Source organism: Durio zibethinus, chromosome 8 (genome assembly GCF_047325235.1).
Source record: "Durio zibethinus cultivar Kanyao isolate XHJ-2024 chromosome 8, ASM4732523v1, whole genome shotgun sequence".
Lineage (NCBI taxonomy): Eukaryota > Viridiplantae > Streptophyta > Magnoliopsida > Malvales > Malvaceae > Durio > Durio zibethinus.
The window spans coordinates 3,165,976-3,238,064 of NC_143169.1; the positions used below are offsets into that span (position 1 = coordinate 3,165,976).

Here is a 72,089-nt window from a genome sequence, read left to right on the forward strand (position 1 = left end):
TTCTACATAAGGAGTATTTATCGATTGGGTGACCAATAAATCTTCTTCTCTTACTACACATATCAATTGCCCATCAATAATGAATTTGACTTTCTGATGTAATGAGGATGGAATAGTACCTACCATATGGATCCATGGTCTACCTAATAAGCAACTGTATGAAGGAGAAATATCCATAACTTGGAATTTCACATTGAAAGTTCACATGCCAATTTGTAATGGCATTTTTATGTCTCCCAATACCTCTCTTTGGGTCTCATCGAAGGCTCGAACTATCATATGACTAGGTTTCATATAAGATTCATCAACAGAGAGTTTTACTAGAGTAGTCATAGGTATAACATTGATAGATGAGCCATTATCAATTAAAATTTTAACCATTATATGACTCTTACATTTAACAGTAATGTGAAGAGCCTTGGTATTTTCATGACCTTCATGAGGAATCTCTTCATCACTAAAAGAGATATAGTTTTTAATTGTCAGATTACCAACAAGCTGTTCCACATATTCAACAGAAGCATTGTGATTTAGCACTTTCAACAAAGCATTATGATGTGACTCTAAGCTGAGCAATAACGATAATAGCGAAATTCTAGCTGGTATCTTGTTAAATTATTCTACCACGTTATACTCTCTATGTTTTATTAGCTTTAAGAATTCACAAGCTTTATTCTCAGAGACTGGCTTCTGAAAAATTTTTTCTAGGGCTGCGACAGGATTATTTTGACTTTTTTCTTCTTTTCATACCTTTCTTTCTCTTTTATGGCTTTCTCTAAAGTTTCTAGAGTATAACATTTTCTACTTCGGGTCATTCTTCTTACTTTCGTTATGGTTGTAGTATCTGGATTGACTATGACATCACAATCATACTTCTATGATACTATTTTATCATTCTGATATGAAAAAAGACTAAAAACTTTAATTGTCATCACTAGTCAGAAGACTAGCTTTTCTAGCTTCAATATCGACTTTTCATCATAATAGATAGTTACCGATCTACGCATAAACTTATTCTTTGAATTGATGGTAGACACTTCAGCTTTCGCTAACTCTTTTTTTTCTTCGTAAAACTCTATCTAGCCCATATCCATCAACTTCTACACCTCTTAATGAAATTGGTGACAACTCTCGATAGAATGTCCTAAAGCACCATTATGATAATTGTAGCTCTTAGTTGAGTTAATTGTTTTAGAGCAATTCTAAGATTCTATTGACTTCAATATGTCAGCTTTGACTAAGGTTTCAAACACTTTAGCCATAGGAGTTTTGACCTCTTCTATTCTTCTTTTCACATAACTTGTTTGCCCATTAACCAAAGCATTTATTAATGGCCTAGTATGATTCGATAGAGGGTTCCTATTAACATTTGGAGTCCCTTGTTGGTTGTTATCAAAGTTTAACACCCCTTTATTGATTAACCATCACACTTTACGCTTCAAAGCAATATAGTTCTCAGTGGAATGGCCTGGATTCCTATAGTGATAATCATAATGCAAATTGGGGTCACACCATTTAGGAAACTAAGGTTTCAAAGGTTTAACAATAACAGTAGCAAGTAAATGTTTCTCAACAAGTCAGAGATATAAATCTGTGTATGTTATGGGAATGGGATCGAAAATGAGTTTTTCTTGGGTATTTCTTGGGGCTCTTGAACCGCTATTAGGTCTCCATTCTAGTCTATAGGTACAGCAAAATGGTTATAAGAATATGTGAGTGTCTAAAAAGATGGTTGAAAATAGGATGGATAAGCTAGTGGTTGTAGTGGTTGGTATGGTTGATATGGATGAGGGATGGATGTAACATTGTTTACGGAAGAGTAATGGGTTTGGTAGATTGATACAGAGTAGGGCATGAAACCTCTGAACTGTTACCCCACATAGTTTACTACTTGGGCTTTATTCTCTTTCTTTTTGGGAGCTTCACCTTCTTTACTCCACTTATCTCTCTTGCATCGAGCTTATCATTCTTTATAGCACTTTCGATAATCTCACCTGATATTACCATATTTGTAAAGTTCTTAGTTGTATTACCTATCAATCTCTCATAGTATGGTACTTTCAGAGTATTCATAAATAAAACAGTTGTCTCTTTCTCAGTGATAGGAGATTGGACTTTTGTAGCCATGTCTCTCCATCTTTGTGCATACTCCTTAAATTTTTTAGTTGCTTTTTTTTCTATACTTTGTAGAGATAGACAGTCTGGAACCAGATCCATGACATGCTGATATTGTATAAGGAATGCCTTTGTAAGGTCTTGTCAAGAATGAATACGAGTCTTATCTAATTGAACATACCATCTAGCTGCAGAACCTATAAGACTATCTTGAAATATATGCATTAACAACTTCTCATTGCGAGCATGTGCTGTCATATTTCAATAATACATGGTGATATGGGTCATCGGGCATTTTGTGCCATCATATTTTTCAAATTCATGGACCTTGAATTTAGGTGAAATGACCACATTTGGGACTAAACAAAGCTCGGTTGCATCTATGAAACCATAAAAATTCATTCTTTCCACTGCTCTAAGCCTTTCTTCTAATAATTTTATCTTTTTCTGGGCACTATTATCTTTCACTTTCTCAGATATCTTTATCCCTAGCTTTTCTCTTTCTTTGGGATCATCCAAATCAGGAACTAGGATTGGCTCGGGTGGTTTTTCCATCATAACAGGATTAACAAAATTTTGAAATTATCCTAGAGCAGGTATAGATGTCATTCCTGGATAAGGATTGGGATATCCATCGAGAATAGGAATTTATACTCTAGTTCCTTGAGAAGGTTGAGTCAGTTGTGACTCAAACCCTGAAGGGTAAACAGGATCCACCATGTCTGGCGATTACTCTTGAAAGCTGAGATTTTCTTCTACTACTTTTCCCTTGTCAAGTTTCCTGAGCATATCCATTATTGTACTGAGATCCCCTCTTAGTTCTTTTTGAGCTTTCTTGATTCTCTCAAATCGACTGGTCTATTCTTGTTTCATAATTCTTGTTTGAGTCCTGGTGTTGTATGAATGGCGAGTGGGTAGAGTGAAAATTTTTGAAGGGTAAGCTATTCTTAAACCTTTATTACCATAAAATTTTTAGAAAAATCAAAATGCTATGTGTCGAAAATTTTATTTTTTTGAAAAAAAAATTAAAATGGTGCAAATGATGCATGAATGCAAGTAAAAAATATTTACTTTTGGACAAATTTTAACACTAGAAATTTTCATTGATTCAATACAACTTTGATTACATTAGACTTATCATCCTAGAATTATATCCATAGAAGCGTTTGACTTGCTCATAATGGTCTTTTGCCTCGTCTAGAAAGTTTACTAGGCACTGTCCATATTCTTCTACAGGATTGACTTCTTGTCTTAATGCTTCTACCTTTTCAACCATTTTCCATGCCCTTTTTACTGCCTTACAAACTTAGTTGGTTATGTGCTCTATGTACTGTTACCTCTCTAAACTTTCTGCTTTTCACATCATGCAAGCATCATTTTCTAAATCACTTGTGAAGATCCAATCTTTTTCCCTTCTATGCCACTCATCTATCATTGTTGAAATATAGTTCTTGTGATCTTGCAGTTGTAGCTCCAACCTTCGAATTATCTAATGAAGTGATTCTCATTTAGTACTTCAAAGTGCTTTCTTCTTTCTTTTGCAAGCATGGCTTTCAACCTTTTTTTTTTTTTGGTATTCCACCAATCTTACTGAGTTTGTAAAGTATAAGCCCTTTCAATTCTGGCATTCTTGAAAAATTCTAGTGGTCTCCTCTTGTTTTTTTTGAGCTTTGCCTTTCCATTGGTTTATTTCTTCTTGGAGCTCATCCACTTCGTGTTGCAACTAAAGTAAGACTTAGTGACTTTTTTAGTTTTGAATTGGATTCGTAACCTCTTGTTTTCCTGGTGTAGATATTTCAAATCACTATTAGTCACATCTCGTTCTTTTATGGTTTTTTCTAATTTACGCTCTTGTATCTCTAATTCATAGTTTAGTTGTCCCACCTTCTCACGGAGTCTCAAATTTTCTCTTTTTATTTCTTTTTTTTTAGCTTCTAATTCTTTTTTCACAAGCTTAACTTCTGATAATTGTACTTTTATTAAAAGATTAGCTTATTGGTGTGAGCTATCATCAGGAGAGAGTACTATGTCTCTAGACTGCCTTGCTTTCCAAATCTGGTAATTAGGGGTGACTTTATCGATGAGAGGCTCTAATCTCATTCTTCGTATTTTTTTCCATGCTTGGATTAACTGCTCTGAGGTTTTTGGTGAATTTAGTTCTCTATAAATGAATTCTACCTGAACCAAGACATGAGTGGCAGGAACAAACTGTTTTGCACCAAATTACCTAATCACCATCAACAGAGCATAACTTATAATGCCCCATAGCCCTAATAGTGGTATCCACGGGTCATTTCATCCACGATACAACAAAGGCACTCGAGGCATCTGAGGTGCCATCCATTCAATTTCATCATCGATAATCTTTCGTAAGAAAATGACTCACTCTTTCTTAATCTTCAATGTTGACCATTGACTCTTGCAGAACTCTTCAATTGGTGCTTTTTTTCATAGATATGGATTTGAAAATGCACTCTTCTTTCATTTAAAATGACTTTTAACCCACACATATAATAGCGGTGCATATCCTATGAACCATCCATTTCATTTCGTCGATAGAAATTCAATGATCGAATGGTTTCTGCTAAGACTGTTGGTGTGGGATTAATTGCTTAGGTTTCAATTTGCTCGAAAAAATCTACCACGGTTATCTCAATGTAACCCAAAGTCTTTGGAAAGATTACCATGCCATACAATGATAAAGCAAACATAGCCATGCCTTTGTCATCATTTAAATGCTCTTGAATGAAGTTTCAGAGAAAGTCTCAATGAATGCCGAGATGTTCACCTTTAGGCTTTATAAAAGAATCAATGGTTTTCACTTTAACCCCCATAAGCTTGGCTAACTTTTTACGATAACCTGATTTTGGCTTTCGAGTGAATACTTTATCTGGACACTATAGTTTTATCCCGAGTAAAATTGAATACTCTTCAATAGTTGGCATCAAATCTTCCTGATTAAAAGTGAAGCATCTATAGGATGGATCCCAAAATTGTATAGTTGCCCTTATCAATTACTCATCTATCACTACTGAAATAAAGGATGCAATCTGCCCATACTTCTTACAAAAGCTTTCTTTTCTTTCTTCATTTAATTGTCTCCAGATAGCAACTAAATCTTTTAAATCATTCTGTGTGAGATCCAAATGCACATTCTCAGGTAATTTTGATACATAGTCGATAGGCAAGTAATTTTCATTATTTTGTTAGGCTTCTTTTGACCAAACATATACTTTATTATACGGCTCACATGGGACACTGACTGAAGATGAGCAAATTTGAAGTTCTACGGGATCCATGAAAACTTATTGGAGAGAAATATGTCCTAGAGCAAATATCTCGATGTAGAACTGTATGATATGATTTATGTAAAAAGAAAAAAAAATTGAGTTAGTGTGAAGATGGGGTTTGAAAACAAATTTTTTTTTTGAGATTTTTTGTTTTGTTTTGTATTACACACAACTTTTATTCTTAAGTATTTCTTACAAGAAGGTAGACGAGGTTGTACCTAAGGTTGGTTTCCTAAACTTATTACATGCTGGGTTTGGATTGACACATGTCTAAAAGTTCTCAAATTGTTCCTCACTGTCATCCACGCTGGACTAGTAAGGGACCCCGATCCTCACCCAATACAGGCTATGAACGAAAAGGGTTTAATTTGAGTGGAAGTATTTCGCTTGCCATTACGGAGGTTATCACCTCACGAGGGCATAGGTACTTTACTTCCTCCTATAAGGGACAGAGCTCAGGTATAAAGCTCATGCATGAGATGCAGCATGTCATTGTGTGTGCAAATGTATCTTAATTTATTGTGAGTAATATATACATAACAAAAAAGTATAAAAAAGGCATAGTAAAAGAAATGTGTGTGAACTTTTTTTGCTTTTGACTTTTTTTTTGGTTGAAAATGAAAATAAAAATCTAAGAAATCAATTAGGACTGTTTAAATCAAAATTTAAGGATAACTCGTAGTTAATTTTGGTTTGACTCTTAAAAATAAATTCATATCCCCAATGTAGTCGTCAAGCTATCGTAACGGTTTTTTGTCCGCCCAACGAATTTGGAAATAAAATAAAAAAAATAACGGAGTCGCCACCAATTTTTTTTGGTTATGTGCGATTGGCCACTTATTAAAACATATATTTTTAATGAAATCTTAAAATTAATTAAAATTTCTTAAAAAGATATGTTTAGGATCTACGCAACAGTTTGGGTTCGGGAGTCGGTTACGTGTAGGGAAGGATTAGCACCCCCACAGCGCCAATTTAAAACGGTACCAATTAACTACGTATTACCCTTTGATTTTGATAAAAAATAGTCCTATTTTTGGTGTTTGAAAATTAACTTTCTTGATTTTTTTATTTTTTATTTATTTTCTTTATATTCAAATATTATTCGAGAAAAATAAATTAGAGCTTTTTTATTAAAATATTCTTAAAATGTTCTAGTACGTTGGTAATATTCGTACTGGAACATTAGAAGAACTCTTTCTTACCTAGAGATTTCTTAGGTATCGCTTCTTGAAATTCCTTAGAATCTCATCTTTGGAGGTTTGAATTTACTTTTTGTAAAAAAGTATGTCATGTATGCAATACAAATAATAACATGTTGAAGCACACATTTTATTCTCTTTTTTTTAATTTTAATTTTTAATTTTGAAAAAAAAATTTAATGTATTGAAGTTTTTCTATAAATATTTCAATACATTGGTAATATTTAAAAAAATTCTTCTCACCTAGAGATTTCGTAAAGCATCACTAGAATCCCATCATTGGATAAAATTTCCTTTTTCCTTATTTATACTATTTTTAATAAATTAATTAATTTTTATTTATTATTCTATAAAAAAATTTTTATTCTATTGAAAATTTTTTATAAATACTCCAATACACTGGTAGTATTAAAAAAAAATCTTTTCACTTAGAGATTTAATAGGTATCACTACTTGGAGTACCTCTGAATCTCATCGTCGGATAAAATTTTTTATTATTATTTTTTATTTATTTATTTATTAATATTATAAAACAATAAAAATTTATTTTGGTAAATTTAAACATTTTTACATGCATAAATATTAATAATAATAATTAAAATAACAAAAATAATATATAAAAAAATTTAAAAAAAATTTTTTTTTACGTGAACCGAAGCAGTCAACGGTCTGGTCAACGTAAGACTAGACTGGTTCGATTGGTTCGGTGCTGGTCTAGTCTAGTTTGGGCGATTCAGAGGTTTAGCGATGGTCTGGTCCAGTTCACTTGGACCGGTCGAGGGTCAAAAGGGAGAATGAGTCATCGGGTCGATTGCGTTGATCTCGAGTCGGGTTGCTAGTCGACGCACGGATCTTCAGGTTTCAAAACAATGTCGTTTTGGGCATTTATTAAAACAGTGTTTTTTTGGCTATTGGTCTTCTATATAAAAGTTAAATTTTTTTTTCATTCATTTTTTTCTTTTTTTAAAAAAAATGTCTTCTTTTTTTTTTCAGACAAAAATCCAAACCCACTGACCGTTGTTGGCACTGCCGTTCGTCGATCACCGACCGCCGTCACCGGTGGTCAAAAAAACTAAAAAAAACCCCAAAAAATCCTCATCATTCCCCTAAACACAAATCTGGGCTTGGTTTCATCCGAAAATATCCCAAATGACCCAGATCGGCCTTCAAAGTTTTAGCCCAAAAAAAATTTTTTTTTATTGTGTTTTTCTAGTTTGCCTTTTTCGTGTGTTTTTGTAGGTGTATTTTGGTGCTGGGTTCCTCGTTCTAGGAGACTGTTTCTGCAGAAATTTTTTTTTACAAAAAGCTCTATTTTTTTTTGTAGTTTTTTTTTTTGTTTCTTCCCTCTTTTTGTTTGCAGATTTCAAGCTTTATTTATAAAGCTTGCTAGGATTCAAATCCCATATCTTCTGGGATTCGAATCCCATTTTTTAACCAAAAATTCACGCTTGTCACACGTGTTAGACAGCTTGTTGGTCGGCTGTTGGCAGCTAGCGACGGTGATTTTAGACTTTAGGGATTGTGCATTTAATGCACTAAATTTAAACCGGATAAAAAAGAAGAAGAAGGAAAAAGAAAGAAAAAAATAGAAGAAAAATAAATAATAATAATGATAATAATAATAATAATAATAATAATAATAATAATAATGATAATAATAACAATTAAAAAAATTGGTGTTTACACACAACTTACTATTGTTTCAGTTTAAACTTATTCAATTACACCCTTAAAAGAGATAACACTTTTTCTGTAATCTAGCATGTAATGGCTTTCATGAATGGAGAAAAAAATCCAACACTTGGATTGAAAAAGACATATAAAGACATGAGGCACAACTGTATTTAATCATGTATAATTTTAGCTGTAAAATTTTTTTATTTTCTTCCACATTTTACAATATTTACTCCGTAAAAAATAAAATTAAATTTTAAAAAAAAGATCAGTGCTTAAAAATAAGTTCAAAATAATTATTATTGGCTTTGAATACATAAATAACAATATTTTTTACCAATTTTATGTGAGCGATGCGAATGTCACCTTCATCACTTTTGCAAAGGTTTAATTTTGAAATGAAGTCAATATTTAATTAATTTAACATCCATTAATTTATACAAATAACATAAATAAATAAGAAAAGTACAAAGTTGGAAAAGTGTATAACAAAATATAATATATACACATGATAGTAATTTATGTTATTAATGGTATAGCTAATGAAACTTTGGTTTAGTGGTACGAAAGAGATTATAAAATCTTAAATTTTTAGGTTCAAGTCTTATAGCGTACGGGATTTAGATTTGTTTAGTTATATTTTAATTTGTTAGTTGATTATTCCTTAATTTATTATATATAGATGTAATATATTATTATAATTATAACTTCTCTTGTACTTATAACTTCATAAAAAAATTATTAATTTAATAAATGTCCTTAATCTATATAAAATATGTAAGCATTAAATTTTGAACCTTTAAAATGAGAATTAAATCAACTAATTTTGCTTTAAATTATAATAAAATCATCAAAATTTTAAGTTTTCTAAGATATGCACTTAAAAGTAAGGATGTCAATGGATAGGATATGGGTAGGATAGAATATTCCCTATCCTTATTTCTAAATTTTTGTATTATACCCATACTAAAAAATGAGTATTTAGTGACTTTTTTTAGCAACGTTATTTAACAAATGTCGTTAGACTCTGTGTTATTAAAAAGTTAACAGTGTATTTATCATAAATGTAACTAATTATACATATAGTGACATTTTTAACATAAAACGCCATTAATTAATAAAAATTAACGGCATTTAAAAACTAAAATGCCACAAATGAAATTATTAAAATTGATTAAATTGAAATTTTTTTAAAAAAATTAGGATGCACAGCTTTGATCAAATTTAGTGGCATTTAACTAATAAACGCCGCTATTTAACATCTCAAATTTATTGACATTTATGATAGTAAATGCCATTATTTAATATCATTTAGTGATGTTTATATAATAAACGTTGTTATTTAACATCATTTGGTGGCATTTGTGCTAAATTTTCCCCCGAATAAAAAATTTAGTCAAGCTGTAAATTTTCCTCTCTTTCATTTCCTTCCTTTTTTTCCATTTAGTTGAGCCCCAAATTGTTTTCATTTTCATTTCCTTTTTTCTCCCATGCTGCCTAGATTGAAGCCTTTTCATTTTATTTTTAGATTGAAGTCTCGATTTTGCCTAGATTGAAACCCAGATATGGAAATCACCCTTTTTAGCTTTAGACATTTCAAAGCTTACAAATTTTTTTCCTTCACTATAATTACAATGATTAGACCTCTTGATAAGGCTTAAGTTTTCATAGAAGGTAGTATTGACTATTCTACTTTCAAAATGCCTATAATCACTCTCCAAGCTACAGCTCTACCCTCTCTACGAGCGTTCTTACAAACAAAACCCCTTCCTTTTCTAGGCGGTTTTACACCATTGCTACTTATAGTATTTACCAACCCAGATTAAATACAAGAACCTATCTATGGGTTTAGCTTGGGATGGTCGAGACTCGACTGGCTTGGTCCATTTGGGTGAGGTGGCTGAGCAGTTGAGTACCAGTGAAAAATTGAAAAGTATAGGTGAAAATGAAAGAAAAGAAGAAAAAGAAAAGCTAATAAGGTTAAAGAGAAGGTAAAAAGGGTTCAAGGGTTTTAGTGGGGAGTCGAGATTCGTTGACTATTCCAGGTGTGGGACCTAGAAATTTGAGGCAACTTGTTGAGAATGACAATCAAATTATTGCTGAGCTTAAGCAACTGTATAAGGATAAGGTACTCTTTTTCATTTTTTAAAGTTTATTTGGATTGAACTGTTTGAAACTTAGTCAGGGTTTAGGAATTTTATTGTCTATTTTGGTTTTAATGTGTATTTTGTTTTGTTTTGCATGTAGATGATGCAAAAATTGAGATAAACATTGGTTTTTTGCTTGCATTAAAGTCCATTTGGTGTATGTGGCGTAAATTATATATCCGATCCTTTCTTTCTCGTGTATTGCTCGATATATCACACTAGAGCCCTTGTCCCCAAAATTTGCACTACACAAAAAAAGTGTTCATGATTTCTTGAGTTGTCACCAATTAATCACTACGAAGGTAATTAACAAATAAACAAATAAATATATAGTAATAATGGCAAACGAAAAGGAAAAAATAAAAGAATGTGGCGTGCAACATGAGGACTTCCAAAGAGATCACCTATTCTAGTACTACTTTCGCCCAAGCACGCTTAACTGCATAATTCTGATGGGACCTGGTACTTTAGTGCTAGTATGATTGCACTCATCATTTGATATGCAAATTACATATCTGATTCTTCCTTTTCCGTGCATTACTCGATATATCACACTTAAGCCTTTGTCCTCGAAATTTATGCTACACCAAAAAAGGGTTCATCAATTTCTCAAGTCATCACCAATTAATCACTACAAATGGTAATCAATGAATAAATAAATAAATATATAGTAACAATGACGAATAAAAATCAAAAAATAAAAGAATGGGTGGGGTACAACATGAGGACTTCCTAAGAGGTCACCCATCATAGTACTAATCTCATTCAAGCATGCTTAATTGTGGAGTTCTGATAGGACCCAGTACTTTAGTGCTGATGTAATTGCACCCGTCATTTGATGCATAAATTATATATTCAACCCTTCTGTTCTTGTGCATTGCTTGATATATCACATGCAAGTCACTGTCTTCGATATTTATGCTATGCCAAAAAATGATTTATCGATTTCTCGAGTTGTCACTGATTAATCACTATAAATGGTAATCAATGAATAAAAAAATTAAATATATAGTAATAATGATGAATGAAAAGCAAAAAACAAAAGAATATGGGGTGCAACACGAGGACTTCCTAGGAGGTCAACTATCCTAGTACTACTCTCGCACAAGCATGCATAACTGCGGAGTTCAGATAGGATCTAGTGCTTTAATGCTAGTATGATTGCACCCATCATTTGATGCACAAATTATATATCTGACCCTTTATTTTTTATGCGTTGCTTGGTATATCACATGCAAGCCCCTGCCACCAAAATTTATGCTAGCCATAAAAGGGTTCATCCATTTCTTAAGTTGTCACTGATTAATCACTACGAACAATAATCAATGAATAAACAAATAAATATATAGTAATAACGACGAACAAAAAGTAAAAAAAAAAAAATGTTGGGTGCTACATGAAGACTTCCCAGGAGGTCACCAATCCTAATACTACTCTCATCCAAACACGCCTAACTGCATAGTTTTGATGTGATCCAATGCATTTGTTCTTGTATGATTAGACCCATCAATCGATATGCAAATTATATATCCAAACCATCCTATCCTATGCATTGCACGATATATCACACATGAGCCTCCATCCCAAAAATTTACACTACGTCAAAAAGAGGTTGATTGATTTCTCAAATCATCACCAATTAATCACTACGAATTGTAATCAATGAATAAACAAATAAATATATAGTAATAATGACAAACGAAACGTAAAAGATAAAATAATGTGGGGTGCAACACGAGGACTTCCCAATAAGTCACCCATCTTGGTACTATTCTTGCCCAAGCATACTGGACTACAGAGTTCTAATGGGATCTGGTGTCGTAGTGCTGGTATGATCGCATCTGACATTTGATGTGTAAATTATATATCTGACCCTTCTTTTCCCATGCATTGCTCAAAATATCACATGCGAGCCCACGTCTTTAGAATTTGCGCTACGCCAAAAAAAGGTTCATCGATTTCTTTAATTGTTATCGATTAATTCCTATGAACGATAATCAATGAATAAACAAATAAATATATAGAATTAATGATGAACGAAAAGCAAAAAAATAAAAGAATGTGGGGTGCAACACGAGGATTTCCCAAGAGGTTACCCATCCTAAAACTACACTTACCCAAGCATGTTTGACTGTGGAGTTCTAATGGGATCTAGCACTTTAGTGCTAGTATGATCTCACCTATTTTTTAACGTGCAAATTATATATCAAACCCTTTCTTTTCTATGCATTGCTTAATATATAACACGCGAACCCTCACCTTCGAAATTTTTGCTACACCAAAAAAGGGTTCATCGATTTCTCGAGTTGTCACTAATTAATCACTATGAATGGTAATCAATGAATAAACAAATAAACATATAATAATAACGATGAACGAAAAGAAAAAACTAAAAAAAATGCAGGGTGCAACACGAAGACTTCTCAAGAGGTCACCCAATCTAGTACTACTCTTACCTAAGCATGCTTGATTACGGAGTTCTTATGGGATCTGGTGCTTTAATGTTGTTATGATTGCACCCTTCAAATTATATATCCGACCTTTCCTTTCCCATGCGTTGATCGATATATCATACGTGAGCCCTTATCTTTGGAATTTGAGCTACGCCAAAAAAATGTTCATTAATTTCTCAAGTCATCACCAATTAATCACTATGAATGGTAATCATTGAATAAACAAATAAATATGTAGTAATAACAACAAACAAAAAGCAAAAAATAAAAGAATGTAGGGTGCAACATGAGGACTTCCCAAGAGGTCATCCATCTTCGTACTACTCTCACCCAACCACGCTTAACTGCGGATTTCTTATGGGATCTAATGTTTTAGTGTCGGTATGAATGCGCCCATCATTTGATGTGCAAATTATATATCTGAACCTTCATTTCTTGTTTGTTGCTCGATATATCACATGCGAGCCCCTGTACTCGAAATTTATGTTACGCCAAAAAAAGGTTCATTGATTTCTCGAGTTATCACCAATTAATCACTACGAGTGGTAATCAATGAATAAACAAATAAATTTATTGTAATAACGATGAATAAAAAGCAAAAAATAACTGAATGTAGGGTGCAACACGAGAACTTTCTAGGAGGTCACCCATCTTAATACTACTCTCTTTTAAGCATGCTTAATTGTGAAATTCTGATGGCATCTGGTGCTTTAATGTTGTTATGATCATGCCAATCCTTTGACGCATAAATTATATATTTGACCCTTTCTTTCTTGTGCGTTGTTTGATATTTCACACACGAGCCTCTGTCTTTGGAATTTGTGCTGCGCCAAAAAAGGGCTCACGATTTCTAAAGTCATCATCAATTAATCACTACGAATGATAATCAATGAATAAATAAATAGTAATAACGACAAACAAAAAGAAAAAAATAAAAGAATGTGGGGTGCAACTCGAGGACTTCCTAGGAGGTCACCCAACCTAGCACTATTCTCACTAAGCACACTTAACTATGGACTTTTGATGGGAACCGATGCTTTAGCACTAGTATTATCACACCCATCATTTGATGTGAAAGTTATATATCCGACCCTTCTTTTTTTGTGCGTTGCTTAATATAACACAAGAAAGCCCCCATCCTCGAAATTTATGATATGCCAAAAAAGGGTTCATCGATTTCTCGAGTCGTCACCGATTAATCACTACAAACGGTAATCAATGAATAAACAAATAAATATATGGTAACAACAACGAAAGAAAAACAAAAAATAAAAGAATATGGTGTGCAACATGAGGACTTCTTAGGAGGTCACCAATTCTAGTATTACTCTCGCTCAAACACACTTAACTGTGAAGCTCTGATGGGTTTTAGTGCTTCAGTGTTGGTATGATCACAACCATCATTTGATGCACAAATTATATATTTGACCCTTTTTTTCCCATGCATTACTCGATATATCACAAGCGAGCCCCCGTTCATAAAATTTGTGTTATTCCAAAAAAAGGTTAATGGATTTCTTGAGTCTTCACCGATTAATTACTACGAATGGTATTCAACGAATAAACAAATAAATATATAGTAATAACGACAAACAAAAAGAAAAAAATAAAAGAATGTGGGGTGCAACACGAGGATTTCTCAAGAGGTCACCCAACCTAGTATTACTCTTACCCAAGCATGCTTGATTGCAGTGTTCTGATGGGATCCGATGCTTTAAAGCTGGTATGATCGCACCCATCATTTGATGCGTAAATTATATATCCTACACTTGTTTCCTCGTGCATTATCGATATATTATGCACGCTCGTCCTTTGAATTTAAGTTGTGTCAACAAAAGGTTCATCGATTTCTCGAGTCGTCATTAATTAATCACTATGAATGGTAATAAATGAATAAACAAATAAAAATATAGAAACAACAACAAACGAAAAGAAAAAAAATAAAAGAATATAGGGTGCAACACGAGGACTTCCCAAGAGCTCACCCATCCTAGTACTACACTCGCTTAAGCACGCTTGACTGTAGAGTTCTGATGGAATCTTATGCTTTAGTGCTAGAATGATCGCACCCATCTTTTGGTGTGCAAATTATATATCAGACCCTTCTTTTTCTATGCGTCGCGTGATATATCACACATGAGCTTTCGTCCTCGAAATTTGCATTACACCAAAAAAAGGTTCATTAAATTTTTGAGTCATTACTGATTAATCGCTATGAACGATAATCAAAGAGTAAACAAATAAACATATAGTAATAACGATGAACGAAAAGAAAAAAATAAAAGAATATGGGTTGCAACATGCAAACTTCCAATAAGGTCATCCATCCTAGTACTACTTTAGCCGAAGCACGCTTGATTGCAGAGTTCTGATGAGATTCGATGCTTTAGTGCTGGTATGATCGCACCCATCATTTGATGCGTAAATTACATATTTGACCTTTTCATTCTCGTGTATTACTCGATTTATCACACTTGAGCCCCCATCCCTGGAATTTGTGCTTCGTCAAAAAAAGGTTAATGGATTTCTCGAGTCGTCACCAATTAATCACTATGAATGGTAATTAACAAATAAACAAATTAATATATAGCAATAACAACGAATGAAAAGCAAAAAATAAAAGAATGTGGAGTGCAACATGAGGACTTCCTAAGAGGCACCCAACCTAGTAGTACTTTCACCCAATCATGCTTGACTATGGAATTCTGATAGGATCCAATGCTTTAATACTGCTATGATCGTATCCGTCGTTTGACGTGCAAATTATATATTTGACCCTTCCTTTTTTATGTGTTGCTCGATATAAAACATGCGAGCCTTCATGCTTAAAATTTAAGGTACATCAAAAAAGGTTCAATGATTTCTTGAGTCATCACCAATTAATCATTATGAATGGTAATCAACGAATAAATAAATAAATATATAGTAATAATGATGAACGAAAAGTAAAAAATAAAAAGAATGTAAGGTGCAATACGAGAACTTTCTAGGAAGTCACCCATTCTCGTACTACTCTCGCCCAAAGCACACTTGATTGTGGAGCTCTTATGAGATAGATGCTTTAGTGCTAGTATGATCATACCTGTCATTTAAAGCACAAATTATATACCTGACCCTTCTTTTTCAGTGCATTGCTCGATATACTACACATGAAGCCCCATACTCAAAAATTACGCTACGCCAAAAAAGGGTTCATCGATTTCTCGAGTCATCACCGATTAATCACTAGAATTGTAATCAATGAATAAACAAAAAAATATATAGTAATAACAATGAACGAAAAGTAAAAAATAAAAAATTATGGAGTGCAACATAAAGACTTCCAAGAGGTCACCCATTTTAGTACTACTCTCGTCTAAGCACGTTTAACTACAAAGTTCCAATGGGATCTAGTACTTCAATGCTGGCATGATCGCACAAATCTTGTGATGCGCAAATTATATATCCGACCCTTCTTGTTTTGTATATTACTCGAAATACCACACCAAGCCACCATCCTCGAAATTTATGCTATGCCAAAAAAAGGTTCATTTATTTCTCGCGTTGTCATCGATTAATCACTACAAATGGTAATCAATGAATAAATAAATAAATAGTAATAATGATGAACGAAAAGCAAAAAGTAAAAGAATGTGGGGTGCAACATGAGGACTTCCGAGGAGGTCAACCATCTTATTACTACTCTAGCCCAAGCAAGCATAAGTGTGGAGTTCTAATGGAATCCCGTGCTTTAGGACTAGTATGATCGCACCCGTCATTTGATGCGTAAATTATATATCCAACTTTTTTTCCTGTGCATTGCTCGATATATCACACGTGAGCCCCCGTTCTCAGAATTTACCCTACGCCAAAAATGGGTTCATCAATTTCTGGAGTCATCACCGATAAATCACTATGAATGGTAATCAAAAAATAAATAAATAAATATATAGTAATAATGATGAATGCAAAGTAAAAAATAAAAGAATCTTGGGTGCAACATGAGGACTTCACAATAGATCACCCAATCTAGTACTACTATCACCTAAGCACACTTAACTACGGAGTTTTGATGGGATCTAATGCTTTAATATTGGTATGATCACACCCATCATTTGATGCAAAAATTATATATCTGACACTTACTTTCTTGTGTGTTACTCGATATACGGCACGCGAGCCTTCTTCCCCAAAATTTGAGTTACCCCAAAAATGGGTTCATCGATTTCTCGAGTCATCACTAATTAATCACTACAAATAGTAATTAATGAATAAAAAAATAAAAATATAGAAATAATGATGAACAAAAAGCAAAAAATAAAAAAATGTGAGGTATAACATGAAGACTTCCCAAGAGGTTACCCATCATAGTACTACATTCTCCCAAGCATGCTTGACTACAGAGTTTTGGTGGGTTTCAGTGCTTTAATGCTAGTGTGATCGCACCTATCTTTTGGTGCGTAAATTACATATTAGACCCTTTTTTTCCTATGTGTTGCTCAATATATCACACGCGAGCCTCCATCCCTGGAATTTACGCTACACCAAAAAAGGGTTCATTGATTTCTTGAGTTATCCACAATTAATCACTATGAATGATTATCAACGAATAAACAAATAAACATTTAATAATAACGATGAACGAAAAGTAAAAAAATAAAAGTATATGGGTTACAACACGTAAATTTCCTAGAAGATCACCCATTTTAGTACTACTCTCGTCCAAGTATGCTTGACTGTGGAGTTCTAATAGGATCTGATGCTTTAGTGCTAGTATGATTGCATTCATCATTTGATGTGCAAATTACATATCTTGCACTTCTATTCTCGTGCGTTGCTTGATATATCACATGCGAGCCCCCATCCCCAAATTTACGCTACGTCGAAAAAAAGTTAATAGATTTCTAAATTAATCACTTCGAGTGGTAATCAACAAATAAACAAATAAATATATAGCAATAACGATGAATGAAAAGCAAAAAATAAAAGAATGTTCTGTGCAACACGATGACTTGCTAGAAGGTAACCTAACCTAGAAATACTCTCACCCAAGCACGTTTGACTATGGAGTTTTGATGGGATCTAGTGCTTTAATGATGCTGTGATTGTACTCATCATTTGATGTGTAAATTATATATCCGACCCTTCCTTTCTCGTGCGTTGCATGATATATCACATGCGAGCCCCTATACCCAAAATTTACACTATGCCAAAAAAAGGTTAATGGATTTCTCGAGTTATCACCGATTAATCACTACGAATGATAATCAACAAATAAATAAATAAATATATAGTAATAATGACAAACAAAACGTAAAAAATAAAAGAATGTGGGGTGCAACACGAGGACTTCTTAGGAGGTTACCCAACCTAGTACTATTCTCACCCAAACGCACTTGACTACAAAGTTCTAATGGGATGTAGTACTTTAATCCTAGTATGATTGAACCCATCATTTAATGCACAAATTATATATCCAACCCTTCATTTTCAGTGCATTACTCAATATATTACACACAAGCCCTCGTCCTCGAAATTTGAGCTACACCAAAAAAGGGTTAATCAATTTTTTGAGTCATCACTGATCAATCACTATGATTGATAACCAATGAATAAATAAATAAACATATAGCATTAACAATGAATGAAAAGAAAAACTTAAAAGAATGTGGGGTGCAACATGAGGACTTCTCAGGAAATCACCCATCCTAGTACTACTTTCGCCCAAGCACGTTTGATTACGGAGTTCTGATGAGATCTGATGCTATAATGTTGGCATGATCGCACCCATCGTTTGATGCACAAATTATATATCTGACCTTTCCCTTCCCGTGCATGGCTCGATATATCACCCGTAAGCCCCCGTACCCAAATTTACACTATGCCAAAAAAAGGTTAATCAATTTCTTGAGTTATCACCGATTAATCACTACGAACAATAATCAATGAATAAATAAATAAATATATAGTAATGACAATGAACGAAAAGCAAAAAATAAAATAATGTGAGGTGCAATACGAAAACTTTCCAAAAGGTCAACCATCTTAATACTACTTTCACCCAAGCATGCATAACTGCGAAGTTCTGATGGGATCCAATGCTTTAGTGCTGGTATGATTGCATTCATCATTTGATGCATAAATTATATATCTGACCCTTCCTTTCTTGTGCATTGCTCGATATATCACATACGAGCTCCTGTACTCAAAATTTATGCTATGCCAAAAAAGGGTTCATCGATTTTTCAAGTCGTCACCGATTAATCTCTATGAACGGTAATCAACGAATAAAAAAATAAATATATAGTAATAACAATGAACGAAAAGTAAAAAATAAAAGAATGTGGGGTGCAACATGAAGACTTCCTATGAGTTCACCCATCTTAGTACTACTCTGGCCCAAACATGCTTAACTACGAAGTTTTGATGGGATCCAGTGCTTCAATACTAGTATGACCACACCCATTATTTGATGCGTGAATTATATATCTGACCTTTCTGTTCCTGTGTATTGCTCGAAATATCATACGCGAAACACCATCCCTAGAATTTGTGCTACGTCAAAAAAGGGTTCATTGATTCTCATGTCATTATCGATTAATCACTGTAAATAAAAATCAACGAATAAATTAATAAATATACAGTAATAAAGATGAACGAAAAGGAGAAAAAAAAGAATGTAAGGTGTAACACAAAGACATCCCAAAAGGTCAACCATCTTAGTACTAATTTTGCCCAAGTACACATAATTTCGAACTTCTGATGGGATCTAGTGTTTTAGTGCTGGTATGATCGCACTTGTCATTTGATGCACAAATTATATATTCGACCCTTCTTTTCTTGTAAGTTGCTCAATATATCACACGCAAACCCCCGTTCCCAAAATTTACACTATGCCAAAAAAAGGTTCATCAATTTCTTGTGTCAACATCGATAAATTACTACAAACGATAATTAACAAATAAACAAATAAATATATAGTAATAATGACAAACGAAAAGCAAAAAATAAAAGAATGTAGTGTGCAACACAAGGACTTCCCAGGAGGTCACCCATCCTAATACTACTTTCGCCCAAGCATGCTTGATTATGAAGTTCTAATGAGATTTGATGCTATAGTGCTGGTATGATCGCACCCATCATTTAATGCCCAAATTATTTATCCGACCCTTCCTTTCCCATGCTTTGCTCAATATATCACACGCAAGCCCTCGTACCCGAAAATTATGCTATGCCAAAAAAAGGTTAATGATTTCTCGAGTCATCACCAATTAATCACTATGAATGATAATCAACAAATAAAGAAATAAATATATAGTAATAATGATGAAAGAAAGCAAAAATAAAAGAATGTGGGGTGCAACACGATGACTTCCCAAGAGGTCTCACATCCTAGTACTGCTCTCATCCAAGCCCGCTTAACTATGAAGTTTTGATGGGATCTAGTACATTATACTGGTATGATTGCACCCATCATTTATGCACGAATTACATATCTAACCCTTCCATTCCTGTGCATTACTCGATATATCACACATGAGCCATCATTGCCAAAATTTGTGCTATGCTAAAAAAGAGTTCATTGATTTCTTGAGTTGTCACCAATTAATCACTGCGAATGGTATCAACAAATAGACAGATCAATATATAGTAATAAGGACAAACAAAAAGCAAAAAATAAAAGACTGTGGGGTGCATTACGAGAACTTCCCAAGAGGTGTCCCATCTTAGTGCTACTCTCACCAAATCACACTTAACTGTGGAGTTCTAATGGGATCTAGTGCTTTAATGCTAGTATAATCGCAGCAATCATTTGATGAGCAAATTATATATTCGACCCTTTCTTTCCTATACATTGCTCGATATATCATAAACGAGCCTCCGTCCCCAAAATTTACGCTACGCCAAAAAGGGGTTCATCGATTTCTTGAACCATCATCGATTAATCACTGCGAATGGTAATCAATGGATAAACAAATAAATATATAATAATAATAACAAATGAAAAGCAAAAAATAAAAGAATGTGAGGTGCAACATGAGGATTTCCTAAAAGGTCATTTATACTAGCATTACTCTTGCCCAAATATGCTTAACTACGTAGTTATGATAGAATCGATACTTTAGTGCTGGTATGATTGCACCCATTATTTGATGCACAAATTATATATCTAACCTTCTTTTCCCATACTTTGCTCGATACATCACACGTAAGCCCTCTTCTCCCAAATTTGCATTATGCCCAAAAAAGTTCATCGATTTCTTGAGTCATCAACGATTAATCACTATGAACAGTAATCAACAAATATACAAATAAATATATAGTAATAACGATGAACGAAAAGCAAAAAAATAAAAGAATATAGGGTGCAACACGATGACTTCCTAAAAGGTCACTCATCCTAGTACTACTCTCGCCCACACTCATTTAACTGTAAAGTTCTAATGGGATCTAGTGCTTTAGTGCTAGTATGATCATACTTGTCTTTTGATGCATAAATTATGTATCCGACCCTTTATTTCTCATGTGTTACTTGATTTACCACACACGAGCCTCGATCTCTTGCACTATGCTAAAAAAGGGTTCATCAATTTCTCGAGTCATCACCAATTAATCACTACAAATGGTAATCAATAAATAAACAAATAAATATATAATAATAACAACGAAAGCAAAAGCAAAAATAAAAAATGTGGGTGCAACACAAGGACATCCCAAAGGTCACCTATCTTAGCACTAATCGCACCTAAACGTGCTTAATTGCGGAGTTCTGATGTGATTCGATTCTTTAATGCTAGTATGATCTCACTCATCATTTGTTGCACAAATTATATATCTGACCTCTTATTTTTCGTGCATTGCTCGATATATCACACGTAAGCTCCCGTATTTGGAATTTACGCTATGCCAAAAAAGGGTTCATCAATTTCTTAAGTCGTTACCAATTAATCACTACGAATGACAATCAATAAATAAACAAAAAAATATATAGTAATAACGATGAATGAAAAGCAAAAAATAAAAGACTGTGCTGTGCAACACAAGAACTTCCTAAGAAGTGCCTCATCCTAGAATTACTGTTGCCCAAGCAACCTTAACTATAGAATTTTGATGGGATTCAGTGCTTTAGTGCTAGTCTAATCGCACCTGTCATTTGATACGCAAATTATATATCTGACCTTTTCTTTTTTGTGCTTTGCTCGATATATCACATGTGAGCCCCTATTCTTGAAATTTGCGTTACACCAAAAAAGGGTTCATCAATTTCTCAAGTCATTATGATTAATCATTATGAACGGTAATCAACAAATAATCAAATAAATATATAGTAATAACAACAAGCAAAAACTAAAAACTAAAAGAACATGGGGTGTAACATAAGGACTTCTCAGGAGGTCACCTATTTAAATACTACTCTCGCCCAAACACACTTAACTACGGAGTTCTGATAGGATCCAGTACTTTAGTGGTAGTATGATCACATATGTAATTTGATATGCAAATTATATATTTGACCCTTCTTTTACCATGCATTGCTCGATATATTACACACGAGCCCTCATCCCCAAAATTTGCTATATGCTAAAAAAAGGTTCATCGATTTCTTGAGTCGTCAACGATTAATCATTATGAACAATAATCAACGAATAAACAAACAAGTATATAGTAATGCGACAAACAAAAAGCAAAAAAATAAAAGAATGTGGGGTGCAACATGAGGATTTTCTAAGAGGTCACTCATCCTAGTACTACTCTCACCCACGCTTACTTAATGACAAGGTTCTAATGGGATCCAATGTTTTCGTGTCATTTGTTGCGCAAATTATTTATCCAACCCTTTCTTTCACATGCATTGCTTGATTTATCACACGTGAGCTCCTATTTTTGGATTTTGCACTATGTTAAAAATAGGTTCATCAATTTCTCAAGTCATCATCGATTAATTACTACAAACGATAATCAATAAATAAATAAATAAATAAATCGTAATAATGTCGAATGAAAAGAAAAAATTAAAAAAAATGTGTGATGCAGCACGAAGACTTATTAAGAGGTCACCCATCCTAATACCACTATCGTCCAAGCACGCTTTACTGCGAAGTTCTAATGAGATTCGGTGCTTTAGTGCTGATATGACCACACCTATTTTTTGATGCATAAATTATATATCTGACCTTTCTTTTTCTGTGCGGTGCTCGATATATCACACGTGAGCCTCCGTCATTGAAATTTGCATTATGCCAAAAATGGGTTCATTGATTTCTTGAGTTGTCACCTATTAATCACTACAAATGGTAATCAACAAATAATCAAATAAATATATAGTAATAACAATGAACAAAAAGAAAAAAATAAAATATTGTAGGGTGCAACACGAGAACTTCACAAGAGGTGCCCTATCCTAGTACTACTCTAGCCCAAGTACGCTTAACTGCAGAGTTCTAATGGAATCTAGTGCTTTAATGCTGCTATGATTGCACTTGTCATTTGATGCACAAATTATATATCTAACCTTTCATTTCCCGTGCATTGCTTGATATATCACACGCAAGTCCCCGTCCCTGAAATTTAAGCTATGCCAAAAAAAGGTTCATCGATTTCTCAAGTCGTCATTGATTAATCAATATGAACAGTAATCAATGAATAAACAAATAAATATATAGTAATAACGATTAATGAAAAATGAAAAATAAAAGAATGTGGGGTGCAACACGAGGACTTCCCAAGAGATCTTCCCTTGTCCTAATACTACTCTCGTCCAAGCATGCTTTACTATGAAGTTCTAATGGGATTTGGTGCTTTAGTGCTAGTATGATTGGAACCATCATTTGATATGCAAATTATATATCCGATCTTTTCTTTTCCATGCATTGCTCAATAATGACACACGAACCCCCTGTCCCTAGAATTTATGCTATGCCAAAAAAAGGTTCATTGATTTCTCAAGTCATCACTAATTAATCACAATGAACAGTAATCATCGAATAGGCAAATAAATATATAGTACTAACGATGAACAAAAAGCAAAAAATAAAAGAATGTGGTGTGCAACACAAAGACTTCCTAAGAGGTCACCCATCTTAACACTACTTTCGCCCAAGCATGCTTAATTGTGGAGTTTTGATGGGATCCAATGCTTAAGTGCTAGTATGATAGCACCTGTCAATAAATGTGCAAATTGTATATCCAACCCTTCCTTTCTTGTACATTGCTCGATATATCACATGCAAGCCCTCGTCTTCGAAATTTGCACTATGCTAAAACAAGGTTTGTCCATTTCTCGAGTTGTTACCAATTAATCACTATGAATGTAATCAACGAATAAACAAATAAATATATAGTAATAACAATGAACAAAAAGCAAAAAATAAAAGAATGTAGGGTTTAACACAATGACTTCTCAAGAGGTCACCCATCATAGTATTACTCTCACTTAAGTATGCTTCACTGTGGAGCTCTAATGAAATTTGGTGCTTTAGTGCTGGTATGATCGTACCCATTATCTGTTGTGCAAATTATATATCTAACCCTTCCTTTCTCGTGCGTTCCTCGATATATCGTGCGTGAGCCCCTATCTCTAGAATTTATGCTATGCCAAAAAAAAAGGGTTCATCAATTTTTCAAGTCATCACTGATTAATCACTAGAATGGTAATGAACGAATAAACAAATAAATATATAGTAATAAGGACGAACAAAAAGCAAAAAAAAAAAATGTGGAGTGCAACACAAAGACTTCCCAAAAGCTCACCTATCCTAGTATTACTCTCACCCAAGCATGCTTAACTGTGGAGTTCTAATGGGATCCGATGCTTTAGTATTGGTATGATTGCACGCATCATTTGATGTGCTAATTATATATCTGACCCTTCCTTTCTCGTATGTTACTCGATATATCACATGTGAGCCCCCGTCCCTGAAATTTGTGCTATGTCAAAAAAAGGTTAATTGATTTTTTGAGTAGTCATCGATTAATCACTACGAACAGTGATCAATGAATAAACAAATAAATATATAGTAATAATGATGAACGAAAAGCAAAATATAAAAGAATGTGGGGAGCAACATGTGGACTTCCCTGGAGGTCCCCCATCATAGTACTACTCTCGTCCAAGCACATTTAATTATAGAGTTCTGATGGGTTCTGGTGCTTTAATGCTGGTGTGATCACACCCATCATTTGATGTGCAAATTTTATGTCCAACCCTTCCTTTCTTGTGTGTTGCTCAATATATCACACGCGAACCCTCGTCCTCGAAATTTGTGCTATGCCAAAAAAAAGTTCATCGATTTCTTGAATCATCACCAATTAATCACTACGAATGGTAATCGATGAATAAACAAATAAATAAATAGTAATAACGACAAACGAAAACAAAAAATAAAAAAATGTGGGCTGCAACATAAAGACTTCCCAAGAGGTCACCCATCCTAATACTACTCTTACCCAAGTAGGTTCAACTGCGAAGTTTTGATGAAATTTGGTGCTTTATTACTGGTATGATCAAACCCATCATTAAATGCGCAAATTATATATCCGACCCTTCCTTTCTTGTGCATTGTTCAATATATCACATGAAAACTCTCGTCGTCGAAATTTGTGCTACGCCAAAAAAAAGTTTATCGATTTCTTGAGTTTGTATCGATTAATCACTGCGAACAATAATCAACGAATAAACAAGTAAATATATAGTAATAACAATGAACGAAAAGCAAAAAATAAAAGAACGTGGAGTGCAACACGTGAACTTCCCAGGAGGTCACCCATCTTAATACTACTCTCCTCCAAAACATGCTTAACTACAAAGTGCCTAAGTGTCTAATCTTTGATTTTTAAAATTGTTTGATTCACTAGAAAACTTTCTAATAAGGCCCAATGATTTGATCCACTCTAAAGACTTCAATTATATAGAGAGGACAAATAATATTTTTTAAACTATATATAAATGATTTTTTTTTTTCAATATGGGATATATCACTCGCTAAAATATCAATATTTCCAACAATTAACAAGCAGGTTTCTTCGCATTGGAAATTGGTTTCGATGGCCAACCTGGACATTGATCAACATTGATCAATATATGTTGAACTTGTTGAATTTGAAGTGATCATATTGGATCCTCTTTGCATATCTGTAAAACTGATGAATAACCATGAATTCGTACAAGAATAGCATGAAGGCAGTATATAAAAATTATTTTCTCACAAATTCATGGAGGAAAATCTTCAACTTTCAAAAAGCCCATTTACAAATTTGTCATAATTTTGTTTATATAAACTATTGGTATAAATTCAAGGAAACCAGAATCTAAGAAATCATCTATTATCAAATTATAGCAACAATAATAACCTTATTCAAGCATGGTTTGGAGATAGTTGCATGTAGTGCAAACACCAAATCTGCAAGATTATCTAGATTAATATGAACTCACCTATATCGGATTAGAATATGAAACAGCATGGGATCAAAGAAAATCTACAACTAATTGTTCTTTGGTTTAGACAAGTTATCGTACAGAAATACAGTGCTAGCATGGTCCTATAATAATTTACACTAATACCCTCTCTAGCCTTACCAAAGCTTATCGAAAAGAAGAAACAAGGAAGCATAAAAATGCAATCTGAAACTGATATATGATTCCTGTCAATCCTAATGCTGTATGATTAGTTAGTGATCTACCCATAAATCAATGTTAATGGTAGCAGCTGTATCATCATCCCAATCAACTTCTCTATGAAATGCAGGTGGAGTGAGGAGCATAGCCTCTGCCATACTGTCGAGAAACCCAGGCATATTAAACAATGCCTCCTCATCGATGAACAATGGATGATCAAACTCATTAGCATTGGTTTCCAAGCTCTCACTGTGATCCAATATTGAATAATTCTCAACAACTTGCATATTCAAGAAACAAGCGGGTTTCTTCTCAATGGAAATTGGGGTTGATGAATAACCTGGATGTTGATCAATATGTGTTGAACTTGTTGAATGTGAAGGGACCATATTGGTTGAACTTGTTGGCCTAAAAGCTTCAGCAGCTGCAAGAGCAACCGTTTTTATATCCTCAGCTGAAGAAGACTTGGCCCGTGGAAGAATCGAAGCTAAGTCAGGAAAATTAAGAGCAGCAGACTTGCCTCTAAGCGCTAAGGCAGCAACATCGTAAGCCCTAGCAGCCATTTCTGGACAAAGGAAAGTCCCCAACCAAATCCTTGATTTCTTGTACGGTTCACGCACTTTACACACCCATTTATTCCCTTTCCTCCGCCGAACACCTCTAAAAAATGGGTGTCGCGTCTCCTTAAACTTCTTCTTACCACCTTCTCGTTTGAGGGAAACAGGCAATGCTTCAGCTGAGGATTCTGAATCCGGGTTGTATAGCTTGCATGAAGAAGAAGAAGAAGATAATGATGAAGAAGAAGAATCAAGCTCCAAGCACTCCATTCTAGCTATAACAAAAAAGGGAATCCAATTCCCCAAAATGATTGTTTCAAGTAATTAGAATTATATATAATTAGGAGAAAGATGAAAAGATTAGTAGTGAAGCAAGTAAGCAGTAGTGAAGTGAAGAGAATGATCCAACAAACAAGTATAGGACGGGGAACAGTAAAAGGGTGGGGATTTGAAAGAAAATCAATCCGCGAATTGGAGATGGAGACGGACACGAGGCGGCATGACTTGATTTTAGACACGTGAAAAAGAAACAATCAGGCATTCGATGACTTTCATGATGAAATCTGAAATGCGAAAAATTAAAACACTATTTTTCGATAATAATTGGAGTGTTTTGATCGGTAGAACAGTGAAAAGGTAACGTACAAAAACAAAATGGCTTAAACATGTTTTTTTTTTTTCCTTTTATTAAGTCCTCTCTTTACTATTACTTTGATTGATTTCATTTCCGGACAAATAATTGTAGATATCCTATTTTGTTCAGGATTTTTTGTCAATCGAGATTAATCTAAACTCAGTTGTAGAGATTTTTATTTTAAATTTTTTTATTTTTGTATTTATCATTTTTATGGTCTGTTTAATTTCTTTTTCTTTCTCTAATATCTGATTATTTATAAAAAATAAAAAAAAAGCTGAAAGAATGAGATAAGGATTGATACTAATCTTTTGATTTGGATGCTAATTAGAATTGAATTGAAACTCTATCCGCATGAATCTATATATCAACAATGAATATACAAAAAATAAAAAAAAGAATATGGAAGCAAAACAAAGGGCGAAGTCCCCATCGCCACTAGGCCCTCAAGGCCTCTCTTTGGTGGGAAACCTTCCTTTCCTTGACCCTGCCCTTCCCTCCTACTGGGCTGTATTAGCTCGTACCTACGAGCTAGTTGTGAAACTCCAACTTGGGAGCAGGATTGGTATCTTGGTGACCTCCTCATCCATGACCCGAGAAGTGCTTAAAGACCAAGACATCGCATTTGCCAATCGTAACGTGCCTATGACTGCCCTCTTAGCAAACGACAGATGTGACATAGCTTGGAACCCCTATGGTCCTGTGTGCAGAATGTTAAGAAAGGTATGTGTACTCAAGATGCTTAGCAACGTCACTTTGGACAAAGTATATATGCTTCACCGTAACGAAGTACGAGAAACCATGGGTTATATATACGGCAAGGCTAGATCCCCTGTCAATGTCAGTGAGCAAATTTTTTTTAATGATATTGAATGTGATTACCAATATGTTATGGGGTGGCACGTTTGAGAGGGATGCCAGGGCCAACCTTGGCACCAAGTTCAGGCACGTCATCTCAGAAATTATAGAGACTTAGTGTCTGCCCAATATTTCTGATTTTTTCCCAACCCTGGCACCACTTGATTTGCAAGGTATAGTCAAACGTATGGGAAAGCCTTTAGAGAAGTTGAATGGAATCATTGAGAAACTAGTTGATCAGAGGTTGAAGATGAAAAGCGAAAGTTGGAGCATAGCAAGGGAATTCAAGGACTTCTTACAGTTTCTAATCCAATTAAAGGATGAGAAAGATCAGAAGGGGGAAAAGAAACACAGGGAAGAAATGAGAGCAAAACACGTAGAGAAAGCAACAAAAATAGTAACATAGAAAGGAGAGCTGCTAGTATGCGGGATAAAGGGCCTGAAGAGAATATAGATGTAAAAGACCTAAGAAAAAGGGCATTTGATGCTGATGAAAGGATAGATGTAAATCGAAGGGAGCCATCTGGAAATTGTTTGGGTTTCTTAAAGCTAGGTGAACAGTCTGAAGGGTCCTTGATCAGCAACAAAGAAAATTGGTTGGCTATCCAGAGGCAGTTGTTACAACTGGAGAGACAACAAACACATCTCATGAACATGGTGCAGGACTTTATGGGTGGTTCTCATGATAGCGTGGTAACTTTAGAGAACAGAGTTAGGGGTTTTGAGAGAATTGTTGAAGACATGGCTAGGGATTTATCAATATCATCAGGCAAGAGATGTGGTAATTTTATGGTGGGGTTTGAAGGATCTTCTAATAAACCTTTAGGGAAGTATAATGGCTTCTCTGACTATAGTTCCAAGTTCAGTGGGTGAATTCCATTTGGAGAAAGATTTGTGCAATCTGATGGAATTGCTCTAGATTTAAGGGGAAGGAGACCTTCTTAGAGATCTGGAATGTCTGATGATTAGGATTTCCTCGCATTTGGTGCTTTCAGAAATGGGTAAGTTGCTTCAAGAAGAGCTTCAGCTAGCAACAGCCTGGATGGTAGGTCACCCAAATCAAAACATGAGAGCGATCAGGGCTGCAATCTGGTGCAGCAACATGTATGGCTAAGATGGTGGAATATGCAACTGATCCTCCTTTGGTTGCTTTTCAGAAGCTGTGTCCAAGGATCTGCAAGCTGTTGAATAATCAAAATTTTATGGCTAAGGCTTCCCTTTTGTTGGTAGTGGCGAGTTTGTCACAGGTGGGAGCAATTGCACCTCAGAGCTTGGAATCCTTGCTACAAAGCATCCATGAATACCTTGGGAGCACAGATTGGATGAAGCGAAAGGTAGCTGCTGATGCTTTAAGTGCTTTGACACTGCATTCAAGCAACTTGATTACAGATAGAGCAGCTTCAATGATAACAGTACTGGAGGGTTACTACTTTGACAGGATGAAAACTGTTAGAGATAGCATGACAGAAGCATTGCAATTATGGAAGAAGATTGCAAGAAAATGGGAAGATAAAACTGTAGATGACCAGAAAGCCTCATCTCATGATGGTGAAAATGCTCAATCAGCTGAATCATCTGAAAAAAATGGCTTTAAAATTTGAAATGTTGATGACAAAAATCTAGATCCTTCAACAAAGGATTCATCTAATAATCTGTCCCCTACTTCAGATTCTGTTTCCAAAAAGAAAGGTGGAAACATTTCTGACAAAGCAGTGGTAATTTTAAGAAGAAAATTCATGCATTAACAGACAAAGAGTTGAATCTAGAATTCTTCTAGAAACTGGAAACAAGGGGTTCTAGTGATTTGTCAGTTGAAGTAATTGTTCCTCGCATATATCTTAATTTTTTAAACTTAAAGAATGAGGAAGAGTCATAACTAAATGATCCAACCTCAAGAAGAAGGTCGAATGGTATGAGAAACAGCCAAGTGGATGATTTTCATGCAACTTCCAGCAACATACTAAAAATGTAAAGGAATCGAACAATGGAAGAGGCTAAGATGGCGCTTGAAAAGTCACAGTTTTGGCTTCAGATTTAGGACATTAAGGGATAATTTTTGAGAATCTAGCTCCAGATCTGTGACGTGGAGGTTGAAAGAGGGTTCATGGTGAAATTTGAGAGTTTCTTGATCATCAATAGATGGCTAACGACGACGTCACAGTGGCTAACAGCGGTGGAAGGCGTAAAGGTGAACAACAAGTTTTTTTGAAAAATATAAAGAGCCGGTAGCTGTGCTTTTGAGTTTTTTTTTTAATTCAATTCTGGGTTTTATTTTGGAGAGAAAAATAATAGAGAGAAAATCAAAAACAGAAAGAAAAACTCAGAGAACAGAGAAGGCAGTACACCTCCAAGCAATGGAGATCCGAGAAGGTTAAGCCCATAACTTTCCAATCCTGATTCCTAGAGGTAGAGATGCTATCACGAGAAACTGCTAGTACCACATGAGAAAAAAAACAACGAGCAACTTTCTGATGAAATTTAGAGCTTTTTGATCTTCGATGAACGGCCAACAGAGGTCGACAGACGGTGGCGTGGGGCGGCACTAGTGCTAGAATCTGGAAATTGCTGAATTTTGCAACTGAGTTCTCCTGATTCAATGGGGAGTCAGAGAAAATAATAGTTTTTCTTAGAAAAATGGCAGGAACTGGAGGTCAAATAAAGATGGTGGATTGTGCTTTTATCTCTATATAAAACGACATCGTTTGCTAAAAAATAAACTGACCCACGTGTATTTGTTAACCCGATCCGTATTACATCACCACCCGAGCCACTGGCCCTTGCCTTCCAATTGAGCTGAGCCACCATACAAGTCATTTCTTGTGTGTGAAGCCGAGCCACTAATTGTTTTGGTATTTTTTTTTTTTTGTTATTTTGGTCATTATTCATTTATTATTATTTTTTGAATAAATAAAGCAAGATAAATAAATAAAAAATATGTTTTGAAATATTTTTGAGAAAAAGTTGAAAGTATCAATTTTCCTTAAAAATAAGCTTTCTAAAAAATATTTTTAGGAAAAAATTGAAAGTATCAATTTTTCTCGAAATTAAAGTTTCTAAAAAATATTTTGAGAAAAAGTTGAAAGTATCAATTTTTCCTGTACAAAAGCAATCATTTTTTTCTTCTTTTTCCTTTTTATTTTCTTGAATTTTTTTTAATGTCAAATAATCCAACGATGGAGTCTCTGCAAGTGAAACGGTAGTTTTCTTGCATACTCTTGAGGTGAGGGAATTTTTTCAATTTTTTGCTAAAAGTATTAGAGTCAATTGAGGATAATTTTCAATAATTAATTACTTGGTAAATTTTTAAGGCTTATTGGATAACATAAAATTAAGCTGGTACCATCTTTCGATAGGCGTTGTAAGTATGCTATAACCTTCCTCACACGTAACCGAACTCCTGAACCCTGTTCTGGTTAGTACACCCAAACCTATTCTTTTAGGGACCCTTAAGCTTAGGTGTTCCCTGAAAGGATAGATTCTTTAGGTGGCCAATCGCACATCGATAAAAAAGATTGGTGGCGACTCCTTAAGTCAATATCTAGCGATAGATCTTCGGATCTAGACGTTATGACAACAATGATACTATATCTTGATGCATTCATGATCGATATACGTTCATGATACATTCATGCCAAAATCTATTGATCTAAAATTGAATATTTAATTTAATTAATTGATATAATTAATTTTAAAAAATAATATTTAATATATTTATAATTCAAATATAAATACTACAATTCTTTAATCTAATACTCTCAATCTATGATCTCTTCTTTATAAAAAAAAATTTTTGACCTAAAAATTATTATTGACCAAAATTTAGGTCATTTAATGCTTATAATAGTATCTTAAAAGTGTCTAATATATTTAGACTTTGTTTGAGGAGAAGATGTATATATACTGTAAAATTTATGTATAAAAATTGAGAGGTTTTTTTTGTTTTTTTAGCGATTTAATTAAGATAAGGTACTAAAAATTGGTTTTATGTTTTTCTTTGCTGCTCACGTCTTTTTACCGCTTTTTTTTTTGCCTCTGCTTTTTTTTCGCCTGTTTTTTCTGTTTGATGTTTGCTGCCACTGTTCTCCCTTCTTGTTTCTGATTTTCTTTTTTTTTTTCTATCTTTCTTTTTTACCATTCATCTTTTTTTTTGTTCTTTTTACTGTAGCGTTCTGTCTGTTGTTGGCCTTCTTTCTATTACTCATTTCTCTAGCTTCCATTCACAGAAGCCTCTCGTCTCTTTTTCCATTACCTAAATTTTTTAGTGCCTTTTTTTTCTACTTTTCCTCCATTCGTTGCTTTTCTTGCTTCACCTTCTAGTCGCTCTTCTCTTTTTTTTTTTTTTTTGGGTTTTCTTCTACCTTTCCCACATTCTTCTTCCTTCTGTTTAGTTTTTTTTTTGTTGATGTTTTCTGATAATTTCTATTTTTACTTATGCCTTTTTTCACATTTTTCCTGTTGCTTTTTTTTTTGTTTCGTGCTGCTACTTCCTTTTTCTCATCTTTTCTGGTTTACTTTGGTAGCCTAATCTGTTTTCACTATTTGATTTCCTTTGTTTTTGGTTGCCTAGTTTTTTTCTTTTTGGTTTTGCCTCATACTAGTTCTTGTTTGCTTTTTTTTCTATTAAACCCCTCCACAAACCCTAGTTTCTCTTTTATTTTCACTTTCTTGTTTTAGTAGTTGGCAACCTCCCACTTTTAGTTTTCAATTTTTTTTCTTCCTCCCACGTTGCCTAAGCCGTTCCTTCCCATTTTCCCTTTTCACATGTGTAACAAATGTAAGGAGCTTTAAGCCTCATGCAAAGCCATGCATTGTTCGGCTCTTCTTCTTCTTTTTTCTACGTGAGAATGGTCTCTATTTGAGGCCCACTTATGCCTTTATTTTATTTTTCTGTTTTGGCTATTTTTTGGGCTATCCATATTTGTTTCATTTTATTTCATTTGGGCTCTTTTTTATTTTGGGCCAAGTTTATTTATTTATTTATTTATTTTATATTTAATAATTAATTTAATGATTTTTATGTATATTTTTATATATTATATATATTATATATATTATTTATTTAAATTTTTTGTTTAATGGTTAACAATGAGCCATTAATGGGTTTTTAAGAATGAGCCTTTATCGGGCCTTTTATCAAGTCTTTTTAGATATTATTTAGGCCAATGCAATGGTCTTGATGATGGGTCCCACATTGGACATCGTATTGGAGAACTTAAAAATGGACAATTAATGGTCTCGAAATATTGATGATCAAGGCCCAATTACAAAAACAAGCCCAATTTAAAAAGATAAAATATATCAGATAAAATTAGATGTTTATAGCTATCCCTCTTTGTATATTTCTAAAGATCAAGAATAATGCAAAGATAGACAATAATTTTGTTCGGATGCTACTTCCTAAGGTGATTTTTTTTTCATCTTTTTTTCATTTTTTTACTTTTTTTGTTTTTTTGTTTTGTTTTTTTACTTTTTTTTCTTTAGATGACTAAGATTAAATCATGAGTCAAAAGATAAGGATGACCAAAATTAAATCACAGGTCAAATGAGGTGATCGAGCTTGAATTGCAAGTCGAATGAGGTGATCACCAATTTGGATTTATGTGCCAGCTAATTTAGGCTTTTGGGCTAGCTAAATGGAGTTTAAATTTTCTTAAGTGCTAACTAATCTAGGCTTATGTGCTAGCTAAACTGAGCTTAAATTTGGGTATTAGCTAAATTAGGGTTAAGATTTCTCGATGCTAGCTAATATTGGGCTTAAAACCTAGGTACTAGCTAAACAAGGCTTAAATTTTCATTTATGCCAGCTAAACTGGGTTTAAATTTCATTGGTTGCCAGCTAATCATGGCTTAAATCTTTTCATCGATTACTAGTTAAACTAGGCTTAAATTTCATTGGTGCCAACTAGCTTGGGCTTAAAATCTTTTCATTGATTGCCAGCTAATCTGAGCTTAGATCTTTTCATTGAGTGCCAGCTAAACTAGGTTTAAATTTTTTTTAATGCTAGTTAATCTAGGCTTAAATTCTTTTCATTGAATGCCAGCTAAATTAGGAGTAAATTTTCATAGGGTTCTAACTAAACTGGGCTTAACTTTTCATTGGTGCTAGCCAAACTAGGTTTAAATATTTTTATTGGATGCCAACTAAACTAAGTTTAAATTTTTATTGGTGACAGCTAAATTGGGCTTAAATCTTTTCATGAGTGCCAAAACTGAGTATACAACCTAGGTGTCAAAAAAATTAAACTTAAATTTTTCATGGGAATTGACAATTCCTATCAGAAATGAAATAAGAGAAAATATTTTTTCCTAATAGATTAGAAAATTTAGCACCTGAAGATTTTTGTTGATTCAAAAGATTTCACCATTTAAAAGGGATAAAAGGGGTGTATATTTTTTAGCTAAACTGGGCTTACATGCTAGCTAATCTAAGCTTATGTGCTAGATAAACTGGGCCTATATGCCTAATTTGAGCTTGCATATTAGCTAATCTATGCTTGCGTGCTAACTAAACTAGAGTTAAAACTTAGATGTTAGCTAAATTAGGCTTAAATTTCTGTCGATGGTAGCTAAGTTGGGCTTAAATTCTTTCTTGAATACCAAAAAAAAAACTAGACCTAAATTTCACGAGTACCAATTAAACAGGGCTTAAATTTTCATAAATACCAAATAATCTGAGCCTAAAAACCTAGATACCAACTAAACTAGGCTTGAATTTTTTATAGAAATTGACAATTTTTATCAAAAACAAAAGAGGTTAAAATTTTTTTCCAAATGGATTAAAGGATTCTACATACGAAGGTTTCTATTCATTCAAAAGGATTTTTTCACCTGAAAAAGATAAAAAAGACATATACTTTTCCATGCAGAGTTACAAATGACACATAAGTTTTTTTTTTTAAATATGAATCCCTTGAAAAACCAAACATGTCAAACACTTTCTTTAGCCTTCAAATATGATATTTTGATATAAGTCAAGGTTAGCTGTAAGGGATTGAGAATTTAAAAGGTTATTTAAGAATTAAAAAAGGTTAAGATTTTCAAAATCAACCATTCTCAAATTTTTGAGACTTTGATATTTTAGATCTTTCAATAGTTTGGCTTATCTTTATTCAGCATTCACCTCATTTAGTATTAAGGAAGACCTTCAAGATTTGCTTTAAATTACCCTTTGTAGGATTTTCACCTTAGAGTCACATTCATCTTTTTTTTTTTATTTTGATTTTTTTATTACACCATGCACTTAAAAATTTAAACTTATCCAAAAAGGGCCAAACAGGAAATTAGGTAATAAAAAAGGATTAGAAAGGTTTATAGGTTTTATGATCATTTTTTCAAGAGAAACTCTTCTAAACATCCATGCTCGATCCAAATATAGACTTTTCATAGAATGTAACATAAGCCAAGATTCGGGATTTTCAAAGAAAAAGATAGACAGGGCCAAATAAATGTTTAAAGATAATTAAAACCAAGGATTGTTCTTTCATTTGAAGGATTCACTCTGAGATATATTCCCTTTCATTTTCTTGTACTTTTCACCTATTCATTTCTTTTCTTCTTTTTTCTTTCTTTTATTTTTTTTCTTCACTTTTCTTTTTTTATTCTTTCATTTCTTCTTTTCTTTGAATGAATTCAAAACTTTTGAGAATTTTTATATTGAGTTTTGCCCCAACACATAAGATTCTATTTGGACATTGATATTTTTAACCTCTAAATACATTCTTTTATCCTTTGGTGTGAAAGGTAATCCTTAATTAGTTTATTTTTTAAAGAAAATTTATCAAGCTTAAAAGGATAATAACAGTTAAATTTTTACAATTGTGAAGGGATGATAAAATACAGCTATTTATCATTTCAAGCAAAATCACTTAAATTGAAGAGTAGTTCCTTTTAGGAAAATGAACTTGAAAAAAGGTTTTTTGCTCCAAAAACTTTTCTTTTTTTATTTTTTTTTATTTTTGGCTTTCTTTACTTTTTTTTCACTTTTTCCATTTTGGCTTTTGGTTTTTCCTTATTTCTTCTCCAAATTTTTGAATTTGTTAAGTCTTTATTTGAATTTATTCAAATTTTCTAAGTGCATGATATCGTAACCATTTTTTTGTCATTTTTTTCTTTTGTTTTTTTTCTACATGCCCCCTACAACTAATGCCTTAATGCACTTTACCAAAGAGCAATTTATGAAAAATACCCCATTTAAAAAAAAACCACCCTTAATGAAAGTTATTATGAGAAAAAAGAGTAATGTGGAATGAACGAAAAAAATTATCATGTGAAATGAATAATAAAAAGGGTCACGTAGAATGAATTCATTTAAGGTGTCAAATGGTTCATGTCACTCCACAAACAGAGAAAATATGGGTTAATCATAACTCAAGTTGTCTTATAAGCATGAAGTTTTTCTTTTATGCTCAACCTACCCCTAAAACACTAGACTAGGATAACTTTGGGGTAAAGAGCTAAAGGTTGGTAAATTTGAGGTTATTTTACAAGACTCAAGGTGGCTTTGACTTTGAAAATTTTTAAAGCTACAGCATAACATTGACACATCAAATTACCACATTTGAATTTTTTTTAAGAAAATATCATGTATGCCTAATCTTCTAGGAATCCCAATTTTTTTTTCAATTAACTGTTTCATTGTTCATTACCTTGAAAAACAATATTATCCTTTGATATCATAGTGTTATCAGGTGAGGACAAGGTTCATGAATTCAAATTTCTAGCTTTTGAAGGGTTATGGCTAATAGATGAAATCAACTGAATTATATAAGAAAAAGGTATAAAGGTATTTGAGAAATTTCTAATAGTGATCGCCAGCTGATTTGAGACTTTTTTATCACAAAACTTTTTTTCATTTTTTTTGTTTTTTTTGTTTTTATTTTTTCAATTTTAAAAGCATTTCTCTTTCTATAATCTTGAGACTTAATTATAGAGAGCGTTATTCAAATATAACAAAATTTTCCTTTTTACTATTTTTATTTCAAAGAAAACATAAGAATCCAAAAACTTAAAAAAAAAATTAAGAACCTCTAATGACAATATAAATCATAAGACATTATGATGTACAACATTTATTCATTCAATACAAACATTCAGACCTGACCCAAAAATTCACATTCACATTAATGCTCTTGAGATGATATTCAAATTTACAGAAACAAAAGTTCACCATTTTGTGCTTCAACTTTGGCACCATTAATCTTCGACTCTAACACTATCAATCATCAAAACCACTAACCAATTTTTTAAATTTCATAAGAACCATGTCAATCAAAGCTTGAACTGTATATTTGAAGGCAGTACAGTCTTTTATAGAATGCCTTTTGACCCTATCATGAAATTCACACATAGCATTAGAATCATACCACTTCAGGTAGGGAGGCTTTTTGGGTTTTGTAGGGATAACAAAAATAATATAATTTTTGACAAGTAAAGTGAAAAGCTCAATGTAAGACATTGGAGAGTGAATGATATATCTTGACTCTTTTCCTTTTACAACTTTATGAATGGCTTGGGTTGATCCCTTGTTCTATGAATGTTTATGGCGAAAGAATTGGAACATAGGGATGAAATGATTGAAGAAATTTACTAGCCTGAGGTGTCAATTAGGAGCAATACAATGACCATTAGGAATAGTCATTCACCAAATCTTCTTGTATCATAGTGAGATTTTTTTTCATTTTACCCTTTAACAATTATCTCTTGGGCATATCCGTCAAAAGTATTCCTTTGCCTTTCATTAGGAATTTTCATATTAGCATTCATAATTCTTCCCTTTCATCCTTAATTCTACCCATAGCAAATAGCAAATTAGCAAAATTTGAAAATGTATTACCAATCAACTTATTATAATAAGGAGAAGGAAGGGTATCCACAAATAAGGAATTCAACTCTCTATTAGTTAAAGGTGGTCAAACTTGTGATGCAATCTCTTTCCATTTAGTAGCATATTTTTTATAATTCTCATTGAGCTTTTTCTCATGTTTTAAAGGGCTAATCGGTCTTGAACCATTTTTAACAAGTGCTGGTATTGTTTTAAGAATGCCCAAGATAAATCTCTCCAAGTATAAATTTGGCTACTTTTCAAACTATAATACCAATTGGCAACTACTTTAGTCAAACTTTCTTAAAAGGTATGAATAAACAGTTTTTCATCACTAGCATACCCAACCATTTTGTGATAGTATTAAACCAAATGTGTCTTAGGGCATCTAAATCCATTATACTTCTCAAATGTCAAAATCTTGAACTTGAGTAAAATATCCACATCTATAACTAGCTAGATTCTTTTGTATCACAAGATTTATCCCTACCTTTAATAGCTTGAATCCTTTCTTCCAATAGACTATACCTCCTCTTTATCTAGATTTCATAATTAATCCCTTGTGGGTCTTATGCTAAGTTTTTTAGGTTGATCATTTCCTTAAGCAAAAAGTCTTTCGATAATTTCTTCCATCTCTCTTGTCTAATCAATATTCTCTTAATCCTTAGAAGAAATCATAAGGATTATTTTTTAAGAAATTTTTTCTTTTTGGAGCACATATGAATTGCATTCTATTAAGTAGATACATAAATGGATGGATGAATGAATGAATGCACAGATGACAAAGCTTTTTGGTGAAAAGTGTGAAAACTAGAATAGGAGCAAGAATTAGAAGCAAATATAATTCACATATCTAAGTTAAAAAAGACAACATCATATTAACAAAAAAGAAAAACATTTTCCAACTAGGAGAAATTTGTAAAAGCATTTCATTTTCTTGATAACTTATCACTTGAAGACCTTATTTAAACAAAAACCCCATCCATGTTCATCATCATGCCATCTTTTTGTCATTGTTCCTAAATCTTTAACCATCTATTGTCATTAGATTGAACCATTTCACATCTATAAGTGATTGTATCTTGTGTTTAAAACCCTTACAATTCTTAATAGAGTGTCTCGTATTCCTACCATGATTTTGCATCTTGCATTTTGGTCAAAATATTTTAGGTACAAGGCTTTAAAGGCTTTCCATATGAAATAGGGATATGATCTAACTATTTCTTTTTCCTAGGTAATTTTTAGAAAACAAATTGACTAGGAGTCCATGAATTTGGTAGTGGTGTAAAGGTACGAAGCGGAAAAAATTGGCTTAATAGGTGATTAAGGAATAGATGGTTGGAGATGTAGAGTTCTCGGAGACTGTATAACGCTTTAGGGCCTAATCCTAAATGCCTAGAAATGAGGTTGAAGACAAACATGAGAAGAATTCGAATGCAAGTTCGAGTTCGAAGCAATTTGTGAAGGTTGTATGAAACTTGGTAACTCCATCCTAAAAATCAATTTCTGAAGCTCAAACACTTGCAAGGTTTGATTACTCATCCCTTTCATGATATTGTCCAAACCTTTATTGTCGCTCAAACCACTAAATACTTCAACATGCTTAGGAAATGTACTAGGCCCAGCAAGAATCATTTGATTGCAACTCCTTGAGTTCATAGGACTTACTTGGGCTGAAACTGGTAAGAACCTTTAAAAGGCACCAAAATAAATTCCTTGAGCCTATTAATTGTCTTCATCAACTTAGTGAGCTATGTTTTCATCTCTCAAATGTCATGGCCAAACTCCTCTTGATTGCGTTGCAACGTACTAATTCGGGCCTCTAATGGATTTTTCATATTTTTAACTTCGCATACCCATTAAAAAAATGTTTTATTTAAAGGGTTTAAAGCAACATGTTTATGCTATTATTCTTGCTGAATAAATGACACAAAATAACTCCTAATTTGTATACTACACAGCATATGTTTATGAATGCCTGAGTATAAAAATAATGAAAATATATCTATAAAAAAAAAAACAACCCAAAATATACAAATCACTTTAACGATGAATGTAAAATGCAATAATGGAATTCCAAAAATACGAAAAACTCTTTACCTATCCTAAATCTCTCTTTTGCTTTTTCCTTCCTTCTCTTTTTTTATCCTAACTTTATTTACACTATTACCTTAAATACAAATTGCATCAAAATGCCCCACATATCCTACTTTTAAGTAATTTTTACGAAAGATATTGGCATAGCTTTTAACTTCTAAATATTTTTTATAAAAGGTTGACACTACTGATGTCTTTATGAGAACCTTTTAATGATGACAAACCTAAAACAAATATCCCCTCTTAAAATATAATGCTTATATGATATATGCAGCAAAATTAAAAACTATACAAATAAAAAATAAAAATAACACAATAACCATATAATGCAATAGAATAATACAACCAAATATATACAGTGTCCTAACTTTTGGTGATTTTTCTAAAAAGACGACATGGCTCTACCCTAGTTAGGCTTTCTATGACTCACAATATGCTAGGTCGAGATTTATTTATCTAAAGGTTCTCAAATCAAACCTTACATCATCACCATTACATATTAATAAGGCACACTAATCCTCACCCATTATAGCTATAAATGAAAATTGTTCAATCTAAATGAAAATGTTTCTCTAGCAAATGTGGAGGTTATCACATTACGAGAGCGTAATTACTTAATTTCCTCCTAACAAAGACGAAACTCACTTTTAGAGCTCATGCATGTAAGTGAATATACAAAAGTGTGCAAAACAATATATTAATCAAAATAACATAAATAAATTACAAATAACAAAATCAAAATAGGATAATAACTAACATGCAATTTATTTATTTATTTTATATTTTTTAAAAAAATTAAAATAAAGGGGAATTAAATTAAATATCAACTAAAACCAACTAAATCTAAAACTTTCAATAGCACATGATTAAAATTTTTGGCTTGATTCTCGAAGTCCCAAATGGAGTCGTTAACGTTTCATAATGTATTGATCCAGAGACTCGATCGCTAAACATAAAAATTAAAATTCATGAAAAAATAGGGAGTCACCACCAATCTTTTTTAAGGCGTGTTTGATCATCCAAAAAGAAATTTATCTTTCTAATAAAACCATAAAATGGGTTTAAAGTTTATTAAAAATATCACTTTGGTCTACGAAAATAAGATTGGGTTTAAAAATTGGTTACATGTGGGGAAGGATTAGCATTTCTATAAAGCCCATAAAAATTGGAACCAATTAACCTGTGCTATCTATAGTTTTGGACAAAAATAGTTTTTATATGAAATTTAATTATAATTCCTTTCATTTCTAAGAAATAAAATTATTTTAAAATCTTTATTTTAGAAATGATGTAAAAATCTCTAAATTAATGAAATATCTTAAAATTCTCTGACATAAAAGGCAGAATTCGAAGGTAATATTTTTTGTTTAAAATTTACCGCATTTTTTTGAAAAAAAAATAATATTTTTTGAAAATGATAATTATTGGTGACTTTACGACATTGAAGCAAAGTATTAAAAATTATATTTTTTCGAATACTATTTTAAATTTATTTATTTATTTACTTTCGAAATTAAAATTTTTTAAACAATAATTAAATAATTAAATAGCTAATCCCAAACATCAATAATTAAAAATAAATATATATAATCAATAAATGCAAATAAGGATATAAATGTGTGTCCTAAATGACGATGAAAGGCGAATTTAAAAACGAGTTCGTAAATATAAAATGACCATTTGAACTCTCCAACCTCTAAGTAGAGCTTAGATATAACTATTTATATTTAAGATCTCATTTTTTATTTTTTATTTAATTTTGTTATTTTAAATTACGAAAATATATGAAAATTCTTGATAAAATAAAATTTCTTGAAGACTCCATCATTTAGGTAGCATTCGGGAACAAATTATTTCACAAAAAGTTTTCACATAAATCCTTAAATTTTGAAATGGTCTCAAGTTTTTGAGCGGACTAAGGTTTTGGAGTTTACCTAAAATTTAAAATTTCATCTAAAGGTTTAGGGTTTCATTTTAGAGTTTCACATTAGGTTTTTGGATTTCACATTAAGGTTTCGAGTTTTATTTTAGGATTTTAATTTTAGGGTTTTGTTTCACAAATTTATGAACATTTCTAAAACTTTTCAACTTCTAGGCAAACTTTCGAAGCAAATTCATTTTTTATGATTTCCAAAAATTTATTTTTTATATTTTTATTTATTTTGTTTTCATATTAAAAATTGCATCATTATTATTATTTATTTATCTTTTATTGTTTTATTTCTATTTTTTTAGTAATTTCTCAACATTTAAGTGAAATTATTATTTTTTAAAACATGATTTTTAATTTCCTCCAACATCTAGGTAGGAATTTCAAAATTTTTTCACTTAAAACTATTATCTTATTTTTTTTCTTAAAAATTTCTCTTTTTGAAAATCATTTTTGTAACAAAAAATTTATATGCTTTACTTTTTATTCAAATTTTGTTTTATTTCATCATGCATCCACAAACCAATTGATTTTCAAGAATATTTGTGTTTTTTTTTATTACTACAATTATTATTCTTAGAAATCCTCAAACAATACTAACAGACATAAGCACATATTTTTTAATCTAATTTCAAACATTTGAATTTACTTTAAATATAAGTCTTTTTCTTTCTTTTATTTTATATTACTAACTCATCCTCATGTTATTCAATGTTTATTTAAGTACAAACTGTCAATGACAATTGAAGATGAAACTAGTGCTACAGAGTTACTTTGTTTTGGTTCAGTAGCAAAGAAACTCATTGACAAAACAATTGAGCAAATTGCTATTCATGGGAATATTTAGAGCTAAAAGTGTTTGTTGGTTATATTTTCACATTTTCTTGGAAGGGTTTTTTTTTTTTTTTTTTTTTTCAATTTGATTTGTTGGTCTATAGTATTGCAGATAATGGGTGCGTTTTTTTTTTTTTTTTTCTCCATGATTACAAACCCATGGAGTGCTCAGAAGTTGATAAGTTTTTTAGTTAATCCTATAGCTAGAAATGCTCCAGGAACTCTTCCTCTTATGCCCTAAAATATTTTTCCTTATGTTTTTAAGTACACAACACTATTGATTGCTCTAGAGGGAAACGTATAATGTGTGGTTGTCTTTGCCAGGTTTGACGCTTGTTGATGGAATGAATTGACATTTTCACGAGATAGAATGACTTTGATTGAGCTCAAAGCTGCACGATATACACTTCGACATTCATGCACAAATTATATCTGCTTTTATTTCTATTTTTTCGTCTCTAGTGATCATACTCTAGCTTTTCCTACGGCCAAGATGGTTTTCCCTTGTATGTTAAATCATTTATATTTGTCACATAAAAGGAATAAAGGAAAACAAATTTTTTTGAAAGATAGAATGAGTGAATTTTCTGGTTTATTGAGTAAAACATTCTGCATATCCGGACTGAGTTTATTTTCCATGCAGAATGACTTTATTGCTTGGCTTTCCAGGATGTGACAAAAGCACATTATCGCAGACACTTTTTCGGAAACTAAGCCATTCTATTAAGGTGTGCTGATTTTAATGTCTTCTTAGAAAAATTTTAAAGTGTTAATTGTTACATGAGCATGTGCAGTTACAAATTGAAAATAAAAGAGTCTATGGGGAAAAAGTAAGAAAACTTCTACGTATAATTCACCATATCTAGGCAAAAGTTCACTTCAAGAATGTTCTAGAGCTTGGTTCAGCTCTTCCGATGTTTACTTTTTTATCTCATTACAAACGAAAATTTTGGAACCCTGATCCTTTTCTCTTCCATATTTATCAACAATTAACTTTTGGTTTAAAATGGTAGTATTGCCTTAGAATTGCTGAATTAATTATTTAAGCATTTTAGAAATTTCTCATGTGCTCTTATTTGTTGATTTTTATACCATGTCAAAAATCAAAGTCATATTTCTTTAATCTTACAAATTTCACTTGTCTTGCCTTGTGAAGTATCGTTAAAGAGTGTGCCAGATTCTGGGAATCTTATGCATGAGTCTAAATATGGTTTTGTTATTGAATTACTTTGTGCTTGGTAGATTTTGGATTTCAATTCCAACATCCATTCACTCATGCAATAGTTATACTGAATTATGATGCTTTTCATTTTCACATTCTTTGTATATCTCATGTTGTTAACTAACCAAGAAAAAAAGGGCCTTAGTAACCAATAACAATCATAGAGTTGTCAGCTAGATCTCTTCACATATATCTAAATTTCATTATATTTCAGGTTATTCAAATATTGGAACTGTACCAACGTATGTATGAAGAATTCTTGGCAATTCCTGTTACAAAAGACAGGAAGAGTGAATTAGAGAAGTTTGCTGGTGGACTTTGCACAACTAATGCTGATGTATAGTATAAACTATCATGCATTTCTACATGTAATAACAATCTCTACTTATTGTAATGTCAATGAACTTAAATTGTCTGCTTTATGAATTTGCTTTAATCTTAATTAAGGAACTTTTTATATATTATAATATGATAGGCAACTATTCCAAACATTGGGCGTGGTATTCAAGGTAAAACCTCCCATTGTTTGGGCCAAAACTTTGCAAAAATGTTTGAGATAAACTTTGAAAATGAAGAGGGAGAGAAGGCTACGGTCTGGTGGAATTCTTGGGCAAATAGAGATTATTGTGGGGCCAGCAAAAGCTTCGTTCATGGATGAGATATCGAATGGCCTAGACAGTTCAACTACTTCCCTATTCGTGTCCACCTTCAGCATATGGTGCATATTAATGATGCTACTGCATTGATATCACTTCTTCAGCCTGCCCCAAAGATCTTTGATCTCCTTGATTATGTTATTCTTATGGTAGTGCTTCAAAGTATAAGTGATTATCAATTTTATATATTTTAAATTTTTAATTAATGTATTAAAATAATTTGAGTATTATTATATTAAATTTTATATTTTATATATATTGAAATAAATTATGTATTTAGATATTTAAATATTTATAATATTTAATTTATGAATTTAAATTTATTTTACTTTTTTAATAATTTTTTATTTAATTATAGTAATGAATATGAAAAAAAAATAAAAAAATAATTTTTTTAATTTAACTGTGTTTGTATACAAACATTGTTAGATTTAGTAATTTAGTTACATTTTTGCTTAAAAATACTATTAAATTTAGAGATATTTTTTAACACAAATATTACTAAATTTAGCAAAGTTTTCGCATAAAAACGTCATTAAAAATCTAGCAAAGTTTTCACGTAAAAATATCGTTAAATTTTCCAATGTAAGTATAGCTAATGTTTCTATTGGTTTTTTTTTTTACAAACGTTAGAAAACTATTAGCGGCATTATAAATGTCGCTAAATATTAAAAAAAAATCATTAAAGATTTATTCCCTTGTAACAAGTATTTTAAATTTATTTATATCTTTATCTTTGTAAGTATTTAACAAGTATGAATAATTTTTAAACCCATAGCTTTAAAAAAAAAAAAAACTAAAAACTAAAATTTTTTATTTTTTTTATTTTTATCTTATGTATTTAGGTAATTTTTTATAAATATATATTAATATATTTTTTAATATAAATATATTAATTGAATTAATTTAAAATAATAATTTATATTATTTAATAAAAAAACTTTATATTAAATATGTATAAATATATATAGGATATGGATATGAGATAATATTATATTACTCATTTTTATTTTTATACTCAATAAAAATTTAAAATTATTTTTATTTTTATCTTCATATTTATAATTTAATATCCATTCTTATTTCTATTTAAATAAAAAATTAAAATTTTCATTAAATATAGATAAAATTGACGTTTTACTTGAAAGTGTCGATTGGGACTTGCTTTTTTCGTTCGCTACCTCTAGTAAGTAGGGACGGCAAAAAAATCCGTACCCGACGGGTTCCGGTCCGACCCGATTTTTTAGGGTCGGTTTTTTTTTTGAAAATCGGGGGGCGGGTCGGGGGCGGGTCGGGTAGCATGAAGATAAAGTCGGGGTCGGGTCGGGGTCGGGTTTTAGGCAAACCCGACCCTACCCGACCCGATATATATAAAAATAATTTTTTAAATTAATTTTTTAATTTTTTAATTATATATATATATTTATATAATGATATTTTTAAATATTTATATTTTAAAAATAATATTTTATTAATTTCGGGTAGGGTCGGGTCGGGTACGGTTTATATAATGTCGGGTCGGGTTCGGGTTCGGGTATGAAAAAACAAAAAAAAAATTCGGGTAGGGTCGGGTTCGGATTTTTTAAGCATTAAGTCGGGTCGGGTTCGGGGCGAGCAAAACCCGCCCCGAACCCGACCCGATGCCAACCCTACTAGTAAGTATGAATTTGGGCTAATTTTTGAACTTCAAATAAATCTGGCTAATTAATTAAAGTGCCGGCTGACAGCCTCGTCTTCGATCAACGGTTTTGAAGGTTGAGATAAGGATGAACTTGGCCGAAATTTTGACCATGTGATGAATCTTAGAATTTTATTAGTGTTGACGGCACTGGGAATTCCGATCAGTACTCACATGTTTAATCCAGAAGAAAACTTAATTATTCTTGAATTATCACACTTGATAATTCATTTTGAAAATTATCCCTCTTAAATGATAAAATTCAAACTCTTAGACTTAATTACGTAATTTTGAAAGTTTGTGATTTTATTTGTAACAAAATAAAAAAAATTTAGACTAATTTGTATACAATTAAAAATAGAAGACTTATTTGTACAAAAGGTTGAAGCCATATTTGGATTAAAATTAATTATTTTTATGAGATATAATTATATGATTCATTAATAATATTCTGATAAGTTGCAGGAGGATATTCATAAAGTACAACAGAAACAAGTTTTCCTGGTTGTAAAACTTTTCTTTTCTCCCTACTTTCTGGATATGGAAAAAGAGATTAATGAAGCAGTTAACCGGTTAACCACCGATGAAGGAACTCAACAAATAAACACACTTTAAGTAACTACGAAGGAAAGACCAAATGAATCTCTAAGAAGTGGCTGGCTGGTACCTACAGCAACTTCGCATATATTTGCAAGCACATTTGATTTCTTCGAGTATCACTCTATGTACAGCTCAATTTCAATCACAAACTTCACAAATTCATTGGCAACTTAACTGATTAAATGTTAATAGAAGTTCTCTAGAACCAACAGATTACACAAAGGACGGTAGTACTTCATATACTTTCTTACATGAAACAACTGATTAAAATATCAGAACATAGGATGAACTAAATTTCACACTAGTGTAAATTTATCCCTTCTCTTCGTCAAGCCCTCAAAAGATTTGTCTACTTGCTTAGGTGGTTAGAAAATCATCAGTGCTTTAAGGTCTGTAATGCTCAGCTCAGCCATAATTCTCTCTAGCTCTGTTGATCTATGTTTGTTTTAAACAAATAACATGCACCTGTAAGCAAACCATGGTTATATTATATTAAGAATACTCATTTAGACATTCAACATTAACCCTCCAACCACACTTAATTGCTTTAAACAAATGAGCTTAATGATCAGTAAACGAGTTCATATCCTATGTTCTATAAGTGCGAATCAATCTCGTGTTTCTTGACTGATTTGGATAAGTAACTGTCTCTGTACTGTAAAGATACAATCCTGACAAGTACACTGATCCAGCATAAAGCTGTTAAATTGCCTACGTAATATTGATAAAACTATAAATATGCATAAGCTCTTGGGTGACCCAACTGCTACATTGAAGGGTGAACAAAGAAATGAGTAAATCAAAAGATAAAAAGTATCAGCTAGGTTGAAATCTAGTATTTTACATGAAAATATTTTTGAATTTCGTGATCATTATCATCACCTTGAAGGAGATCAGACTCTGTCATTAGTTGCCTTCCTCGAGGGAGACTAAACTCTTTATGTAATTAACAACAGCTATAAAACTGTTTGGATTTGCCTTGAATCTTAGAATCACACATCGAAAGTTAAGTGAGTTTGAGTTTGTCTTGTATCCCACATCGGGAGTTTAGTAAAGGTATAAAGGGTTTCACCCTTATAAATAAGATGTTTTGGTTTTAGTTTAGTAACCCCAGAGAGTTAGACACCAAGAGAATAGCTAAGTGAGTAGGCTATTAAAGGGTGTAATTGGATTTTGGGTTAAGTTTTGAGTAAGGAGTTTTAGGAGACTTTTCTCATTCTAAAAGTCTCACAATTATAAAAGATTTATTTGATAGTGGATTAGGTTTGGAATAGGCCATTTTGAGTTGGGCCGAACCAAATATATTTGTGTGTTTTTATTCTTGATTTGAGCTTGCTATTTTTTGTATGGTTGCTGCGCGTGGGTATTGTTGTTTTTTCCAACAAGTGGTATCAGAGCGAGGTTCAAGGTTCGAGGTTCGAGGTTTAAGGTTCGTGGGCCCAAGAGATCGTGAAGCAGTGTTTGAAGATGTCTGAAGAAAGTATGTCTGGTATGTCTATGCCTAAGTTTGAGATTCCGTTATTTGATGGAAAGAGTAATTTTATGTTATGGCAAAGTATGATTCAAGATCTGTTAGTACAACAAGGGTTAGATCAAGCATTAGAGAGTAGTAAGCCTGAGAGAATGTCTGATGCTAATTGGAATAGGATTCAGAAGAAGGCTGTTAGTACTATTAGATTGGTGTTAGCTCCAGAAGTAAAGTATAATGTGTTGACTGAGAGTACTCCGAAGAGTTTGTGGGATAAGCTTGAAGGTATTTATGCTTCGAAGTCGTTGACTAATAGATTATGTTTGAAGATGAATATGTATTCTCTGAAGATGGAAGAAGGTATGAGTCTTCATAATCACTTGAATGAGTTTAATAGATTGGTTTCTCAATTGTTAGTGATATCTGTTGATGAGTTAAAAGATGAAGAGAAGGCTTTAATTTTGTTGTCATCTTTGCCCAAGTCTTATAGGCCTTTAGTTCAGACTGTGTTGGTAGGCAGGTCTACTTTGAAGTTGGATGATGTGACTGCCCTGTTGCGTGAGAATGAAAGGTTTATGGGAGCTCAAAACTCATTACCTGGGGGGAGTACACTAGCTGTAGAGGGTTTTGATCGAGGGAAGACTCAAAAGAGGATTGATGGATCAAGATGGAGATCCAAGTCAAGAGATAGAGATTATAGTGATGTAGAATGTTATTATTGTGGTGAGAAGGGACATATCCAAATGCGCTGCAGGAAGCTGAGAAGGGATATGGCTGCTTTCAAAAAGGCGAATGATGAGAAGAAATCAGATGAAGAAAAGAGTGATACTGCTGCTATCGTGTTTGATAATGATGATGTTATTTTGACAACTTGTGTGGATGAGACCCAGACTTTGAAAAGTGATAAAGATTGAGTTTTAGATTCAGCTGCTACAGTTCATGTTTGCAATGATAGGAGCTGCTTTGTGGAGTTGAATGAAAATGAAAAGTATGGGGATATTGTGGTTGCTAACAAAGAAAAGGTGCAGATTCAAGGCATTGGGAGTGTTCGCCTTAGATCTCACAATGGTGTTATTAGGACACTTCGTCATGTAAGGTATGTACTAAATTGTCACTACAATTTGATTGTTTTGGGTGAGTTAGCTTCTCGGGGGTACACATTTTATGGTAGTAATGATTGGTTGAAAGTGTACAAGAATGGTAGTGTGATTCTACAAGGGAATAGGGTCAATCATTTGTACATGTTTGATGGAGGCTCAGTTGCTGAGATGCCTGTGATGAAAGAAAAGAAGAAAGGTAAGCGTGTTAGCTTTACAGATACTGTTGAAGTGTTTGGAGATTCAAGTCAAGGAAGGATTTGTTGGCATTTCCCTTGAATCTCAGAATCCCACATCGAAAGTTAAGTGAGTTTGAGTTTGTCTTATATCCCACATCAGAAGTTTAGTAAAGGTATAAAGGGTTTCACCCTTATAAATAAGATGTTTTGGTTTTAGTTTAGTAACCCCAGAGAGTTAGACACCAAGAGAATAGCTAAGTGAGTAGGCTATTAAAAGGTGTAATTGGGTTTTGGGTTAAGTTTTGAGTAAGGAGTTTTAGGAGACTTTTCTCATTCTAAAAGTCTCACAATTGTAAAGATTTATTTGATAGTGGATTAGGTTTGGAGTAGGCCATTTTGAGTTGGGTCGAACCAAATATATTTGTGTGTTTTTATTCTTGATTTGAGCTTGCTATTTTGTGTGTGGTTGCTGCGCGTGGGTATTGTTGTTTTTTCCAACAAAAACGTGCACGACCGTCAAATTCAACAATTGTCTTATATTCATTATTATCAGGGTAATATGCCATTAGCCTTGAAAAAGTTTCCAAAAGCAACTCTACCTTCACCCCGAATCTTAAAAAATGTCGGATATCACTATGTTCAGAAAATTCAATAGCATGCAGTTTAGTCCATGATCCTTCAACACCGTACTCCTCCATCACCCATATATCATATCGTATAAAACGCACACAATTAACCACATAGAGCAAATCCCCATTTAAATCAATCCTCACATCCCAGCATTTTTTAGCAAAACAATCTGGCGATGGAAAAAGCTGGAATTCTTCACTGCTAACATCAAAACTAACTACGCATCTCTTCCTATTTTTAAGTCCTAACCCCATTAAGAAAAGCCCGACGTTCATAATGACGAAAATTAATATCAAGTAATCCCACTGTTCTCCAACAATTCATTCCCAACGTGTATACTTCAGCTCGGCTTCTATAACGTCTCCTCCCCTCACGGTCATCATTAAATTCAACTACCCTAACAACCTTATAATCATTATTTATAGAATCATAAGCAAACCCTATCGCAGAAGTATAGACCGACCTTTTCTGAGAAAGAAAGATTGGATTGAGAAATAATTTTATACTTATTAAGATATGGATTCCAAAGAATGATCCTGGTACCTTGAAGTTGAAGATGACCAACATCATATAAACAAACCAAGCCATTACAGGAACCACCAACGTAGAAGCACCAACGCAACGATTTAGAGGGTAATCCAAGGTCTAAACGGACATCATAGGTTGTTAGTATAAATAAATAAAAGAAGAGAAATAATAGAAAAGAATTTTGGCTTTGAGGCATGAAGAACATTTTCTTAAAGGTAATTATGCCTTCAAGATACAACAAAACCTCAAACTCCAATTAGAAGCAGTGAAAATGGTTATACTGAAATATTTATTTATAATGAATGAACATACATAAACTTTTGTTCAAATGGTTCATAACCTTTGCAAATAATAATTTATTTATATTCAAATAGTTATGATCATTTGTCATATGATAATTATTTCTGTTCAAACATAATTATTTAAAATATAAATAAAACTAATACAAAAATTAATTTTATTCATCAATGATTAAATCTTTCTATCCAATGTAGGATGCATCACATTTTAAACTAGCAACAATTCCCCACTAGTTTGAAATGTTGATGCTTAAATTTTTACCTTTCACACAAATAAATATTATGAATACAAGAAGGTATCTCTCAATTTAAACCTTCAATTAGTGTATATATCTTAGAATTCTAACGAAGTTGATGGTGTCCGCAAATTAAACCTCAACTCCTAGCGTTAAAATTGAAGATATAATACACATAATATTTATTTATTCTTTTATAAGAGGTTTATAACTACTTTTAGCACTATTATGGTCATTTGCTTATCATATTCATAAACATTTACAAGAGATACCCCAATTCTTCTTGTTGAAGTGGCGCCACTTCTATATTTATCTAAGTAGAGTTTCATTATGTCTCCATTGCTTTAGATATTTAAAACTCCATTAAAAGTATAAAAAATCATCATCCCCACGCAATGGATTACACTAGTTTTTAAAATTTGAATGGATTTTACTAATGTTTAATAGACACATAACAATAACTTGTTTTACCCATTAAACTTTGTAATTAAAGGTTACTAATTCAAAGTTGGGTTCCCATTATTGGTGTCTGATAGTAATAGTTTAAATCCATTCTACTTGTAGTACTATTAACCAAATATTTGAAAATTCAATTTTCTGTTATGGTAATTACGTCTACTTGATATTGAATCTCTAATATAATCACTTTAAGCTAATATGTCTAAATTTTTTTCGTTTTGCATATCATTTATATGCTCTAGACATTGTTGCCTCATTCTTATCATTTTAAGAAATAGTTGATTTTGGTTGTGGCCACAACTCTATACTCATAACTTTCAACCATTCTATTTCTATACTTTTATACATCTTTAATACACTCAATGAATAAACCAAACGATTTTAATCCTTTTAAGATTTTAAAGGATTTTTTTTTTATGACTTTATTTTAATAAGTATTTAAACTTATTAACTTATATAATTTACTTATAAAATTATACTAAAATCTTATAGCACTATGGTGATAATTTTATTTCTTTTTATTCTTATCACCCCCACCACGTGCAAGTATGTATTCTTTTATTAAAAAATATCTCATTCAATTATCAAGATATCTTGAAATTGATCATCTAAAACATGCTCTCCTTTAGGGGACTCGTTGGTGGTAACTTCTGATGAAGTTGCATGTGCTTATGAGGGGTCAACTTTTGTGTTTTTAACTCGAACACTATCACCTTCACTACTTGCAACTCCTACTTGAAGATGCATTTTTACTCTGATCTCCAGGAAAAAGCGCCATGCTGGATGGCACAGCTACAATATCTTTCTCAATGGATGCTTCCATTTCCAAAGGGTCAACATCCCTGTCCATATGACCACCCCCTAAATTCTCAATTCCTAGAGAGGGCTTCACCTTACCATGATCCCCAGGTTCAAAATCTACATTAGCAAATTCAGCAACAAAATCCTTCAAAGAAGATGCTGGTTGTTCAAAGGGGCCTACGTCCTCATTGCTAATATCAATAAAATTATCATCCCTCCTTTCAACAGTCGATGGCTGTTGCAACTCATTATCTTTAGGCATAAGTTCTATATTTGTAGATTCAGAAGCAACAAAGTGGATTGAGTCTGATACCCAATCCCTCGTATTTTCACTCCCACTAGATGGACCATCCACATTATTGGAATCCTGGTGCAAAACCTTATCATTACCTGCTGCCATATTAGCCACTACAGGAGCAACAGAAGGATCATTGAATTTTAGAGAAACTTCTAGACCACCAAAAATGACTTCACCACAGCATTCAGAAGCTGCAGTTACTGGGTAATGATCACTAAAAGCATGAGATTTAGTGAAAAATACTGAGAGCCTCAAAGCTTCCTCTCTCGGTGGCAGAGGATTGTAAAGACTCTTCCAAAGAAGGTTTTGTTTCCTTTCCCAATTTATTCTCAGTAATAGCAGAAAATTTTAAGTCACAGGAGGGACATCATCAACATCAGGTTTTGCAGACATTGCAGCACTTCCAAGGTTTTCAAAATCGAGGGTAGAAGTGTTTTTTTTTTTTTTTGAAGATGATTTGAGAAAATGCTCTGCTTCAAATTCAGAATTATTTTCAACCATAGCAAGCGCCTCCACTGTGCCTGACTTATCTGGATAAGACTCTGATTCATATTCAGAATTGTTCTCAAACATACCAGGTGTGTCCAACGTGCCTGACTTATCTGGATAGGTAACATCATGCAATTTGATGGCACTCAGAGCACCTTCAGCACTTTCAACATTGATAGAAGAACATTTTTAAAGGCTCACTTGTAAAACGTTCTGTGCAGTTTTCAAATGGAATTGCAGTTGGATCAGGAAGGCTTCAAGCAATTGAATGGTCTGTGCTCAAAGGAACTACTGCATTTACTCTAGGATAGTCACAAGCCACACTGGCCTTTGAAGAACTAATATCAAGCGGAGATGAATTTAAAAATTCCAAAGAAGCTTTTTCTTTGCCTTTAGAGCTGGCCACTTTAGGTTCCATCAAGACAAAAGTAGGTGGGACTGCTCCTGAATGATTACAAGCATCATTGGCAATTATAGAGTCTATGGTGGATTTAAGGTTACTAGTGTCACAATGAGTTACTTCCAGAGAGTCTCCTGAAGAGATATGTGTTTTGATTTCACAAATAGTAATTCGACTGCTGAAGGTCTATTTGATTGCTAGAGGGCTCAACAATAAAATCAAAGCTATCTCCATTAGGACTCTTTGATCTCTGGGAAGCAAAAGCTTCTTTATCACTAGCACTAAGATGAACTTTACAATCAACCTTTATGTTGTTCTCAGTTATTGAGATTTCACAGGAATCCTGTCTTGAATCTGAAATGTTTCCACGACAAGTAGCAACCTGGCACTAAGGTACTGAACAAGCACTTTCTGTGATAAGGGTCATAACCGCAACAGGACATTTTTCCTCTGACTCGGTTGCACCAGCGTCTACCTTGGACTGTTCAATATTCTTGTTTTGTAAAATATCAGAAACAGAAATTGCTATTTCCAAAAGTGCCATAGCTCAGATGGTTATCTTTCCGAGGATTTAACTTCTGTATCTCAAAGTTCAACATAATGACCCTTAATAGTTTCAACTCCCGCAGACAGTTGCTTACTACCATCAACTTCTAGAGCAGGATATCTACTGGCTGATTCAGCAGTAAACTCTTTCAGAGAGGGCACTTCTGTCTCAGAGGGATCTACTTCCAAATTGTGAATCTCAACACCATTACCCACCCTATCTTTAACCAATAGGGATTGTTGCAAGCATCTCGAGGAATAAGCTATATATCAGTAGATTCAGTTGTAATAGATAGAAGAGATTCAGGTACAAGGTGACCCTTAGAGCCACTGCCATCAGCTTGACCATCCATATCGCAATTGTCAATAGAAGCCTCATCCAAAGTAGCAGTCTCACGATTCGAAGCTGTATCTACAACCATAAAAACAAGCTCCAAGATTGTTTGAGTTTTCTGAAGTTTCTGGACCTTCAACAATCAATGACTTCGGTAAAGCATTCCGTAACTATATAAGGCATGTCTGACTTGTCAAGGATAAGCCGCTCAAATAAACAACAGATTGATCTGAAACCAATGTTTCTGCAGGAATATCAAGACCAATGCTTCTACTGTCACAGACGGAACCATTTTGGAATTATAACCAATAATTTCAGTTTTAGGATCTTTTTTTTTTTTTTTTTGTGTTGGAACATCACAAGTTGGAGCAGCTTTTTCATGAGATGGTATGCTCACAGTTGATTTACCACCTAAACTCTGGTTTTGGACTACCTCCTTAAAAAACCTTGCTTGATAATGGAGCAGTAGGAGTATTCCTGCCTTCACTCCCAGCAGGTTCACCGATTCTAACGAAGATTTTTATGAAAATTAATATTTTGATTTATAGAAACATTAATCCTTTGACATCTTGAGCTTTTTTTAATATTGATTTTCAAATCACGCCAATTTTTTTTTCTTGTATTCTCCGCACGCGAAATATAAAATTCTAATAATTGCCTTTAAATTGTTAGTATAAATAAATAAAAGAAGAGAAATAATAGAAAAAAATTTTGGCTTTAAGGCATGAAGAACATTTTTTTAAAACCAATTATACCTTCAGGATATAACAAAATCTCAAACTCTCCAATTAGAGCAGTGAAAATGGTTATACTGAAAGATGAATAAACAGATATAAATTTTTGTTCAAATGATTATGACCTTCTATATAATCAGAACATTTACAAATAATAATTTATTTATACTCAAATAGTTATGATCATTAATCATATGATAATTATTTTTATTCAAACATAACTATTTAAAATATAAATAAAACTAATATAAAAATTAATTTTATATTCAAATAATTATGACCATTAGTCATATGATAATTATTTTTATTCAAACATAACTATTTAAAATATAAATAAAACTAATATAAAAATTAATTTTATTCATCAATGATTAAATCTTTCTATTTAATGTAAGATGCATCACATTTTAAACTACCGGTGTCACAAGTAACCAACCTGAACCTGGGTTTTTCAGGGTCCTGATACTTGACGAAGATCAAACCATAGTCTTTGTTGTTGGGATTCTTAAAGTGGCTGGTGATAAAATAGGATGTTTTCAACAGAGAATTCCAAGTTTTATGCACGCACCTGATACGTAAAAGAGATTTTATTGGAAGCCTTGGGAGGATATTGGACGTTAAATCTTCTGGTAGATCGCCGGCAACCATCTTTGCACACAAAGAATTTTAAGAAATCAAAGAGAGTTTTTTTTTTTTTTGAATCACAGGAGGAGAGTAGAGATGGCAACGGGTCGGGTCAGGACGGGTTTTTGCTCACTTCGAACCCGACTCGACTTTAAATATGTAAAATCCAAACTCAACCCGATCCGATAATTTTTTATTATTTTTTATATTCGAATCCAACTCGATCTGATATTGTATAAAATCATATCCAATCCGATCTAACCCGATATCAATAAAATATTATTTTTAATATAAATATAAATATAAATATATATAAAAATATATAAAAATAATTATAAAATTAAATAATTAATTTTTAAAATTATTTTTATATATATATTGGGTCGGATAGGATCGGATTTGTCTAAAACTCGATCCCGACTTTTTCTTTATGCCACTCGATTCGATCCAACCCGATCTGATACTCAATTTAAAAAAATAATAATAATAACTCTAAAAAATCGAATTGCGTCGAAACCGTTAGTTTCGAGTTTTTTTTACCTCCTCTAGAGGAGAGATGCTTTTATACTTATAGTACTCAACTCTAATTCTAATAGGAAAGGAAACCCTTAGACGAAATCACGAGAATCTTGAGCTGCGTTATTGTAATTTTTTTTTCTCTTTTTTATAGTATTTTTATTATAGTCAAACTATTAAAAAAAAAAGAAATAATACAAAATAAAACTTTTAATTTATTTCATCCAAATAAAAATTAAAACAAAATTACTAGATATAAAAAAATTTCTACAAAACAAAGCATAATATAAATATAAATTAAATATCTATTTTATTAAGAAGGATAGAACATAGTATACTGAAAAAAAAAAGTTTATTAATGAGATATAGTACACTAAAATAAACGTGTTTATTAATGAGAATTTTATTGAAGGTTATATTTTGACCCTCGTTAAAAAATCATTTTATGGTGAGGCCCATCAATTAAAATTAAATCAATAGTTTAATCTCGTTTTTAAATCTATTAAAATTAAAATATGATGTAAAACTTTTAATTTTACATTAATATAAACTGATTTTTTTATTAATATTAAATATCTAGCTTACTATCAATTAGTAATAAGTAAAAAAATTTAACTTGAATATAAGATTACAGGATGTAGGATAGCATCACTTTAATAGACTTCCATCACGTGTAAATAAAGATGAAAGAAGTTTTTCACGTGATAAATTTAAAATGAATAACAAAAAAAAATCTTGACCTGATATCATGTTAAATATCTAACTTAAAATCAATTGACAATAAGTAAAAAAGTTCAATTTGAATATAAGACTATATTATATTAAAAATTTATTAGATATAAGATAACTCACTTTAACTTTTTTTTTTTTGAATAATTTTGAGAGCTTCTTTGCAATAGTGTAACATGATTAGCTACCAAAGGCAACTTAAGCGGAATCAAATTGATGAATTGAGATATCAACCTGTTACATGCCAAAGTCTTTTCCAGCTGGTTGATGAAGATCGCGCAAATGAAACTTTTAATCAATCTTGACGGATGAGAAAAGATAATGGACAAAATAGAAAGATATGATGAAGCCAATGGTGCCTGTTGACATCATGATTGCAATTGCCATGATCATTCAGTAGCCGAGATAAAGAATAGCTGATACAGGTCCACTCAAACTTTGTAGGTCAAAGAACAAGTAATTGTGGAGTATAGGAACACATAGAGTGCAACTGAACCCGAAGCAAAGAAAGCCTTCCACCACCATCTCCAGTCTTCAACACAGAGATGCATGTAGGTAAGGACCACTGACACTTCAGCACAAACGATGATCAGTAGCAGGAGAACAATAAGCAAGAAACCAAACACATAATAAAACCTGCCAAGCCAGATGCTAGAAAGGATGAAGAAAAGTTCAAAGAACAGCGTTCCAAATGGAAGGTACCAGCACCAAGAACTAGAAGCCATGATGGATATTTACGTGCAGGAATCTCCCTAGGAATCTGGTTGGTTCGTACAGGATATTGAATAGCTTCAGCTCTTGTCCCTAAGAATCGTCCCATGAGAGTGAGAGGCACAGAAATGCAGAACCAGAGAGACAGGAGTACAAAATACAGGGAAATGGTAATTGCACAAGCACTTTTGCTGCCCCACAGAATAAAATTCAGTACTGTAAGGATAACAAAAACAATTCCAGGAAAGAAGCACGCAACTGACAATAAGGGAGCAAGAGAGGATCTCTTTAACTTATGAAGTTGAATTTGTGAAAAGTGATACTAGATGGCCGTCTCGATGGGATGCTCATTTGAAGATGGAAGGTGCACTGGTTCTCAATTCTAAGTTCTCTTATGGTGATCACTTTCCTAGCTGGTATCGTGTTTGTCATTTTCTTAAGGAATGTGAGGAGGGATTTGACAGGGTATGAGGAATTGGAAAAAGAAGCTCAAGCACGAATGAATGAGGAGCTTTCTGGATGGAAGCTTGTTGTTGGTGATGTTTTCAGAGAACCAGATTGTCCGAAGCTTCTCTGTGTGATGATTGGAGAGGGTGTTCAGATTACAGGAATGGCAGCTGTCACTATAGTTTTTGCTGCCTTGGGTTTCATGTCACCAGCTTCAAGAGGAATGCTACTGACAGGGATGATTACTCTTTCTCTTTTCTTGGGTATTGTTGTGGGTATGTTGCTGTACCTCTTTGGAGAACTCTCTAAGGGAACTTTGGAAGGACAGATCCCTTTTACGGTATCAAGTCAAGATTTTTTTATTTTTTTTTTCCTCTTTTTTAATTTATCATATAAAAAGTTTCCTTCATTTTCTTACACGTTATGAAAGTTTGTTAAAGTGGTACTTATCTTATATTTTATAGTTTTATATTCAAATTTACTCCCTCCACATACTGCTAATTAATAGTAAATTTTATGCTTAACATGATATCAAAATTAAGATTTTTTTTTATTGTTCTTTCCAAATCTGTTACGTAGTAAGTTTTTTTAATCTTTGCCTAAATGAAAGCCTGTTAAAATTAGTTATTTCACATCTAATAAATTTTTAATATCTTGTAATTTATACACAAGTTGAACCCCTCCACTTATCGTCACTTGATTTTAAGTTAGATACTTAATATGATATTAAAATCAAAATTTTCTTCTATTATCTATTTCAAATTTATCACGTGAAAGACTTCTTCTATTTTCACTATGCGGACCTATTAAAGTGGATTATCTCACATCTAATAAATTTTTAATATCTTGTAATATTATATTCAAGTTAAACTCCTCCACTTACTGTAAATTGATTTTAAGTTAAATACTTAACAATTAACACATTAATTTATTTTACTCATTCTATTTGACACGTTTAAACTTATTTATTAAAATACATAAAATAACTTACAATTTAAGTTTAAACATTATTCATGTCTAAATGAGTTAGATTCTAACCGGATTAATTGTATTTAAATTTGTTAACTGTATCATATTATATAAACTCGTGTTATTAATAAACATATTGTGTTCATGTTAAGGATTTTGATACAATTAATTAGTAGTGTTGCCTCATTTATCTATCATTCCATGACCCAGTCACATGAATTAGCAACCATAACTCCTCTTGGTTCACAGCTATCCCCATAGGAAAAAATTGGATGGAAAAGGAGATTAAATGAACCAGTTATCCTTTAATCACCATAGAAGGAACTCAACAAATAAACACACCAAATAACCACAAAGTACCAAATGAATCTTTAAAAAGTGGCTGGTACCTACAGCAACTTCTAATATATTTGCAAGCACATTTGAGTTCTTCAAGTATCACTCTTATGTACAGAACAAATTCAATCACAAACTTCAGAAATTCATTGGCAACTGAACTGATTAAATGTTAATAGAAGTTCTCTAGAACCAACAGAATACACAAAGGATTACACACAGCTCTCTGGCTTCATTGCTTAACACGACTTTGCCTCATCAACAACAAAACAGCAATAATAACTGGTGTTGATATCATGACCAAAGCCTGAAAGATGTTTGGTCTGGTGATCTCAGGAAAAAGGATGCTTCCATACTTTATTATAGCTGCACCAACAGCAGAACCAGCTCCTAATTGCCAAAGATAATTCCAATCTTGCTGTTTGCACCAAAGATATGCAGAAACAATTAGCTAAATTCACATGTGCATTGCATTAAAATATCAGAAAATATGATGAATATTCATCAAGCCCTCAGAAGATTTGTCTACTTGCTTAGATGGTTAGAGGGCTTTAGGCTTTGCTTGTTATCCAATGGTTAAAATTCATAACCACTTTCGTATTTTGTAGCTTAACCATTAGATTAACAAGTTTATCATCCTTACCCATTTCCATCCTTCCTACCAAGCAAAGCCTTAAGTCTGTGGTGCTCACCCAGCCATAATTCACTCTAGTTCTGTTTATATATGTTTGTTTTAAACAAATAACATGGACCTGTAAGTAAACCATGGTTCAATTATATACAACATTAACCCTCCAAGCTGACCTAATTTGCTCAAAACAAATGAAGGTCACTACATCAATGCCATAACCTAGCGGAAATTAGATATGTCTGTCTCATAAAAATCATTATCCATATATTTCTTTGATGAAACTGATTGCCAGAGTAAGAGGGAACAGGATCATGATAATGCTAACTACGGAAAAAGAGTGTTATTCATATTGAATGCAACTTGATTAGTGATAACACCTCACACAGATTACTTGGAGCTGCACCGTCCTTTTTACCTCCTCCTTCCCCCCCCACCCCTTCTTATTTTTCATCCTATGAAGTCACAACTTCAACCACCATGTGTACTTTCCCCTCAAATCACACCACTTTCAACATTCCTCTTCTCTTTGCAATAACTTCAACAAGAAGCAGTCAGCCAATCATCAATTGTCATTAAATCACCTAAGTAGGATTTCATTAATTCTCATGAATTCATTTTTCTTGAATGTATCCATTCAGTAGTAACATCTTATCTCAGTTCTCAATAAAGATAAAATATATTCTGAGTCTCAACAATTTTCTATAAGAAATGGACCATTAATTAAAGAAGAAGAATAATTGGCTTTCAAAAGCTGCAATCTAATGCCAAATTGTTCAATACCTTGACTTTGCTTGATGGATAATAACCCTTTTCTTACCCCAAGCATCAACCATGGCTTCGAAACAAGAAGAGAGTAATTGACGACAGGAAAAGAAAGAGAAAAAAGCATGGCATTTTTTTATAATGACCCTTTTGTTACCTGATGCAATAACATTCAAAGGTGACTTGGCACAAAGTCATTTGATTTCAAAACCACATGCCAAGGCACTCTGTTATTGCATGGATGGCAATATTGTTTAGATTACCTACCCTTCAGAGAATTAGCTCCTCGCTCAATTCTTCGATTTCTCGTATCAACTGTCTGTTTTGTGGTTTGTCTCTGGAAAGTAGAGATCATATATTTTTCTCATGTTCCTTTTCTCATCCGGTATGGGCTGCTATTTTTCATCTTTCTCAGATAACTAGACCAGTTGATGATTGGCATTCTGAGCTTCAATGGGCTACTGCTAATCTCAAGGGAAGTCTTTGGCTGCTACTATTCTTAAGCTTGCCTGGTCAGCTCATCTATTTTTATTTGGAATGAGAGAAACAATAGTAAGTTTGGAAGAAACCCTAAGCCTGTCGATCATATTGTTGCTTGCATCAAGGAAACAATTCTTTCTTTTTTTTTTTGTATTAGAAACTGCCAGGATTTGAACCTGTTCACTGGAACCAAGTGTACAGTACTCTACCAACAGACCGATGGCTGTTGGCATCAAGAAAACTATTCGACTCAAGCTCAGCAATATTCAGTTTGCAAATATCTTGCAGAATTGTACTATTTGTCAGCATTGGGATCTAAAAAAGTCGTCTGCTTAGTCTCATGTTTTTATATTTGTAAAAGTTGTTGATATTGTCATTTTGTGTGCTGCTTTCTAGCAGCCTGGTCTTGCTATAGCAGCTTTGCTGCTTTCTTTGAAAGAATAAAGTTAGCATTAATCCAAAAAATTGCCATTTTCGAAACATTCTACAGTGTAAAATTCAATCAAGTTTCACATTTTTCCTAACATTTCTTCTTCTTCTTATTCACATTTCACTCAACAGCAAGATAAGAAGAAGGCTTTTTTTTTTAACAGAAAGTAAATTTTGGATTTTTTAAAAATACCATTATTTCATCAGACAAGACAAAACGAAAAATTATAGAGAAACTGACCTGAGAGATGAAAGCAGCATTGGATTCATCCAAGCTTGGATTTTCTTCTTCTGTTTGGGAGTCAACAGCGCGAATGAGAAATGAGCGTTGAAACGAGGTAGTTGAGGAGCGCTTGTTGGCGTCGATGAGAAACTTTACGGAGCGCTTGAGCTTTGAAGCCGGATTTAGTCGGCTGAGATTTAGCGTGGAGCAACAGAGACCGCTTGCCACGGCTGAAGCTGCCATTTTTTATTCTTTCTCCCTTTAGTTTAACGGCACTTGGATGTGGCGGAAGCCGTAAACGATAGGTCACAATTGACTTGCTCTCCTTCCCTTGCCTTTCTTTTTTGCCCTTTTTTTTTTTTTTTACAATTTTTTGTATTTATTTACCTTAAATATTTGGTTTTCAAGGGAAAAATAATTTTCTTTTCATTTATTTATGTGTTTTTCCGTCACCTTTTATGTGTTTAGATTTAAAAACCCAATTTTACCCTTTTTCATTTTTTTTAGCTTTATATTCAATGCCGGTCCACTAAAAAACTTATTCAGCAGTGACAAAAATTTTCTAATTGTTATTATAAATTGAAGATAAATAACATTAAAATTTGTATCTAATTACTGGACAGTAAATTGCTAAATTTTTTTTTCTGAATGACAAATTAAAAATAATGTGACTGAATTACATCATTTAGTTACAGGAAAATATTAGTACTAGTTGTTATTGATAATTTAAGCAACAAGTTTTCTTTTTTGTCTTTTTTGAAAATTTCTTGATTGTTCTTATGTAGAGGTTTTAGGATTAAAGCCAATTTCCTCAAATTTTATATAATTTAAATTAGTAATATAATTTTTAATGATATTGTAGACACCCAATTGAGTCCGGCCCAGATCAATTGGGCCTGGCTCAAATGAGTAAGTCCAATTCAATTTTATCTTGTATTTTTTTTTCTTTTCTTCTTCTTTTGTATTTTATGTATTGTATTATTTATTATTATTATTATGTATTAATATATGTATATATTTATTTATTTATTTTTTGTTAATATTTATGTGTATTTTATTATTTATGTATATATATATTTTTTATCTTTTTTATTTTATTCATTTTTGTATTTTTACTTATCTAATTATATATCTGATATATTTTTTTATTATTATTTTATTTATCCTATAATATCTGTTGATTTATCTTCTCTAATTATCTAGTTTTTTTTTTATTTTGATTTTTATTTTGGAGGGCTAGGATTGAAAGTTGAAGAATCCCACTGGGAGTGGGAATTCAATCAGAAGAGTCCAGACTGGATTCAAAGATTGAATTCCCGTCCAAAGGGGAATTGGGATTGATCAGAAACTCCTGATCAATCCCTATATAAAGCACCTCCTGGAACAGAATGAAAACACACAGAAAACAGTAAGCAAAGCTACTGATTTGAGAGAAAAGGAGCGTATAGGAAGCTAGGAAAAGTTTAGGAGTGTTCTGGGAGGGAGAAAAAAATTTTTAGCAATTTTTGGCGAAAAATTTTTCTGGAAATTTCTGAGAAATTTCCAGATTCTGACGAAATTTCCGGTGAAATTTGAATTTTCCGGCAGCAATTTCGACGAACATTGAAGTTTTCGGCGACCTGCCCAGTTTCCGACGAAGATTCCCAGAAACCGGTGATATTCCGGTCAACTTTCGACGAAATTTCCAGATTCCGGTGACATTTTCCAGAATCCGGCACCAGTGTTCTTCAGGTTTTAGAGAGAAGGGAGAGGAAAAGGGAAGAAGAGAGAGAGAGGGGAGGAGCGTTCTGCCGAAAAATGAAGGGGATTGCCTTTTATACCCTCTCAAAACGACGTCGTTTTGGCCTTAAGTAACCAGAGGATCCACGCGTTTTACCGAACCCGACCCGACCCGAGCGTCGACCCGCTTTCCTGACCCGCGTGTGCTGCCCCTCCTCCAAGCCGAGCCGAGCCGAGCCGAGCTTCCAAGCCGCTCCCCCTGAGCCGTTTCCTTGCCTTGAGCCGAGCCAAGCCGCGATCTGAGCCGCTCCAGGTTTTTTTTTTTTTTTCTTTGAATTTTTTTTTATTTTTTTAATTTATTATATTAGGTTTATTTAATATTCTTTTTATCTTAGTTTTATTTTTATTTTTGTTTTACTTTTCTTTATTTTTTATTATTTATTTATATTTTTTATTATTCTATTTTCTTCAAATAAAAATCAAATTTTCCAAAAAATATTTTTGGGAAAAAGTTGAAAGTATCAATTTTCCTTAAAAATAAATTTTCAAAAAAAAATTTTTGAGGAAAAGTTGAAAGTATCAATTTTCTTTAGAAATCAAAGTTTCAAAAAAAAATATTTTGAGGAAAAGTTGAAAGTATCAATTTTCCTTAGAAATAAATTTCCAATAAATTTTCAAAAAAAAGATTTTTGAGGAAAAGTTGAAAGTATCAATTTTCCTTGAAAATCAAAATTTTCGAAAAATATTTTTGGGGAAAAGTTGAAAGTATCAATTTTTCTTAAAAATAAATTTTCAAAAAGGGGTTTTTGAGGAAAAATTGAAAGTATCAATTTTCCTTGAAAATCAAAATTTTCAAAAAATATTTTTAGGGAAAAGTTGAAAGTATCAATTTTCCTTAAAATAAATTTCCAAAAAAAAATATTTTTGGGGAAAAGTTGAAAGTATCAATTTTCCCTAAAAATAAATTTCCAAAAAAATATTTTTGGGGAAAAGTTGAAAGTATCAATTTTTCTTACACAAAAATAATCATTCTTTCCTTCCTTTCTATTCTGATTTCTATTTTTTTTTCTTTAAATAATCCGACGACGGAGCCTCTGCAAGTGAAACAGTAGTTTTTCTTGTATACTCTTAAGGTGAGGGAATTTTCTCAATTTTCTGCTAAAAGTATTAGAGTCAATTGAGAATAATTTTCAACAACTAACTACTTGGTAAAATTTTAAGGCTTTTGGATAACACAAATTCAAGCTGGTACCATCTTTTGATGGGCGTTGTGAGGGTACTATAACCTTCCTCACACGTAACCGAACTCCCGAACCCTGTTCTGGTTAGCAGACTTGAACCTTTTCTTTTAGAGACCCTTAAACTTAGGTGTTCCCTGAAAGGACAGATTCTTTAGGTGACCAATCGCACCTAGATAAAAAAGATTGGTGGCGACTCCCTAAAAGTCAATGTCTAGCGATAGATCTCCGGATCTAGACGTTATGATAGCTTGGCCACTCCACTGGGGACTTTGAGAGTTAGGCCAGCAAATAATTTGTGTTATCCAAAAGCCTAATAAAATTGAACCATTTTTGTATATATGTGTTATTATTCATTCCTGTTTATTTATCTTGTTAATTATGTCATTCATGTGCATGTGCATAACATGAGCTCTATACCCGAGCTCCGTCCCTCTAGGAGGGAGTAAAGTACCTATTGCTTTCGTGAGGTCTAATGCCTCCGCAGTGGCTAGCGAAATACTCCCACTCAAATTGAACCTTTTCCGCTTGTAGCCTGTAATGGATGAGGATTAGGGTGCCTTACTAGTCTGTGATGGACAAGGATGTAAGGAGCAATTTGAGAACCTTTAGACTTTGACCCTAAAACCACATATAGTGAACCTTAAGAATGCCTAACCCATAGATAGAGCCATCACTCTTCCCTGATAGAATCAACCAAAAGCATAGGATTCATCCTTTTTACTTTGTGTGATGTGTGATGTGTGATGTGTAAAATTACTTAGTTATTTGTTCTTTTTCTGGGTATACTAACCTTTTTCTTATTTCTTTTGCATTGGTTCATACGCATATCATAAGGTTGCATAAAAGAACATTTGCTTGAAAAACGATCTTCAACAAATTTTTTTCATGGACACCAATGAACGCCTAGTTTGCTCTTCATCAGTATTAGCACCCTGTGGGACACCTAATGAAGTAAGGGCCCTATCAGAAAAGACTCAATTGAAGATGGGAGATTGCTTGCCAATTGGGTATGAGTCTACTCTGTCTCAAAAAACATCTGTCCTCCTCAAACAGAACAATTTAGAAGATTTGGTTGACATCTGGAAGAAGATGAGTCTGTCAAGACAAGGGCAGTTTTGTCATAAGCATGGGCATATAGCACACCTTCTAGCAGTGGCTGTTGATGATCAACTAATTAGAGCTGCAACACAATTCTGGGATCCTGCATACAGGTGTTTTATCTTTAACGAAGCTGATATGACTCCCACCATAGAAGAATATTCGGTCTTATTGGGTTTGCATCTAAAGACTCCTGACAAGATATATGTCAAAAAACATAAGTCAGGATTTCGTAAAAGTCTAGCTCAACTCATGGGGATAGACAAGGAAGTTGTGGATTCTCATACAAAGAAGAAACAAGAACAGGTTTGCCTACCTTGGAAATTCTTTCATGAGTTTCTGATGTAACACGTCAATGAAGAACGGGGGTTAGACATATTTGCCTTGGCTATATACGGACTGGTGATCTTCTCAAAAATTTTGGGACATATTGAGATAGCAGTGATTGATCTCTTTGAGAGTGTGATCAATGGCTGTAATCCTTCAACGATAATATTAGCAGAGACTATCAGATCTTTGAGTTATTGTCGTCGAAATGGAGGGCGCTTCATAGGATGCATACAGCTATTATACGTGTGGATGAAAAGCCATTTTGAACAAGAAAATGGGGCTTTCTCGAAGATTTATATCCGTAATCACTTTCCGATCAAAGAGTTCTGCGAAAGTGGGTGGTCAAAGCAGAAGTCTAAACAAGAATGGATAACTTTCTTGCAAAAGTTGGAAGGTGCTAGGGTGAGATGGTTAGCCCCATGGATGAATCGAGAGCTTATGTTATACCAATGTGGAGATAGTACAGTGGTTCCACTTCTGGGTTTATGGGGAGTGACGAATTATGCACCGCTCTTAGTGAGGAGACAATTGGGGGGAGAACAGTTAATTCCTATGACTTATGGGCTTCATCAGTTAGATTTTTCTTACAGTGAGCCTAAAGCATTTCAGAGGATGAATGGGATGATCAAAGCATGAAAAAATCCCCAAAGAGTGAGTCCTGGACCATTCACTGAAAAAGTCACTCAAGGTTACTTGGTTTGGAGAACAAAGAGAAGACAAGAAATGGTATTCACTTATGAAGTCTCTCAACCACCGACAGAAGAAAAGCTTGAAGAGATACCATCAGAGTTAGAGCTGGCAACAAAAGAATTTGAATTTGAAAAGATCAAGTTAAAGAAAGAGATTCAAGAACTTCAAGTAGAAAAAGCCCAGTGGAAAGGTAGAGCTGAAAATTATGAAGTTAAAGTTCATAAGATTGCTAGAGAACGTGATGCAGCTACTGAAGATCTAGCAAGGTTACACCAGGAGCATAAGAGGCTATGTGTGAGAGAAAGGGCCAAAGGGATAACCATTGTCGAGCTGACTGAGGAAAACACAAGATTGAAACAAGAGTATGCCGAGTTGGAAGAAGAAAGTACTGAAGCACAGGCAGAAATTAACATGCTAAACAGTTATCTGAGCGGGCTAAGTCAAAGGTTGGATGAACAAGGAGACCACATTGCTGCATTGGTTAGAGAACATAGAGAATTATCATACCACGTCTGGTGTGGTAAAAGAGAGAACCTAGGGAGGCAGAAACACATTGAGTACTTAACAACCCAAATTCATAAAGGGGTGCGTAAGGCAAGAGAGATGGTAGAAGAGGCAGAGGTATTAAGACAAGTGGTGGCCCCAATAGGAGAACATGGACAGCGTCTCTTGAACTTCATAGAAGAAGCGAAGGCCCAGTATGAACAGATCAAACAATTTTATGGCTATAATGCTAGGATGATAAACTTAATGTAGACCAAAGTTTTTTTGGAATAAATGAAATTTTTTTAGTTGAATACCGTTTTGAGGCAAATGTTCTTTGCATACATGCATTTCTCATTCATTACATTTCTCATTCATTACATTCTCATTCATTGCATTCTCATTCATTACACTTACAAAATAACCATGTGATGATCATGCCAATTTACTGATTCTAAGATATGGTACTCAAGGTTCCAGGATAGCTTCCTTTAGCGAAAATCCTGCCCATCGATTCAACACAAGATTTAGAGTAAGGCAAATGGAGCAGAAAAATTCCTAAAGATTTGAAAAAATAGAGAAAGCCCAGGAGAAGATCGAGGGTGAGCTAAGCAAGATTCTGGAGGCTCTTAATAACATGAATAAAGGAAAAGGAGTTGCAGAAAATACAAGCCAACAAATTCCCCCATTACAAGAAATAGCTGACCCCCTGTACCCTCCAGGTTTTGGTCCACCTCAGGCCCAGTCTGTTCAAGAGGTCCCACCACAACACTTCGCATATCCAACATATCCTAGAATGCCATTGACTTTCAACCCCGGGCAGTATAATAGCTATATAAATCATGTCTTCACTGAAAAGGCAGCAGAACCAATTCTTGATTTAGATGATTTAAAAGAGAAAGAAAAGGAAAAGATGAGGGTGGAAGCAGAGGAGAGTTCCAAGATTAGCATGCTAGAGCAAAGGCTAAGGGCTGTGGAAGGATTTAGCTTCTATGGGTCAGTTGATGCTGCGGGGCTCTGCCTAGTTCCTGATGTGGTTATCCCTCATAAGTTCAAAGCACCAAAATTTGAAAAGTATGACGGTACAAAGTGCCCCAAAACCCACATCACCATGTATTGCAGGAAGATGGCAGCTCATGCACATGATGAAAAGCTATTGATGCATGTTTTCCAAGACAGTCTTACTGGCTCTGCGGCCAGATGGTATGTTCAGCTGGACAGGACCCGCATTTGCTCTTGGAGCGATATGGCGCATGACTTTATCAGTCAATACCGACATATCATCGATTTGGCTCCAGATCGTTTGTCTTTGCAGAATCTGGAGAAAAAGACAAATGAATCTTTTAAAGAGTATGCCCAGAGGTGGAGAGATATTGCTTCTCAGGTACAGCCTCCTCTGACCGAGAAAAAAACTACAGTGCTATTTGTTAGCACTTTAAAACCTCTCTATTATGAAAAGATGATAGGGAATGCAACAAAGAATTTTGCCGATATGGTAATTTCAGGAGAAATCATTGAGAGCGCCATCAAGAATGACAAGCTAGAAGGAAATGAAGCATCTGGCAAAAGAATCCCGAAGAAAAAAGAAATTAAAGCTTAGGCTGTGAGCTTTGATAGACAACAGTTTAGAGGTTATTCACCCTACCCCCCACCAGAATATCAGTCATATCACCCTGTTGTAAATAACACTTCTTTTCACCCATACCAACCACCATACCCCCAAACCTATCAAACCTCTCATAGACCCCAAAACACCATGTACAGTTCTAACATTCAACCTACCCCAAGACCATAAGTTCGCCCAACTAACCCTACTGGTGGCTCGCGGGAGCAACGAACCACTCGTGAAAGACCTGTTTTTGACCCTATTCCCATGACCTATACGAAATTATACAAGGAGCTCTACAACAATCATTTGATTGCTCCAAGTAAATTGGAACCCCTCAAGCCACCTTACCCAAAGTGGTATGATCCCACCGTCCACTGTGACTACCATTATAGGATTGCTGGCCACTCCACCGAAAATTACACTACCCTGAAATATAAAGTGCAACGGTTGATCAAGGATGGGATGATCTGCTTTGACACTGGAGGGATGACTGCACCAAATGTTAGTGGCAATCCTTTGCCAAATCATAATGTGAATGCTATAGGTGAAGAGCATGAGCGCCAAGTAAAGAAATAAGTGGTAGATATTAAGACACCTCTCGATCAATTGTTTGATGTCTTACGAAAAATAGACATGATACAACTGGTAAGTCCACACAGCTATCATGGAGCATATATAGCTGGTAAAAAGAAGAGGTCTCCAAAGCTGATGCTTCCAATATTACTGGTGTAGGAGGCATTACTCGAAGTGGGAGATGTTACACCCTAGAAATGCTAGAGAAGGTTAGAAGGGAGAAGGCTAAAGAAGGAGAAAGATGAAATAATCCAGAGATAGAGCCTGAAGAAGATCAGCCAAAGCCAGTATCAGAAAGGGAGGTTTGTGAATTCTTAAAGCTAGTAAAACATAGCGAATATTCAGTTGTGGAACAGTTGAATAAAATGTCAGCTCGAATCTCATTGTTATCACTGTTACTGAACTCAGAGCCACATCGGAATGCCTTGCTGAAAGTGTTGAATCAGGCATACGTGGCACATAACGTGTCTGTCGAATATGTGAATCACTTGGCTGGAAATTTAATCATGCCAAATCACATTTCATTCAGTGATGATGAGATTTCTTTGGAGGGAAAGAGAAATGCTAAGGCTCTGCATATCACAGTCAAGTGCAAGAGCCATATCATAGCTAAAGTCCTTATCGATAATGGTTCTGCCATCAATGTCATGCCTATGTCAACTTTGGCAAGGCTACCCATCGATTATTCTCATATGAAGGATAGTCAGATGATTGTGAGAGCCTTTGATGGGACCAGAAAAGAAGTCCTGAAGGATATTGAGATGCCCTTACAAATTGGGCCATGCACCTTCAATGTAAAATTTCAAGTGATGGACATCTCTTCGTCCTACAGCTATTTATTAGGAAGACCATGGATTCACATGGCAGGAGCCGTGCCTTCTACTTTGCACCAGAAGATCAAGTTTAATGTAGAAGGTCAATTGATAGTGGTAGTTAGGGAGGAAGACATACTGGTGACTCAACCATTGAACACCCCATATGTAGAGGCTGCCGAAGAAGCATTGGAATGCTCCTATCGATCTTTTGAATTGGTCAATACTGTAGGTGAAGGATTTCAAAGTTAGCCATTTTCAAAGATAGTGGTGAGCCAAGTCATCAATAAAGGCTGGTGTCCAGGACTAGGGCTAGGCAAAAATTTACAGGGAATTAAAGAACCTCCAACAATAGCAGACAATAGCGATAGGGCAGGCTTAGGCTATGAGACAGTAGAGTGGGAAGTCAAAAGAAGGCCATCAAGAAAGACACCAAGACTGATGTTTATTCCAAATTTATATGAAACCTTCAAACCTGGAGGATTCATGTACCCAGATGCTAGAAAAAGTGTGGAAGAGGATTTAGCCCAGTTAGCCATTAATGCTGTTGAAGATGAGGTGAGGGTAAATCAAAAAGAGTGGGTTCGTCTCTGTCCACCAGATTATGAGCTGAACAATTGGAGTGCTATCGAGATGCCTTCGACTTTTGATTTAGATGCAATGTAATTGTAGCATCCCAATAGCTATTGCCCAAGGCATTGGGGTGATCTTTTTGTTCGGGCCATTCATCATTTATTATTTTTAATAAAATTAGGAAGTATGCATTTTCATTCATTTTTTCTTGTGTTTTCATTATTTCCATCTTTTCAAGCACATCT

At 33.4% G+C, this 72,089-nt stretch overlaps 2 protein-coding genes, 1 long non-coding RNA gene and 12 pseudogenes across 3 annotated transcripts; 1 reads left to right on the forward strand and 14 right to left on the reverse strand.

Moving 5' to 3' along the window:
* Positions 1-11,139: 11,139 nt before the first annotated feature.
* On the reverse strand, positions 11,140-11,258 carry LOC149517307 (5S ribosomal RNA; annotated as a pseudogene).
* A 220-nt stretch (positions 11,259-11,478) lies between these two features.
* Positions 11,479-11,597, reverse strand: LOC149517308 (5S ribosomal RNA; annotated as a pseudogene).
* Positions 11,598-12,152: 555 nt separating this feature from the next.
* Positions 12,153-12,271, reverse strand: LOC149517309 (5S ribosomal RNA; annotated as a pseudogene).
* A 559-nt stretch (positions 12,272-12,830) lies between these two features.
* On the reverse strand, positions 12,831-12,949 carry LOC149517310 (5S ribosomal RNA; annotated as a pseudogene).
* Positions 12,950-14,499: 1,550 nt separating this feature from the next.
* Positions 14,500-14,618, reverse strand: LOC149517311 (5S ribosomal RNA; annotated as a pseudogene).
* A 215-nt stretch (positions 14,619-14,833) lies between these two features.
* Positions 14,834-14,952, reverse strand: LOC149517312 (5S ribosomal RNA; annotated as a pseudogene).
* A 3,915-nt stretch (positions 14,953-18,867) lies between these two features.
* Positions 18,868-18,986, reverse strand: LOC149517313 (5S ribosomal RNA; annotated as a pseudogene).
* A 1,382-nt stretch (positions 18,987-20,368) lies between these two features.
* On the reverse strand, positions 20,369-23,558 carry LOC149517314 (uncharacterized). Its single transcript, XR_016344224.1, has 4 exons — positions 23,374-23,558; positions 23,036-23,146; positions 21,036-21,144; positions 20,369-20,809 (listed from the first exon to the last, which is right to left on the reverse strand). It is a non-coding gene; the product is annotated as an uncharacterized LOC149517314 (long non-coding RNA).
* Positions 22,887-23,005, reverse strand: LOC149517315 (5S ribosomal RNA; annotated as a pseudogene).
* LOC149517316 (5S ribosomal RNA) lies at positions 23,225-23,343 on the reverse strand (annotated as a pseudogene).
* A 1,358-nt stretch (positions 23,559-24,916) lies between the features above and the next one.
* LOC149517317 (5S ribosomal RNA) lies at positions 24,917-25,035 on the reverse strand (annotated as a pseudogene).
* Positions 25,036-26,433: 1,398 nt separating this feature from the next.
* On the reverse strand, positions 26,434-27,458 carry LOC149517318 (dehydration-responsive element-binding protein 1F-like). Its single transcript, XM_089764585.1, has one exon. The coding sequence runs from the start codon at positions 27,300-27,302 to the stop codon at positions 26,529-26,531; it is 774 nt and encodes a 257-aa protein (XP_089620711.1). The 5' UTR covers positions 27,303-27,458; the 3' UTR covers positions 26,434-26,528.
* A 564-nt stretch (positions 27,459-28,022) lies between these two features.
* On the forward strand, positions 28,023-28,930 carry LOC149517319 (cytochrome P450 84A1-like; annotated as a pseudogene).
* Positions 28,931-57,842: 28,912 nt separating this feature from the next.
* On the reverse strand, positions 57,843-58,871 carry LOC111278374 (transmembrane 9 superfamily member 12 pseudogene; annotated as a pseudogene).
* A 1,354-nt stretch (positions 58,872-60,225) lies between these two features.
* LOC111278671 (homoserine O-acetyltransferase) lies at positions 60,226-63,090 on the reverse strand. The gene is made up of 2 exons (XM_022865296.2): positions 62,735-63,090; positions 60,226-60,609 (listed from the first exon to the last, which is right to left on the reverse strand). Exons 1-2 carry the CDS (start codon positions 62,957-62,959, stop codon positions 60,424-60,426), a joined length of 411 nt encoding a protein of 136 aa, XP_022721031.2. The 5' UTR covers positions 62,960-63,090; the 3' UTR covers positions 60,226-60,423.
* Positions 63,091-72,089: the final 8,999 nt, after the last annotated feature.

Excerpts from the sequence above, each read along its gene's own strand:
- LOC149517318 (XM_089764585.1), bottom strand. The coding sequence starts at position 27,302 with ATGGAGTGCTTGGAGCTTGATTCTTCTTCTTCATCATTATCTTCTTCT.
- LOC111278671 (XM_022865296.2), bottom strand. The coding sequence starts at position 62,959 with ATGGCAGCTTCAGCCGTGGCAAGCGGTCTCTGTTGCTCCACGCTAAAT. Across the intron at positions 60,610-62,734 it reads ATGCTGCTTTCATCTCTCAG|CAAGATTGGAATTATCTTTG; the intron begins GTCAGTTTCTCT and ends TGGTGCAAACAG.